Genomic DNA, 72,089 nt, shown 5'->3' on the forward strand with positions numbered 1-72,089 from the left:
GTATGGCTTTCAACTTACTGAGACAAATTAAAATTTCAGCTTTGATGTTCAGCACATTACATGTATTTTTTCAATATTTCGCTAAAACATAACAGTTAAAAAAAAACAAAAAACGTAAATATAACAAAACTACAACATTTATGCAAAAGGTTGAGGTCCTGCAGTAAAATGTTGATCAGATAAGAAGTTAGGTGGTATTATTTGTGAAAGCGGGTAAGAGAAGAGATTGGCTGGGTCAATGGACAATGGATTTACTGCATGAGTAGGGGGCAACATACCATGCCAGCCAGGGTAGGCTGCTTCTGGATACAATGGAAAAGATGGATATGGGAGACCTGCTGGAACAGTATTTGGCACATGGAGAGGTGGCATAATATTAGCACCCTGACTCTCTCCTATAATTTCAGAGAATTCTCCTTGGAACTGAAAGCCATTGCTCAAATTTTGGAGCATATTCATGATCTCAGGTATGCCAACTTCCTCTCCTGTATCCTCAGAATTCTGATTCCACTGCTCAAAATTTGGGAAACCTGGAGGAGGGAGCCCTTGCTCGGCCATTTGTCTCTCCTCTCGTTAAACATCTGCTAATATGTCAGAGAAAATATCATCTGGGATATCCAAACCTTCTTTATGTTTCTTGGAAGATTTTTTGGGATAAGCTGTCCAGGAAGGATGGCTTGGAAGAAGCAAGATCAGAAGCAGAATAGGATGGTTGTCTTCCAAACCTGGACCTCCCAAAGGACGCAATCTTTGAGGGATGGGTTGGCCGGCAGGTAGAGGCACTAGGAACGCCTCCATGCCATGACTTCTGATGATTGCATATCTCAGCTTCCGATTAAGATAAGAATACAGCCGAGCATATGAAACTGCATCACTTGACGTTCTTTGATTCAGTCGGATCACACACATGTCCTTGGTGCACTCTGGCCAGATACGATCCACATATTCCCAAACAGACTCTTGCAAAATGCATCCTTCAGATGTTAACACTTTTGGTAAATCCTGGCAAAGATGACTGCTATAACCAGACTCTGGCGTGGCTGTAACTTTAAACTGCTTTATAGAGAACATGTGAAGGAATCCCTTCCACACACTTGAGTCTGCTGGATCTGTGAGTCTAGTATCTGGATCATACAATTTCTTGTTCTTCTTTTCAATGCATGAAGAATGTTGATTGCCATTAGTTATATGGTGTTTCCATATTTTCTCTGGTTTCTTGGTAATTACCCATTGGCTTAAGTCAGCATCACCTGGGGGGTTTATCAGCCCTTTGCATATAAGGCAGTCCTGATCTAAAAGGTGGCTCTTGTGTTGGGATGTTGTGTCCCTTTTCTCTGAGATGCAATCCTGCTGAGAATCCTGAGGCTGCCACACAGAATCAGACAGATCCTCTAGGGTCAAGTTCTGATCGGGCACGGTATCAATTTCAATTAACCCCTTGTGTGTCAGCTTTGTCATCTGAATCTGGTATGGCTGTCTTTCCTCTTTCTCGATTAGTTCCAGTGCATGTTTTCTCTTTTGAATTCTCCAGTTGGCCAGCTCCTGTGCAGCCATTTACGTTGCACTCATTAGAACCAAACACTGTGGGGTGATTTATGGCCCCCACCCACCGCGCAGGGGTGGGGGCCGAGGGGGGGGAGGACAGTAGGTCCCCCCCATTGTGATTTATGGCCCCCACCCACCGCGCAGGGGTTGGGGAGGACAGTATCTCCCCCCAGTGTGTATCATGGGCTTTGAGGACAGGTGTCAATCCATACCTGCCAAGTGACCCTATGTAGGGGTAACAGTCCCTATTCTGCTCTGTGTCAGTGTGTATCATGGTCTCTGTGGACGGGGAACAGTCTCTATTCTGCTCTGTGTCAGTGTGTATCATGGACTCTGTGGACAGGGAACAGTCCCTATTCTGCTCTGTGTCAGTGTGTATCAGGGGTTTTGAGGACAGGTGTCAATCCATATCTGCCAAGTGACCCTATGTAGGAGGAACAGTCCCTATTCTGCTCTGTGTCAGTGTGTATCAGGGGCTTTGAGGACAGGTGTCAATCCATACCTGCCAAGTGACCCTATGTAGGGGGGACAGTCTCTATTCTGCTCTGTGTCAGTGTGTATCATGGTCTCTGTGGACGGTGAACAGTCTCTATTCTGCTCTGTGTCAGTGTGTATCATGGTCTCTGTGGACAGGGAACAGTCTCTATTCTGCTCTGTGTCAGTGTGTATCAGGGGTTTTGAGGACAGGTGTCAATCCATATCTGCCAAGTGACCTTATGTAGGGGGAACAGTCCCTATTCTGCTCTGTGTCAGTGTGTATCAGGGGTTTTGAGGACAGGTGTCAATCCATATCTGCCAAGTGACCCTATGTAGGGGGAACAGTCTCTATTCTGCTCTGTGTCAGTGTGTATCAGGGGTTTTGAGGACAGGTGTCAATCCATATCTGCCAAGTGACCCTATATAGGGGGAACAGTCCCTATTCTGCTCTGTGTCAGTGTGTATCAGGGGTTTTGAGGACAGGTGTCAATCCATATCTGCCAAGTGACCCTATGTAGGGGGAACAGTCCCTATTCTGCTCTGTGTCAGTGTGTATCAGGGGTTTTGAGGACAGGTGTCAATCCATAACTGCCAAGTGACCCTATGTAGGGGGAACAGTCTCTATTCTGCTCTGTGTCAGTGTGTATCAGGGCTGGGCTTTGAGGACAGGTGTCAATGTTAGGTGATTTCTGCCCTTTATGGATTATAAGCAGACTCTGCATCAACTGTGCAATTTTCCATGGGAGTTTTGCCATGGATCCCCCTCTGGCATGCCACAGTCCAGGTGTTAGTCCCCTTGAAACAACTTTTCCATCACTATTGTGGCCAGAAAGAGTCCCTGTTGTTTTTAAAATTCGCCTGCCCATTGAAGTCAATGGCGGTTCGCGCGGTTCGCCGGTTCGCGAACATTTGCGGAAGTTCGCGTTCGCCGTTCGCGAACCGAAAATTTCGGGTTCGCGACAACACTAGTGACAACCCCTCAGCTGCCCATACAACACTCCTACTTTATCATGTTAACATGTCAGCACCGCAATGTTTGAAATGTGAATGTGACACCCCTCTGTTGTCATTGCAACCCCTCTTCTCTTCTGTACCCCATACCTTTGTTTCAAAGAAAATAAAAAATTTAAATTGAAAAAAAAAAAGTTATTCCCAAAAAACGAAGAAGTTAGACCAGTTAGACCAGTTAAATTTATATTCATTATTCAAGTTTTCTATTTGTGAGGTTAAAAGGTTACAGTTTAGTACTTGTGTTTTTTGCATATTGATTTTATAGTTAGATAATCTACTATATTCTTCTATACATTGTAATGTAGATGGTATAGAAGATTCAGGGTTTGTTAAAGTCATAATTATATCATCAGCGAACAAAGTTATTTTTTGTTCTTGATCTCCTAAGACCACCCCAGTCTTACTAAGAATATAGGGACATTGTTACTTCTTTTAAAGGACCCTCAATCCCAAACGCGGAGAGCAGGGCCGGACTGGCCCACCGGGATACCGGGAAATTTCCCGGTGGGCCGTCGGCACCTGGAGCCAAGCAGACAGCTGTCTGTGCTGGCGGCCACATGGGGAGCTCTGATGGCGACTGCAGGGGGAGCTCTGATGTCAGCCGCAGGGGCAGCTTGCTGTGCTTGCTCTGCTCCCCCACCCTCGCGTGCTACTTAATGAGACCGGTGCCGGAATATGACATCATATTCCGGCCCCGGTCTCATTAAGCTGTGCGCTGGGGAGCACAGCCAGCCCCCCCTGTGGATGACATCAGAGCTCCCCTGCGGCTGCCATCAGTGGTCCCCATGTGGCCGCCAGCACAGACAGCTGTCTACACACAGGTAGCAATTATGTGTGTCAGTGTGAGTGTATGTGTGTGTGTCTGTGTCATGGTGTGTGTGTCTGTCATGGTGTGTGTGTGTGTGTGTATCTGTATGTGTCATGTAATGTGTGTCTGTGTCATGGAGTGTGTGTATCTGTGTCATGTAATGTGTGTCTGTCTGTGTCATGTAATGTGTGTCTGTGTCATGGAGTGTGTGTCTGCTTGTGTAATGTAATGTGTGTCTGTCTGTGTCACGATGTGTGTGTGTCTGTGTCAAGGTCTGTCTGTGTCATGTTGTGTGTGTTAAGGTGTGTGCGTGTCTGTCAACGTGTGTGTGTGTGTCTGTCATGGTATGTGTGTGTCATGGTGTGTGTGTCTGTCTGTGTCATGGTGTGTCTGTGTCATGTGTGTGTTTATTTCTGTCATGGTGTGTGTGTGTTTCTGCCTGTGTCATGGTATGTGTGTGTCTGTCATGGTATGTGTATGTCTGTCAAGGTGTGTGTGTGTCATGGTGTATGTGTGTGTGTCATGGCGTATGTGTGTGTCTGTGTGTGCTTTTAAAAATAGTGTTTTTACTCACCTTTTTTTTCCTTAACGTCATGCTGGTCTTCCCTCGACTGGCCGTGCCTCTGTGGCTGAGATCAATAAGCTTGATGATCACAGCCAATCCGCACTGACACAGGAAGCACCTCTAGTGACCGTCTGAGTGTCTGTCACTAGAGGTGTCACTAGGAAGCAATGTAAACACTGCCTTTTCTCAGACAAGTCATTGTTTACATTGAAAAGCCTGCAGGGACAGGCTATAGACTCCAGAAACACTACATTAAGCGGTGTTCGGTGATTTAATGGCACTACTAATGGCATGGCTGTGATTTGCCAGTGCAGCATGTGACCCAGCCTCTATAAATAAGCTGGAGTCACATAGCGCCGCACGTCACATGAGCTCTTATTAGTGTAGAAGAGGATGCTGCAGCTGTGAGAGACAGATTAGAAAATAATTCTGGTGTTGAATCTGCAAACTATAGCAATTATTTTTGTGGGTGCTATACTACATTGTTGTACCCTGCCCTTAGCCCAGTGCCACAGAGAGTGTAGTGCACTTGCAACTGCATGTGTGCCAGGCACATTACTTTAATCCTGTTCTGGTAGCTCACTGAACAACATCTAGGCATTTTTAAATACTGCTATTTTTTGGTGCTAAATAGTACATTTGCGTACTGCATTTCTTGCAGTCTAATAAAACCCTTAAATACCACTGTTACATTGTTGGTTTAAAAAAACACACTTTTTTGTGCTAAATAGTACATTTGCGGCCTGCAGTGCACTTAATATCTGAGAGTCAAATAGAACCATCAACTACTGTGGTTACAGCGCAGTTTTAAAAATTCAAATTTTTTTGGGTGCTAAAAATTAAATTTGGGGCGTGCACTTCATATCTGAGAGTCAAATAGAACCGTCAAATACTGTGGTTACAGCGCAGTTTGACCAATTCAAATTTTTTGGGTGCTAAAAAGTAAATTTGGGGCATGCACTTCATATCTGAGAGTCAAATAGAACCGTCAAATACTGTGGTTACAGCGCAGTTTGACCAATTCAAATTTTTTGGGTGCAAAAAAGTAAATTTGGCGTCTGCACTTCATATCTGAGAGTCAAATAGAACCGTAAAATACTGTGGCTACAGCGCAGTTTAAAAAATGCGAACTTTTTGGGTGCTAAAAAGTAAATTTGGGCCGTGCACTTCATATCTGACAGTCAAATATATCCGTCAAATACTGTGGTTACAGTGCAGCTTTAAAAATTCTAATTTTTTGGGTGCTAAAAAGTAAATTTTGGGCGTGCACTTCATATCTGAGAGTCAAATAGAACTGTCAAATACTGTGGTTACAGCGCAGTTAGAACAATTCAAATGTTTTGGGTGCTAAAAAGTAAATTTGGGGTGTGTACTTTATATCTGAGAGTCAAATAGAACTGTCAAATACTGTGGTTGCAGTGCAGTTTTAAAAATCCAATTTTTTTTGGGTGCTAAATAGTACATTTGCGGCCTGCGGTGCACTTCATATCTGAGAGTCAAATAGAACCATCAAATACTGTGGTTACATCACACTCTGAAAAATTCAAATTTTTCTGGTGCTAAATAGTATATTTGGGGGGTGCACTTCATATTGTGCCAAACAATCTACCTGTGCATGGCTTGTGTGATACAATAAGTCTATTTCTTAAAAATGCAATAACCCACAGAAGATGGGCCAGAATTTTTTGGGGCAAATGGAATTTTGATTCGAATTTACTACTAAAGCGGAGCGGCCGTCCCTTAGCGGTCGTCGGCATGTACTAGCTCTAGAATTCCCACAGTTATCCAAGTAACAGATGGAGTGATCAAAGGAACCATAACTGATTTAATGACTTATAATGAGCCAGTTTCTGTGTAATGGCTGTGCGTGCTTTTGACGTTCTCACCCTGCTGCTGCTCGCCTGTCTGCGCTGCAGCATAACTTTGGCCTTCCCGCTCACCGCCTCATGAGACTTTGCGAGCAGCAGCAGGCGATAGTGGAGTTTGAGCTGCAGCACGCACGGGTTAGTCGCTCTGCGGAACAGAGTTTTCTGTTTTTATATGTCCCAATATTTTGGGGGCTACCCCAATAAAAATAAAAATAAATAAATAAAACAGTGTTGGCTACCTCCTCTTCCTCCTCCACCACCGCTTCCACCTACACTGCCATGGAGTATACCCAGATATATCAGAGCTGCTGCAGAAAGTGTAGGCCGTCTGCGCTGCAGCATAACTTTGGCCTTCCCGCTCACCGCCTCATATGTGTACTCATTCCAATTACAGGGCCTCGAAAGAGTTGTGTAGTGTTATTTATCATCACTACCTCCCCGCATCGGGAGTGGGTAATTTGCGTGCCTGCTGCCTTCCTTGCATGTGGTAGCCGTTTCTCAGGCTCACTCTCTGGAATCGAACCCTGATTCCCCATTACCCGTGGTCACCATAGTAGGCGCGGAAAATAGCATCGAAAGTTGATAGGGCAGACATCCGAATGCGTTGTCGCTGTCACGGGGACGTGCGATCGGCACAAGGTTATCACAGACAAGCGCAGCCACCTGTCCACAGCCAACGTGGACAAGCTCATCTTTATTAAAATGAACCAGGTATGGCTCCCACCAGACTTGTCTGTAACTGGTCTGTGCAGAATAAACATTTATACCGGCCTCACCCAGCCATTGTTATACTCAAGTGCACTTATTCTTTTTTTCCTTTTTTTTATATGTCCAAATATTTTGGGGGCTACCCCAATTAAAAAATAAATAAAAAACAGTGTTGGCTACCTCCTCCTCCTCTACCGCCGCTGCTTCCACCTACAGCGCCACAGTGTATACCCAGATATATCAGAGCTGCTGCAGAAAGTGTGGGCCGTCTGTGCGCGCTTTTGGCATTCTCACCCTGCTGCTGCTCGCCTGTCTGCGCTGCAGCGTAACTTCGGCTTTCCCCCTCACCGCCTCATATGCGACGTGCCCACAAGGTGGAACTCCACCTTGCACATGCTGGAGAGACTGTGCGAGCAGCAGCAGGTGATAGTGGAGTTTCAGCTGCAGCACGCACGGGTCAGTCGCTCTTCGGAACAGCACCACTTCACCACCAATGAGTGGGCCTGCATGCGAGATCTGTGTGCCATTTTGCACTGTTTTGAGTACTTCACCAACATGGCCAGTGCCGATGACACTGTTCTTAGCCTTACTATCCCGCTTCTATGTCTCCTTGAAAAAACGCTTTAGGTAATGATGGAAGAGGATGTGGCACAGGAGGAAGAGGAGGAGGAAGAGGCATCATTTCCATGGTTATCAGGCCAGTCATTCACAAGTGGCTTGGAAGGTGGGTTCCTGCACCAGCATAGGCCAGGTACACAATTGTCCAGCCAAGGCACAGTTCTGGAGGATGAGGAGGAGGAAGATGAGGAGGAGGAGGAACCGTGTTCACAGCAGGGAGGCACCCAACGTAGACATCACTGGAGCGTGGCTGGGGGGATACGGGGGACACAGACGATACACCTCCCACAGAGGACAGCTTGTCCTTGCCTCTGGGCAGCCTGGCACACATGAGCGACTACATGCTGCAATGCCTGCGCAATGACTGCCGAGTTGCCCACATTCTAACTTGTGTTGATTACTGGGTGGCCACCGTGCTCGATCCCTGTTACAAGGACAACGTGCCGTCCTTAATTCCCTTACTGGTGCGTGATCGGAAGATGCTCGACTACAAGCGCACGCTTGTAGACGCGCTGCTGAGGGCCTTCCCAACTGACACTGGGGGCCCAGTGGAAGCACAAGGCGAAGGCAGAGGAGGAGGAGGCGGAGGAGGAGAAAGAGGTCGCCAACGCAGCTGGGGCACTGCCAGCACCTCAGAAGACAGGATTAGCATGGCCGAAATGCGAAAAAGCTTTGTCAGCACCCCACAACAACCAGCACCACCAGTTGGAACATCTTAGCAGGAGGCAACATTTCAGCAACATGGTGGAACAGTACGTGTGCACACATGTGCACACTAGAGATGTCGCGAACATACAATTTTCCGTTCGCGAACGGCGAACGCAAATTTCCACAAATGTTCGCGAACGGGCGAACCGGGCGAACCGCCATAGACTTCAATGGGCAGGCAAATTTTAAAACCCACAGGGACTCTTTCTGGCCACAATAGTGATGGAAAAGTTGTTTCAAGGGGACTAACACCTGGACTGTGGCATGCCGGAGGGGGATCCATGGCAAAACTCCCATGGAAAATTACATAGTTGATGCAGAGTCTGGTTTTAATCCATAGAGGGCATAAATCACCTAACATTCCTAAATTGTTTGGAATAACGTGCTTTAAAACATCAGGTATGATGTTGTATGGATCAGGTAGTGTAAGGGTTACGCCCGCTTCACAGTGACAGACCAAACTCCCCGTTTAACCCACCGCAAACACCGCAAACTGTTGTCAGAGGCAGACACACCAAAAAAAATGCCACACTGCTGAACTCTGCAATGACAGCATTCTGGTGGTGGCAACAGCATGCGTTGATTGGTGTGCTGTCTGGATGACCCCGGGTGCCAATGCATGCTGTATGACTGTGCCAATAGCTCCTTGCAACGACCTCCCCCTGCTTCCAACTCGTCTCCTCCTCCTCCTCTCTGTCTCCCCATCTGAACTTTCCCCCTGTTCTTCTTCTCTTCTAGTGGGCACCCACGTGACATCCACGGACGCATCGTCATCATCAACCGCTTCACTTGTATCTGACAACTCAGCAAAGGAAGCAGCAGCGGGTAAAACATCATCATCATCACACCTTACGTCCATGTGTGTAATGCTGCCTGACTGAGACATATCCCTGTTATCTACATCCTCTGGCAATAATGGTTGCGCATCACTCATTTCTTCCAACTGATGTGTAAATAACTCCTGACAGATCAAGTGAAGCCGCTGTGGTGCTAGTGTTGGTGGTGGCGGCAGGCGGGCGAGTTGTAACTTGAGAGGTGCCCGAAGCTAAGCTGGAGGAGGATGGTGCATCAAGGTTCCGAGCGGAAGCTGTAGAAGATTGGGTGTCCTGTGTTAGCCAGTCAACTACGTCCTCAGAACTTTTCGAGTTCAGGGTACGTGGCCTCTGAACACTGGGCATTATTCTAGGGCCAAAGGGAATCACAGTACCACGACCACGACGGCCGCTGCAGGGTGGCCTGCCTCTGCCTGTCATTTTTTTTTCGATTAGTGGTACTATGCGTGCAAGCTACTGTGACAACAGATATGAGTGGCACTGTGCACTGGCAGAAGTTGGCAGAGTAGACGCTGTAGGCCTGACACACACGCGTGCAGACAACTAACTGCTATTCAATCTATTACAGTCAATATTTTTTTTTAAATGTACACTACTGTTACACCAGATATGAGTTGCACTGGTGTGTCACAGTGCCCTGGCAGGCCCTGAAACACACACGTGTGAAGGAAACTGACTGCTATTATATTACAGTCAAAAAAGTTTTTTGTTTTTTTTAAATGCAAGCTATTGTGACACCAGATATGAGTGGTGGCACTGGGCAAGTGGGCACAGTATACGCTGTGAGCCTGACACACACGCTGGCAGGCAGGCAACTGCAATTAGATTACACAGGAAAAAAAAAAGCAGACTGATGTTCTAGCCCTAAAAAGGTCTTTTTGGGGTGCTGTCCTTACAGCAGAGATCAGATGAGTCAATCAGGACTGTAGTAGACACTAAATACACTAGCCTAGCTATTGATTTCCCTATTAAATCAGCAGCAGCTACACTGTCCCTCCTCTCACTAAGAATGCAGCTTCCGGGGGGCGGGGCCTAGCTGTCATGGAGGAAAGACGCACTTCGTGTGAGCTCCCTCAATATCTCACTTTAAGCAGCTATCAACAAGTGAATTTCACCCCAGAAGGGGATGACCCAGCAATGTTGCTCCTTCCTGACCGACCCGACATGCTTAATAGCGGTCAGCAACTCGACAGAGTTTTACTTACCTCCGCGTGGCAAGTGTGGCCTGGTGCTCACCGGGCGGGAGAGGCGGCCGATCTCACGATCCTGGGATGCCCAGGAGCAGCTACTTCCCGGCAGGAGCTCCATTAACCCCCCTCGGACTGGTGGGGGTTATCCTGGTCCACCCCTGAGAGGCTGTCTGGACTCTATAATCAATTTTGGAAGCAAATAACAAGCCGGAAGCCCCAACAAGCTCCACCACAGCCCCAACAAGCTCCACCACAGCTAAGCAAAGCAGTCCCCATTAAAATCCACCAACGCAAAAGGCGTCGAAGATGGGACCATAGGCACAAACAGAAATGCAGAGCCTGCCCCACGTCAAGCACTCGCCTCCACCTTAAGCCACCACAATCCCGCACCGGACGTAAAGCACCACCGGGACAGATCCGACCACCCGACAAAACAAGCTTCCACCACCTCAAGCCGCGAACCCGGCACTCAGCCAGAGACTTGCCTTTGTTGTTCCAGGTATCAGGGACTCCCAGGGTCTGCACCTGGCGCCCAGAAGGGATTGGATGAGCACAAGCAGAAAACAGCAGCCTGCCAAGCATGTCCCACTATAGCTGATCCTCCACACCATGCCTTTGATCACATGAACTGCTCTCTGCACATTAACTAATCGTAAATAGTGATGTACCGAACTGTTCGCCGGCGAATAGTTCCCGGCGAACATAGCGTGTTCGCGTTCGCCTCGGCGGGCGAACACATGCGCGGTTTGATCTGCCCCCTATTTGTCATCATTGAGCAAACTTTGACCCTGTGCCTCACGGTTAGCAGACACATTCCAGCAAATTAGCAGCAGACCCTCCCTTCCAGACCCTCCCACCTCCCTCCCAGCATCCATTTTAGATTCATTCTGAAGCTGCATTCTTAGTGAGAGGAGGGAAAGTGTAGCTGCTGCTCATTAGATAGGGAAATTGATAGCTAGGCTAGGGTATTCAGTGTTCACTACAGTCCTGAAGGACTCATCTGATCTCTGCTGTAACAACAGCACCCCAAAAAGTCCTTTTTAGGGCTAGAACATCAGTCTGCTTTTTTTTCTAATTGCAGTTGCTTGCCTGCCAGCTTCTGTGTCAGGCTCACAGAGGATATTGTGCACACTTGCCCAGTGCCACCACTCATATCTGGTATCACAATAGCTTAAGCTTGCATTTAAAAACAAAAAATGTTTTTTCACTGTAATAGATTGAAGAGCAGTTAGTTGTCTGCCAGCTTCTGTGTCAGGCTCACAGTGGATACTGTGCCCACTTGCCCAGTGCCACAACTCATATCTGGTGTGACTATAGCGTGCCTTTAAAAACAAAAAAAGTTTTTCCACTGTAATAGATTGAATAGCAGTTAGTTGTCTACCAGCTTCTGTGTCAGGCTCACAGTGGATACCAACATCAGTGAAATTGCATGTGATTAATTTTGCCTATGGCCATACCAGTCTGAAAATGTCAGATCTCAGAAGCCATCCAGACTCGGGCCTGGTTAGTACTTGTATGGGAAACCAACTAGGAACCTCAGGTGCCATAAGTTTTTTTTTTTGCATTATGATGTCATAATCAGATCACTTTTTTCCCTATCCAGAAGCGTCTTGTCTTTTGTCGCAACCAGTGTTTGATATTCTACCAACATCAGTGAAATTGCATTCGATTAATTTTGTCTATGGCAGTACCAGTCTGAAAATGCCTGATCTCGTCAGAAGCCACCCAGACTCGGGCCTGGTTAGTACTTGTATGGGAGACCAACTAGGAACCTCAGGAGCCATAAGCTTTTGTTTATTTCTTTTTTGCATTATGATGTCATAATCAGATCACTTTTTTCCCTATCCAGAAGCGTCTTGTCTTTTGTCGCAACCAGTGACAGTGAAATTGCATTCGATTAATTTTGCCTATGGCCATACCAGTCTGAAAATGCCTGATATTGTCAGATCTTAGAAGCCATCCAGATTCGGGCCTGTTTAGTACTTGTATGGGAGACCAACTAGGAACCTCAGGTGCCGTAAGCTTTTGTTTATTTCTTTTTTGCATTATGATGTCATAATCAGATCACTTTTTTCCCTATCCAGAAGCGTCTTGTCTTTTGTCGCAACCAGTGTTTGATATTCTACCAACATCAGTGAAATTGCATTCGATTAATTTTGCCTATGGCCATACCAGTCTGAAAATGCCTGATCTCGTCAGATCTCATAAGCAATCCAGACTTGCGCCTGGTTAGTACTTGTATGGGAGACCAACTAGGAACCTCAGATGCCATAAGCTTTTGTTTATTTCTTTTTTGCATTATGATGTCATAATCAGATCACTTTTTTCCCTATCCAGAAGTGTATTGTCTTTTCTCGGAACCAGTGTTTGATATTCTACCAACATCAGTGAAATTGCATTCAGTTAATTTTGCCTATGGCCATGCCAGTCTGAAAATGCCTGAACTCGTCAGATCTCCGAAGCCATCCAGACTCGGGCCTGGTTAGTACTTGTATGGTAGACCAACTATGAACCTTAGGTGCCACAAGCTTTTGTTTATTTCTTTTTTGCATTATGATGTCATAATCAGATCACTTTTTCCCTATCCAGAAGCGCCTTGTCTTTTGTCGCAACCAGTGTTTGATATTCTACCAACATCAGTGAAATTGCATTGGATTAATTTTGCCTATGGCCATACCAGTCTGAAACTGCTTGATTTCGTCAGATTTCAGAAGCCATCCAGACTGGGGCCTGTTTAGTACTTGTATGGGAGACCAACTAGGAAACTCAGGTGCCATAAGCTTTTGTTTTTTTCTTTTTTGCTTTTTGATGTCATAATCAGATCACTTTTTTCCCTATCCAGAAGCGTCTTGTCTTTTGTCGCAACCAGTGTTTGATATTCTACCAACATCAGTGAAATTGCATTCAACTAATTTTGCCTATGGCCATACCAGTCTGAAAATGCCTGATCTTGTCAGATCTCAGAAGCCATCCAGACTTGTGCCTGGTTAGTACTTGTATGGGAGACCAACTAGGAACCTCAGGTGCCATAAGCTTTTGTTTATTTCTTTTTTGCATTATGATGTCATAATCAGATTGTGGTGGAATCTCGGTAAAAATAAATTTAGTAGGCCGAGATTACCACGTGGCATGTGTACGTGCATATGCTGACGTATCGATCAGTTGGTTGCACGAGGCAAGATACGATCAGTAGTGTACGGAGCATGTGCAAGAATACAGGATATAGTATTCCCCTCCTCCATTGTGCTGGACAAGCCATGCGGTCAAGCAGGAAGTTAATTCTTATTTGTATTGATTGGTTAAGAGAATGTGCGGGTGGAGCTTAATATGGGAGAAGTTATGTGCCTATATAAGGAGCCTGCACTATTGTCCGGGTCTCAGAACTTGCTGTATTTTGGTGACATTAGTCCCTCTGAGTCCCGATCGGTGATCCAATAAAGAATCTCTTCCTTCCTGAAGAAACCTGTGTCCATCTCTCTGTGCTTGGCTTCCGTCAGTTTCTCCGGTATCATTTGGTGCATTGGCCGGGAAGCTCATCGTTCAACGGTAGCTGAGAGGCAGAGGCGTGAGACGGTCTATCTTTGCCCACGTTCTCTATGGCTGCACCCCTGAACTTCTACGTGGACCTCCCTTCGTCTCGGCGCCACTGGTCTGTTGTCCAGGAGATCATCGGCCTCTACGTAAGAAGTGCTGGGGTGTCCCCGTCGATGAGTGTGAACTCAGGTTCAGGAACGAGGAGGTAAGACAACTGCTGTTTTAGACGGCAGACCCACTAGGGGTATACCGATTGTGCGGTAGGCCCAAAAGGGGTTTAAATCTGTGTATGGAATCTGCCCCCTCTGTCGGAGGGAAGGAGCGAAGGCGCACCGCTCAATCGAACGCTCTTTAGTAAGACCGTTTGATTTGGTTTGGAGTCAGGCGGGGTTCTGTGTAAATAGCCCTAGCCGGACACCGGTGTCTTGTCTAGACTAGCGTTCTAGGGTGTATATTTTGTTCGCTAGGTCGGAGGGACCGCGAGACTAAGCGGCGTCTGTGTAAATTCGGTTCGCTAGATCTCAACCTATCTTGGCTAAGTGGGAAGGCGTGTAAATTTGGAACCCACTAGATTTTTGATAGAGTAAATAGACTAAGAGGGTTCTGTGTAAATTCTGCCCTCTAGTTCGTTATATGTGGTGCTTGGGCAGTGTGGCTAACCAAAACGGGTGTACATAGTCTTAGGTAGTCCATCAAGGTACTGGCCAATAGTTTAGTTGGGATTGTATATGTGTGAAAGATTGTTAGTAAAGTGTATATCTTGTTAGATAGCGCGAGCTCAGCCATCTAGCGAGAGTGTTAATAGTGTGTTGCTGTATCATAGTGCACGGTACCATAACCCTGTATATTTACTGACACTGTATATAAGTACTAATAATTGTCGTCTATTGCATGTTTAACACCATAACCACTAATAATTGTATTGTGACCTTAAATTGTGCTTTGACCTATGCTAACCGTACTGTAACCGCTATTTGTAAAAGACGATGTTACTGGGGTGTGTTATAGACGGGTAATTCGTATATAGAGAATTATAGCGTGGGTGACTGTATAGTTTCGCCAAAGGGCATAATATTGATTATTTAGTGACTGGTGTAACAGCTGTGTGTGTATGGGAATTCCCTGAGTGTTTATTGTGTTATTGTGTACGTTTCACTTGGTAACCGTACCACGTGGTGCTGTTGCCAGAGGAAACAGTGTGACTGTTGAATAGAACGCGTGCATAGTATTCGTTGTCAACGACGTTCCATTGATAAGTATGGGCGCGTCGGAGTCAACGATTTTGGATCCCTTAGGTTGTATGGTAAAGCATTTTAAAAAGGGATTTAAAACATGTGATTTTGGGGTTAAAATGTCTCCTGTACGTTTGGTCACTTTGTGCACTAGGGAGTGGCCTATTTTGGTTACGGCATGGCCGCCACGTGGTAGTTTGGATCCAACCCTGATACAGCGTGTACACGTGGCTGTGTCAGGTAGGCCTGAACTTTACGGACAGTTTCCATATATTGATTGTTGGAGACAGGCCGTAAACGACTCGCCAAAATGGATTCAGATATGCCACGAGGAGCAATGTCGCCTCATGGTGGCCAGGACTTGTTTGTCCACTAGGACTATGGTTAGGCCCATTTTGGACACGCCCCCTGAGTCCGAGATCCCTTTGCCGCCCCCTTACTTCCCCACAGGAAGAGGTGACGCGAGTGCAGGAAGTTCTATACCCCTCCCCTCATTGCCCTCATCCACTTCCACTTCCTCCTCCAGTACAGAATCCACCCCCCCTCGTATTAAACCTCCCCTTCCGGAACCAGAACCAACCCCCGTTAGATCTGAATATCCTGATTTGGCGCCACTTCAAACTTCCGGTCAAGCTTCTTCTAGCTCGGCTGGGAGTATTCTATTTACTAGCTTTTCCCAAAATCAAGCTCCCACATCCTCATGCCCTATTACCCCCCGACTGGAACCCATAACTGACGCCCCTTCACGTAGCCCTATACTAACCAGACAACTGACCGGTACCCAACAACTCAAACATTATCAGATGCCTCTTCGTCTGAATCCTGGGTCAGCCTATCTCGATGCCGCAGGTCAAATGGCACATGCTGACCCAGTCTTCGTATATGTCCAGTTCACGACTACCGATCTGTTGAATTGGAAGACCCACAATTCCTCGTTCACTGAGAAACCACAAGCTATGACCGATCTGTTCACCTCGATAGTTCAGACACATAATCCGACATGGACTGATTGCCAGCAGTTATTAATGACATTGTTTAATAATGAGGAAAGGACAAGGATTAACCAAGCGGCCATTAAAGCGCTAGAGGATAGAGCCCGTGCTTTAAATCAAGCCAATCCGGCAGAATGGGCCGCAACACATTACCCTAATACCGATCCCGATTGGAATGTTAATGGCGCAGATATGGTTCAACTCAAAGCCTATAGAGACGCTATAATTGCTGGCATGAAAGCCGGAGGGAAGAAAGCTATTAATATGTCGAAGACAGTTGAGGTGATTCAGAAAAGTGATGAAGCGCCCAGTGTCTTTTATGACCGATTATTGGAGGCATACCGCTTGTATACCCCCTTTAATCCGGAAGACGCTGATAATTCCCGAATGGTAAACTCCGCCTTTGTCAGCCAAGCCTTACGGAGATATTAAGCGCAAGCTACAAAAGTTAGAAGGGTTTGCAGGAATGTCTATCACCCAACTAATGGAGGTAGCAAATAAAGTATACATGAACAGGGAAACAGAGACAAAGAAAGAGGAAGAGCGCAAGATGCGTAAAAAGGCTGATATGCTAGCGGTAGCGATCGCAGGCGTAGATAGACGGGGCCCAGATAGAGGCGATAGTAGATGGAATAGGGAGCCTTTGAGTAGGAATCAGTGCGCGTATTGCAAGGAAGAAGGGCATTGGAGAAACGAGTGTCCGCAAAGAGAGCAGTACGAGAGAGACCTACCCAGGGCAGGTTACGGAAACTTTAGAGGCAGAGCGAGAGGTAGAGGAGGCCCCGGAGGGAGCAATGGTAATAGAGGAAGTAATGGGAACAGAGGAAGTGTAAGGGAAGATAGGTACTATCCAGCAGCGCAAAAGTCCCGCGATAGAGAAGGTAGGGACTTTGTGGGATTGGCTGACACGGTCATGGAGGACTATTGATACCGACCGGGCTCCATCCCCCTTGGTCGAGCGGAGCCTATGGTCGATGTATCAATATGGGGAAAAAGGAGTGCGTTCATGATCGACACTGGTGCTGAACATTCGGTGGTGACTGACCTAGTTGCTCCTCCATCTGGAAGAACTATTACTGTAATAGGAGCAACTGGAAGAAGTGCTGCAAAACCGGTTCTTAAAAGTCGACTCTGTACATTGGGAGGCCACGTAGTAAAACATCAATTCCTTTACATGCCTGAATGTCCAGTCCAATTGCTGGGACGTGATATGCTATCCAAGTTACAAGCGCAGATTACGTTCCTACCAAATGGAACAACATCCTTAAAGTTTAATGGACCTTCAGGTATTATGACATTATCCGTACCAAAGGAAGAAGAGTGGCGACTTTATACAGCGTTGACTATCCAAAACCCTAGGAGTGATGAATCCTTATTCAACATACCAGGAGTTTGGGCAGAGAACAACCCACCAGGACTGGCCCGCAATATTCCACCTATTAAAATCGAACTAAAACTTGGGGTTTATCCAGTGAGCCTACGGCAATATCACATCCCGCAGAAGGCTAAGAAGAACATCCAATCTTATCTGGATAAGTTCATACGGTATGGTATCCTAAAATTCTGTACTTCCCCCTGGAACACCCCATTGCTGCCTGTTCAAAAGCCCGGTACAGATGAGTATCGACCTGTGCAGGACTTGAGAGCAGTCAATGATGCGGTTGTTAGTATACATCCAGTTGTACCCAATCCATATAACCTGCTTGCTTTAATTCCGGGCGGGGCTACTTACTTTACAGTCCTAGACCTCAAAGATGCCTTCTTTTGCCTCCGAATTGCCGCAGAAAGCCAATGTATCTTTGCTTTCCAATGGGAAAACGCTGTGACGGGCTCAAAACGCCAAATGACCTGGACAAGACTGCCCCAAGGGTTTAAAAATTCACCTACCCTATTTGGTTCAGCTCTAAGTCAAGATCTACTGGATTTCGAGTCCATCCCAGGAGAGTGTGTATTGTTACAATATGTAGATGACTTGTTGATAGCAGCAGTTACAAAGGAAATATGTCAGCAAGCAACGCACGATCTACTACACATTCTCTGGAAGGCAGGATACAAGGTGTCTAGAAAGAAGGCTCAGTTGTGTTTGCCAACTGTCAAATATCTGGGATTCCATATCTCTGAAGGTCAAAGAATTATGGGGCCAGAGAGAAAAGAAGCTGTGTGCCAAATACCGATACCCAAGAATAGAAGACAAGTGCGAGAATTCTTGGGGGCAGCAGGCTTCTGTAGGATATGGATTCCCAGCTACGCGATACTGGCAAAACCTCTGTATGCAGCTATCAAAGGTACAGAGCACGACCCCTTCTTATGGACTCAAGAACAGCAAACGGCATTTGAAGATGTGAAGAAGGCTTTGATGAGTGCCCCAGCATTAGGTCTACCTGATCACACACGACCATTCTACCTGTATGTACATGAGCAAAGAAGAATGGCTGTGGGAGTATTGACACAGTACTTGGGATCATGGCAAAGACCTGTTGCCTACATGTCTAAGCAACTGGATGCAGTGGCCAGCGGACTTCCACCTTGTCTAAGAGCCGTAGCTGCAGCCGCCCTGCTAGTAGCTGAAGCCGATAAACTCACTCTGGGTCAAGAACTTTATGTACGAGTCCCACATGCAGTACAGACGTTGCTGGATTACAAAGGAAATCATTGGTTTAGTAACAGCCGTATGACCAAGTATCAAGCAATGTTGTGTGAAAACCCAAGAGTGCATTTAGAGACTGTAAATACCTTAAATCCAGCTACCCTTTTGCCACAACCTACTGAAAGTCAACATGATTGTTTTGAAGTAATGGATGAAGTATTTTCAAGTAGACCAGATCTTCGTGATTTTCCCATCCAGAACCCCGATGTTCAATATTACACCGACGGCAGTAGTTATGTGAAAGAAGGGATCCGCTATGCAGGATATGCAGTAACAACGATAGACAAGGTGATAGAAGCTCGGCCACTGGCAAAAGGAACATCAGCACAAAAGGCAGAATTGATAGCACTGACACGAGCGTTACAATTGGCTGAAGGTTTAAGAGTGAACATCTACACGGACTCCAAGTATGCGTTTTTAACCACTCATGCCCACGGAGCTTTGTATAAAGAAAGAGGACTATTGAGGGGGCGTGGTCTGACCGCCAACGAAGATGGCCGCATAGAGCGAGTGCTCCGCACCCCGGCGCTCAAAACCGCACTGTAACCTGCTTCCAACCCGACCGAGGGCGCGTGCACCCTGCCCCGAGTACCCCGACATCCCCACCGGACAAGGGGACCGGATGTCCAAACGGAGACCGGTCACAAAGAGCGCGAGAGAAGCCCTGTCAGTGGCGGACATGCTGTCTGCACAGAGGCCAACAGCACGTGGGGCGCCTGCGGCCTCGAGCCCTAGCTCCACGGACCCCATAGACCGGCCCGGAATGGGTAATCCCCCCACAGAGGCAACCTCCAGTGCCATATTGCAATCTTTGGCCGAGGTAAAGGGCTACTTAGCCGAAGAAATTAAAAGAACAGCGGCTGAAGTAAAGGCCGAAATCGCTGTGATAGGCGCCCGCACCAGCCAGGTGGAGGAAAAACTTGAAGCAGTGGTGGTGGCCCACAACACGGCGGCAACCCTCACGAATAAGCTCCTCACGCGTATGACCGAATTAGAGCTGGAATTGGAAGATGTTTCAAACAGATCACGGCGGAATAATTTGCGTATCCGAGGTCTGCCGGAATCCATCGTAGAAGCAGACCTCGAAAAAACCCTGATGGACAGTTTCAAACAAACCCTGCCTGATATTCCAGACCATCTTTGGGCAGTGGATCGTGTGCACAGAGCCCTCAGGGTCAGGGGTCCAAAGAATAGCCCGCCAAGAGATGTAATAATGCGGCTGCATTATTATAAGACCAAGGAGGCCATACTGCGTCACAGCAGAGCACAGGCCTACATGCCAGAAGGACACCCCATCGAGATATACCAGGACATTGCACCTGCCACCCTCCTCCGGAGAAAAGCTTGGAAGCCTGTCACAGACCTGCTGAGGTCCAGTGGAATCCGATTTGCGTGGGGATACCCTTTTAAGATTCTCGTTTTTAATGGCCCGAAACCAACCGTCCTCCTACCGTCGATGAACATTCCCGCCTTTTTTGCAGATTTGGGCATTGAGCCTCCGCCGGACTTTCAGGTACCGCCAGTCGCTATGGACACTCTCGCCCTGATTGAAGACCCGGTGGAGACACGCTGAACAAGGAGAACCCTACCGGGAGAAGCCGGTGCCTGCCCGGGACCGGGCGCGGGGACCGCACGCAAGTTACCAGCTCTCTATCAACCACTGTTCTTTACCTGATAGACTGCTTAGCTCAGAAAGCCATAATACCATATCACATGCAAAGTTTTTTATATGTATAACTGAGGCTAAATTCATTAACCTTGGGTTGCACACTCTGATTTTAGAGCAGCTAACGTGATGTACGGGGTCTGGGGTGGGGGGGAGGGGGGACTCTGGGGGGATGAAGCGCTTCACTGCAGGGTAACGGGCTGTATTTCTCCATTGATGGCGGCGGCAGAAAAATAGGCCGCATGTGCATGTGGAAAGTTGAGGGGGGTGGGAAGAACGAAGAAAGGGGGGTTGGGGGCCTTGAATAGACGACCGTACGTCGTGGGGTGCACCCATGCCGACACCTGGTTGGGGCCGGGGTAACCCTTTCCCTCCGGGGTGAGCTAAAGTAGATTGCCCTGTCAAATGTCGGTGCGCTGATGGTGTCGGCGCTAGCTTGAAATTTGCATGCACAACTCTGTTGCAGGGAAGCTATTATGAGTCAATTACTACACCATCTCAGGGGGGAAGATTAGGCCGTTATAGGGACCCCGTTAGCGTGTCCCATCTGTTTAACAAGCCAGGCTATCGTTCTTAGCAATGTGACAAGGCCCACTCTTCTTGGGCACCCATCCCCATAGCAACGGCCCTGAGGTAATCTTGTATTTTTGGCCTATACACACACATGTTTAACCGCTGTAGGTCTCCGTGATGGCCCTGGTGGAGAAGCGCCACTCCGGTGCTAGTGTCTGCGGACTGGGGACGTAATACTGCATGGCCATCACGGATTACCTTCTGAAAGCTCTCAGCCCACCGGGTGGGGGTGGCTGCATTGGATGTCGCGTGGTCGCAACGTTAATGCGACGCCAAATACGGTTGGTATACCTTGGTGCAGTAGTTTATTAAGATACTCGTGCACATTTATTTTGGCTTAAATATTGCGTGCTGTATGGCCCGCTGACCCACAACAGTTCCCTCTTAGAGCTTCCCTGAAGCAATTAGCGACAGGCCGACGCACCCAACCCTGTCCCGAGCCCAAACCGGGCGCCATCCCATGCCGCTGATCAAGTGGAGATGATCCAAGCCCATGGCCCTCTGCGGTACCCAAGCCTGGGGGTCCTCTGCCACCCCGCCGTGGATGCGTTTTAGGATCCGCTGTTGTGGGTCCCAGGAAGGGCTATGAGAACTCCCTGATATGATATGAAAGCAGTGACTACACTCTACAAGCAGTAAGGGTCAGGTGTTGTGCCCCCCTCCCCAGCCCAGTGCGCCCTAAGGGATCGGGATCTGTGAAGCCCTCTCACTTGAGCGATGCCGGGGTGCTCTGCGGCTGAGTTTCCCCCCCGCCAGAGGTGATTCCCTCGGTGCGGTGGATGCCCACCCCCAGAACTCCCGGCGAGCTGTAAGACCAGGACGACTCACAGTACTGAAAAGACCTAATTACTTGTACCAGTTTACCATTGTACAATTTACTGTTACGTTTTATTTTCTGTTTTTCTATTTTTAAGTAAATTTGTGTATATATTTGTTGATTGATCTTAACTCTCTTTTCTCTCTTCTCAAGGGGAACCGAGACCTCTCATTGCCCAATCACACTCTTCCCCCCCCCTCCTTTTCTCCTCTGCACCTACGCCCGGAAACAACCTAAGGGGCCTGCTGCCGGGGGCCGCAGACCTTCCCGACACACCCTTCTCACACAGGTAAACGCACCGCGTCGGACAGATAGGGTACGCTGACACCTCAACACCACCATGGAACTAAAACTCACCTCACTTAATGTCAATGGGCTTAACAGCCCTAACAAACGGAGACTTCTCTTCCGAGAACTTAGAAGGCAGAAAGCAGAGGTAGCCTTTATACAGGAAACACACCTACCGCGCACAGCTAAGACACAATTAACCAACCACCTATTTACCAGATCATTTACCTCCAGGGCACTATGTAAGAGGAACGGTGTTGACATACTTATACACAAAAAATGCCCGTTACACATTACCAGGGTGCAGAGTGACACGGAGGGCCGGTACGTGGTCCTGACGGGTACGCTTCATGCAAACACGTATCACCTGATTAATGTCTACGCCCCTAACACCCCGAGCAAAGAATTTTGGTCCACCCTAGAATCATTGATTCAACAGCTTCCCAGAGGGATCTTAATCTTAGGAGGGGACCTTAATGCAACGCCGTGCCCGGCCTCAGATCGTGGAGGGGGGCGTCACCTTCCTAGGTCACAGAATAGAGGGGGACAGGACAGACTTTTACACACCTTCATGAACCAAACAGGTCTACTGGATCCCTGGAGGATCCAGCACCCGAGCGAGCGGGATTATACATTCTATTCCGCAGTCCACGCCACCTACTCCAGAATAGACCTCTTCCTAGTCAACCAGCTAGCCATGTCAACTGTCAAGACCTCGGAGATCAACCTGATATCCTGGTCCGATCATGCGGATATCGCACTCACCCTCACGATACCAGGCCCACGCGCCCCGTGGAAGTGGAGATTGAACGCCTCCCTACTTAAAAACCCCCAGACACGGGAAGCCATACAACAGGAAATAACTCGTTACTTCCTGGAAAACTGCTCCCCCGAGATATCACCCACGACAGTATGGGCGGCCCATAAACCGGTGATTAGGGGAATCTTGATTAAAACGGCCACAATCCTAAAGAAAGAAAAATCCAAACAGTTTTTAGTCCTCCAAAAATTACTAAGAAAAACCGAAATGCAAAACAAACAACAAGCGACCTCCCGCACAGCTAGGGAACTGACCGATATCAGGAGACAAATTAGGGAACTAATGCTGGACGAAGTGAGCAGGGACATGATCCACACGAAACGTATGTTTTACGAAAAATCAAATAAAATGGACACATTACTAGCAAGAGCTCTTAGACCCAAACGGACCGCCGCCACCATCACGTCCATTAAAGATGCGCAAGGCCAAGTCCTTAACAGTCCCACTGATATTAATCGGGAATTCACAAAGTTTTTCACGCAGATTTACAATCACTCTCCAACACTCACACCTGACAACGACACATACATGGCACAAATCAACGACTTCCTACAGAGCGCCAATTTACCGAGCCTCTCGGCAGAAGCCACAGCCCACTTAGGGGAGCCCATAGAAACCGCTGAAATCAGCAGGGCCATAGCGGACCTCAAAGGGGGTAAAGCCCCGGGTCCGGATGGCTTTGACGGTTCCTATTACAAGACTTTCAAAGACCAACTGCTACCTCACATGAAAGCGATGTACAAAACCTGGACCGACGGAGACTCACCTAACGCTGACTTGTCCACAGCTGACATAGCACTCCTCCCCAAACCGGACAGAGATAACACAAATGTAGCAAATTACCGCCCCATATCCCTTATCAACTTCGACTTGAAAGTGTATGCAAAGATCCTTGCCATCAGACTTAATTCGATACTACCTAGACTTGTGCACGCTGACCAGGTGGGGTTCGTCCCGACCAGACAGCTCTACGAAAACACAAGACGTGCAGTAGACCTAATGTGGTGGGCAAATAAAACACAAACGCCTTCTCTGATCCTCTCTCTGGATGCAGAGAAGGCCTTTGACAGGATCCAATGGCCATATATGTTCGCAGTATTAGAAAAGATGCAGCTGCCTCCCATGTTTGTGAGGGCCACTCAAGCGCTCTACGCGGTCCCAAGAGCCCAAATCTCACTTCCTGGCACATACCCCCGGCCTTTCAACCTCAAAAATGGTACCCGTCAGGGATGCCCCCTCTCCCCCCTCCTGTTCATTCTGGCGCTTGAACCCTTACTGTGCATGATCAGAGCGGAGGGGGGAATTGGAGGCATCAAAGTCGCGACTGAGGAGTTCAAAATATCGGCTTACGCGGACGACGTGTTGCTCACCATTACAGACCCCACAAAGTCAATCCTGCATGTTCTCCGCATCTTACGCGCGTACCAGCTGGTGTCTGGTTATAAAGTAAATATAGAAAAGTCGGTTGGCATGCCCCTGGGCCTCTCTGAGGACGAGGTCCGTTGGCTACGACATGCGACTGATCTGAAAATCAGTACACAAGCTATCAAATACCTGGGAGTCAAACTCACGCCAAACTATTCTGATTTATATGCCGAAAACCATCACCGGTTGTTAACCACCCTACGACAGGACCTAGACAGGTGGCAGGAAAAACCTATCTCGTGGCTGGGTAGATTACACACTATTAAGATGAATCTCATGCCGCGTCTATTGTTCCTTTTTCAGGCGTTGCCGGTAGCAGTATCCAAAAATAATTTACAAGCGCTCCAAACAGCGATAGATAATTTTGTCTGGGCAGGGAAAAGGCATCGAGTGGCACGACATACAATGTACACACCTAAGAGCAACGGAGGCCTAGGCCTTCCGAACCTCCATCGATATTACCTCTCAGCTCACCTAGCGCAAATAATTGAATGGCACTCGCCCCCGGATAGACATAGATGGGTCGACTTAGAAACGCTCCTTATGAGAACCGACCTACCGCAATTTTGGATATGGGTGCCCAAAGCAGACCGCCCTGACCTGCACACTACCTGCCCGTCCATCCTAAACTCTATAAGAGTCTGGAATGCCACGGCACATAAATACGCACTTACCTACCCTATATCACCCCTGACTCCATATCTCCGAAACAAAGCGTTCCCACCGGGAATGTCCCCTAGGGACTTTCGGGGCCTGGAGGACACGGGTGTACAACGCTACTGCCATATGTACCAGGCAAATACTTTCCGCACATTTGAAAACTTGAAAACCTTGGCCCCACTCGCCTCAAAAGATTACTTCCGGTATATCCAGCTCAGGGACTTCGCCAAAACACCCACAGTAGCAAAGGCGGCTAGACTTAAGCCCACATTTTTTGAAACACTCTGTATGGCGGAGGGACCACGTGCCGGCCTCATCACACGCCTCTATGTCCAGTTAAGCGCACCTACCAAAGACACCCAGGTACCCTCTTACATACTGCAATGGGAAGCGGATCTTCAGCAGACACTAGAGGGGGGGGAGTGGCAGGACATCTGGGAAGCCGCAGCCAAATCCTCAATATGTGTTGTACATCAAGAACAGTGTTACAAGACACTCATGAGGTGGTACACAACCCCAGTAAAGCTGCACCGTATGGGCAAGACCCCCACGGATGTGTGCTGGAGAGGCTGCGGGGACAAGGGGACCTATTTGCACATGTGGTGGACTTGTCCGAAACTAACCAGTTACTGGGAGGAAGTGGCCAGACTCCTTACAAACATACTCAAAAAACCAATTAGACCAGATCCCTGGACATTTCTCATAGCCAAACCAATAGACACATTAACCAACAAAGAACAAAAGCTCCTAAACAAAATAAATTTAGCAGCCAGGAGGGCCTTAGCACTAACGTGGCTCCATACGGATACTCCGCACATGGACAAAGTAATACAGAACATTAAAGAGGCTTGCCTCATGGACAAGCTGACGGCCCAGGTACGCGACACGTACCCACACTTCCTCAAAACATGGGAACCCTGGGTGGAATACAGGGACTCACTAAGAACAACATAAACGCGCGGACACCCTGTCTGCCCTCCCCCCTCACCCCCCCCCCCCCCGGCGGCAGTGCCCACAACTCCCCTAGCTGGGCGCTTCTATGCATATATCCCTAGCAGTGGGCTTCCTACAGCTAGAACAAAGCCCGCACTCCTATTTTGTCACTTGCCTGGGGAGCTTGGGTATACCCCCCCCCCCCCCGGTAGTCTACAAAGCCCGAGAGGGCGTCCTCCCCCTCCCCACAAAGCCACCAAAATTGGTGATGGACGTCTCTCCCCCTCTTTCTCTTTCTTTTCCACTCTCAGTGGACCTCTTCCCCCTCTACACTATTAAACCTACTTTCTCTACATAACGCTGACCAACAGTTGTGTAATGAGCACTTGTATTCTTCGTTGTCAATTGTTTCTCTAAAAAAGAAAAATTCCTTGACGGACAGTGATGAAGTTGCGATGGAAGTTGAACAGGCAGTGTCCCAGGTTGCCTAGTCTATAACACTGTACAAATGCATGACATGTAATTCGGCTTTTGCACAAGCCACAATGTTGATGATTTGTCACTATGTCTGCCAAGATGGAAAAATAAAGAATTAAAAAAAAAAAAAAAAGAAAGAGGACTATTGAATTCAGAAGGCAAAGAAATCAAGTACGCAGCTGAAATCCTACAACTATTGGAAGCAGTGTGGGAGCCGAAAGAAGTCGGTATTATACATTGCCGAGCGCATCTGAGAGGAGATGGTGATGTAACCAAAGGAAATCGGATGGCAGATAGTGCAGCTAAGCGTGCCGCTGAATCGGGAAGACAAGAGTATGTGGAGCATATAGCTGCTCTTATACCAACTCCACTGTCTCAATGGACTCCAGTTTATACAGCTCAAGAAGAGGAGTGGTTAAAGACTGAACCTGGAAAGTATTTGGAGAACAGTCAACCCCGTACAATTTGGTTGACTCTCAGGAATGGAGATCCTCAGGGGACCCTAATTAATAAGACGGTATTAGAATCCGTACATTCTTCGGGTGTTCTGCTATTTGATGCGTGTAAGGCGATATCAAGGGGTAGAAAGCCGTGGAATGTATGTGGGGATCTTAGAAGGGAGAGGACGTATGGGTCTAACGATAAATATATTTGTCCCAGTAGTAAAAATAAGTATGTGAGCCCTAGATGCCCAAATAGAGATTATAACTTTTGCCCATATTGGTCTTGTGTGGGGTGGGCAACTTGGGGACAGACAGTAGACAAGAACATGATTGTGACTAAGTTGCCTACCAGTCCATATTGTAAGTCTATGGAATGCAATCCAGTCCATATACTTATAAATAACCCCGACAAGTTCTTAGATAAATATGGTAATTTATTTGGGTTTCAAATATATGGGACGGGTTTAGATCCTGGGACAGTATTGTTTATAGGGATAGAGACTGATACGGTATCCTCCCAGACTCATCAAGTATACCATTCTTTTTATGAAGAGATGAGCATAGATAATAAGATCCCCCATAATGCTAAAAACCTGTTTATTGATTTAGCTGAAAGTATTGCCGGTAGTCTTAATGTTACCAACTGCTATGTGTGTGGAGGTACTAACATGGGAGACCAATGGCCTTGGGAAGCAAAGGAGGTAATGTCCGGTTCTGAGGCAGTTGACCAATTAATATCTACACAAGCCGATTATCATATGAGTGTTAGAGGTAAATCTGAGTGGAGATTAAAGACCTCCATCATAGGTTATGTTTGCATAGCAAGGAAAGGAATGATGTATAATACTTCTGTAGGAGAATTAACTTGTCTAGGGCAAAAAGTTTATGATGATGATACAAAGAATACAACTTGGTGGTCGGCTTCAAATGTCTCAGAACCATCTAACCCGTTTGCTAGATACGCCAATTTAAAGGATGTATGGTTTGATTTATCCATCACATCTAACTGGAGAGCCCCAGCAAATTTGTACTGGATCTGTGGTAAGAAAGCCTATTCGGAGTTGCCACAGGACTGGGAAGGGGCATGTGTGTTGGGTATGCTCAAACCATCCTTCTTCTTGTTACCTATTGAAACAGGTGAGACTTTAGGTGTTAAAGTGTATGATGTGAATCATAGGAAGAAAAGAGGACCCATAGAGATGGGCACCTGGGAAGATAATGAATGGCCTCCCCAGCGTATTATAGATTACTATGGGCCAGCCACGTGGGCAGAGGATGGTACCTTTGGTTATAGAACCCCAATTTATATGCTCAACCGTATTATAAGATTACAGGCAGTGGTTGAGATCATTACTAACGAGACATCACAAGCGCTCAATCTTCTAGCGAAGCACAATACCAGGATGAGGACAGCAGTATACCAAAATAGATTAGCCTTGGATTACCTTTTGGCAGTAGAGGGAGGTGTATGTGGGAAGTTTAACCTGAGCAATTGCTGTCTTCAAATAGATGACGAAGGGCAAGCAATAGCTGAGTTTACTAGCCATATGGTTAAACTAGCGCATGTGCCTACACAGGTATGGAAAGGGTATAATCCAAGTAGTTGGTTTGGTAGCTGGTATGAGTGGTTTGGAGGGCTTAAGGCAGTGGTAGGTGGAGTCCTACTAATTTTAATGTTGTGTCTACTCCTGCCGTGTTTTATACCCTTAGTAGTTAGGTCTGTGCAAAGCCTGATAGAAAATATAGCAGAGAGGAAGGCTGCTGCACAGATAATGGCAATTTATAAATATAAGGCTCTAGATCAGGGAGAACCAATGCAGGAAGATGAGTGTTGAAGATTCACATCATAAGATAAGTCTGGTCTGGTTCAAGGTAACTTGCGGTGTATGCAAACCAAGGTTAAGTGATGCCTCAAGTAATTGTGAAATATCAAGAGGCATCAAAGGGGGGAATGTGGTGGAATCTCGGTAAAAATAAATTTAGTAGGCCGAGATTACCACGCGGCATGTGTACGTGCATATGCTGACGTATCGATCAGTTGGTTGCACGAGGCAAGATACGATCAGTAGTGTACGGAGCATGTGCAAGAATACAGGATATAGTATTCCCCTCCTCCATTGTGCTGGACAAGCCATGCGGTCAAGCAGGAAGTTAATTCTTATTTGTATTGATTGGTTAAGAGAATGTGCGGGTGGAGCTTAATATGGGAGGAGTTATGTGCCTATATAAGGAGCCTGCACTATTGTCCGGGGCTCAGAACTTGCTGTATTTTGGTGACATTAGTCCCTCTGAGTCCCGATCGGTGATCCAATAAAGAATCTCTTCCTTCCTGAAGAAACCTGTGTCCATCTCTCTGTGCTTGGCTTCCGTCAGTTTCTCCGGTATCAAGATCACTTTTTTCCCTATCCAGAAGCGTCTTTTCTTTTGTCGCAACAAGTGTTTGATATTCTACCAACATCAGTGAAATTGCATTCAATTAATTTTGTCTATGGCCATACCAGTCTGAAAATGCCTGATCTCATCAGATCTCAGAAGCCATCCAGACTCGGGCCTGGTTAGTACTTGTATGGGAGACCAACTAGGAAACTCAGGTGCTATAAGCTTTTGTGTTTTTCTTTTTTGCATTATGATGTCATAATCAGATCACTTTTTTCCCTATCCAGAAGCGTCTTGTCTTTTGTCGCAACCAGTGTTTGATATTCTACCAACATCAGTGAAATTGCAGTTGATTAATTTTGCCCATGGCCATACCAGTCTGAAAATGCCTGATCTCGTCAGATCTCAGAAGCCATCCAGACTCAGGCCTGGTTAGTACTTGTATGGGAGACCAACTAGGAACCTCAGAACACGTAAGCTTTTGTTTATTTCTTTTTTGCATTATGATGTCATAATCAGATCACTTTTTTCCCTATCCAGAAGCATCTTTTCTTTTGTCGCAACCAGTGTTTGATATTCTACCAACATCAGTGAAATTGCATTCAATTAATTTTGCCTATGGCTATACCAGTCTGAAAATGCCTGATCTTGTCAGATCTCAGAAGCCATCCAGACTCGGGCCTGGTTAGTACTTGTATGGGAGACCAACTAGAAACCTCAGGTGCCATAAGCTTTTGTTTATTACTTTTTTGCATTATGATGTCATAATCAGATCACTTTTTTCACTATCCAGAAGCGTCTTGTCTTTTGTCGCAACCAGTGTTTGATATTCTACCAACATCAGTGAAATTGCATATGATTAATTTTGCCTATGGCCATACCAGTCTGAAAATGCCTGATCTTGTCAGATCTTAGAATCCATCCAGACTCGGGCCTGGTTATTACTTGTATGGGAGACCAACTAGGAACCTCAGGTGCCATAAGCTTTTGTTTATTTCTTTTTTGCATTATGATGTCATAATCAGATCACTTTTTTCCCTATCCAGAAGTGTCTTGTCTTTTGTCGCAACCAGTGTTTGATATTCTACCAACATCAGTGAAATTGCATTGGGTTGATTTTGCATATGTCTATACCAGTCTGAAAATGCCTGATCTCGTCAGATCTCAGAAGCCATTCAAACTCGGGCCTGGTTAGTACTTGTATGGGAGACCAACTAGGAACCTCAGGTGCTCTAAGCTTTTGTTTATTTCTTTTTTGCATTATGATGTCATAATCAGATCACTTTTTTCCCTATCCAGAAGCGTCTTGTCTTTTGTCGCAACCAGTGTTTGATATTCTACCAACATCAGTGAAATTGCATTGGATTAATTTCGCTTGTAGCCATACCAGTCTGAAAATGCCTGATCTCGTCAGATTTCAGAAGCCATTCAAACTCGGGCCTGGTTAGTACTTGTATGGGAGACCAACTAGGAACCTCAGGTGCCATAAGCTTATGTTTATTTCTTTTTTGCATTATGATGTTATAATCAGATCACTTTTTTCATATCCAGAAGCGTCTTGTCTTTTGTCGCAACCAGTGTTTGATATTCTACCAACATCAGTGAAATTGCATCCTATTAATTTTGCCTATGGCCATACCAGTCTGAAAATGCCTGATATTGTCAGATCTCAGAAGCCATGCAGACTTGGGCCTGGTTAGTACTTGTATGGGAGACAAACTAGGAACCTCAGGTGCCATATGCTTTTGTTTATTTCTTTTTTGCATTATGATGTCATAATCAGTCAACTTTCTTCCCTATCCAGAAACGTATTTTCTTTTGTCGCAACCAGTGTTCGATATTCAGCCAACATCAGCGAGATCGCATTCGCTTAAGTTCGCGTAAGTAAGTTCGCATAAGTTCGCATAAGTTCACTTACGGTTATACAAGTCTGAAAATGCCTGATCTCGTCAGATTTCAGAAGCCACCTAGACTCGGCCTGGTTAGTACTTGTATGGGAGACCAACTAGGGACCTCAGGTGCTATAAGCTTTTGTTTAATCTTTTTTGCATTATGATGTCATAAACAGATCACTTTCTTCCCTATCCAGAAGCATCTTGTCTTTTGTCGCAACCAGTGTTTGATATTCTACCATCATCAACGACATCACATTCACTTAATTTTATCTACGGCCATACCAGTCTGAAAATGTCTGATCTCACAAACCATCCAGACTTGGGCTTGATTAGTACTTGTATGGGAGACCAACTAGGAACCTCAGGTGTCATAAGCTTTTGTTTATTTCTTTTTTGCATTATGATGTCATAATCAGACCCTTTTTTCCCTACCCAGAAGCGTCTTGTCTTTTGTCGCAACCAGTGTTTGATATTCTACCAACATCAGTGAAATCAGCGACATCGCATTCTCTTAATTTAGACTATGGCCATGCCAGTCTGAAAATGCCTGATCTTTTGTCGCAACCAGTGTTTGATATTCTACCAACATCAGCGACTTTGCATTCTCTTAATTTCAACTATGGCCATACCAGTCTGAAAATGCCTGATCTTCTCAGATCTCAGAAGCCATTCAGATTTGGGCCTGGTTAGTACTTGTATGGGAGACCAACTAGGAATCTCAGATGCCGTAAGGTTTTGCTTATTTCTTTTTTGCATTATTTGCATTTTTTCCCTATCCAGAACCGTCTTGTCTTTTGTCGCAACCAGTGTTTGATATTTTACCAACATCATCGACATCGCATTCTCTTTTTTTTTTTTTTTTGTCAATCTTTGTTTTTATTGAGGCAAATGATGGATCGTTACAGAAAGAAAAACAAGGGGTTAATGCATGAAAAATACAAGTTATGCATAACTGGTTTATACAAGGATTGCATGTACTCCCGAGATTAACGGCCTCTTTTTTTTTTTTTCTTGTCAATTGAGAGTCTCAACAATAGTGTTATATAGGCTAAACAAGCTGAAGCAGGCTAAACAACACATGAGTGATTATTAGCTTAGATTTCAATTTTATAATATGTAATAGGAACAGGCTGGATCATATAACGCAGTATACCATCGGCTTAAAGTGTATTATTAAGCTGCAAACAGGCTAGGTCTATTCGTCGGTCTGGTAATAGCATGAGATAAACAGGCTCACAGAGCTAGGTACTAACACAGGTTAGTGCAGTGCGGTAAGTTTATAGTAGCGATATGTGCAGGGCCCAGAGGCAACCCTCCGAGGGGAGCCAAACACCCATCACCGAGCACATAAAAACAAAACAAAACAAAAACACATCTTAACGGATAACTACAGAGGTATCTAGCTTGAGTCTGATAATGCTAAGCTGTTACGGGTGGGTAGACTAATTAGGCGGCAATACGTTGTAAAAACAAATAATAACATTAATAGCAGTCCTATCATTCGCCTGTCACATGAAGGTCTAGGCATGAAATATTAAGACTAAAGTATTGGCGGGGCATAGTCCTCAGTGGCTGCATAGATGTGGTAGCTGGTCAGCGGTCCAGGTCGCCGTGCGGCAGCGGGAGTTAGTGAGTGTCAGCCTACACCCGTGGTCGGCTCTGGCAGGGCACATACCAAAAAGTCCCATGGGGCCTTGGCGTCATCGATCATGGTTGCTGCTCTCCGGTGATCAGCCGTGCTGTGAAAGGGAAGATGTGCGCCTGGTTGGACGTCGGCTCTTGGAGCAAGTGAGTATCTCGTGTGGGAGGCCGACTCAGCAGCCTTGTTCTCTCGGGTGCTGGGGTCTGGATGTTCGCCCATGCGATATGGTGCCACTTTGCGGGTTGCAGATGTCCCTGGTCATGAAGTGGTTCTGGCCCGGAGGGTGATCCCCCTCTGGTGTACGAGCATGCGGGAGCTGGCGCCCGGGAGATGTGTTGATTTGATCTGCCGTTTGGGTGCTTGGCGTAGCCACCGTCGGGTGGCCGTCCTGGGAGCCGCTGGCGGGTGTCTGTTTAAGTGGTGGCGGATCGTAGGGCGTATCCACGCCGCTGCTTGTGTCAACACCATCTTGAAGGTCTGGCCTTTAGTGTGGAGTGCCGACCAGAGTCTCGCGCCAAGCCGGTCGAAGAAATCCAGAGTGTTTATAGGCGGTTGGATGCGGGTTCTCCCCTTCGCGGGCCGCGTCTGAGCCGCCATCTTGGGTGGACCCATGCGTTGCTGCCTGTCTGCTGATTTTGTCGCTTGGTTGGGGGTGACCGTCCCCAGCGAGGACCGGGATAACCCCCGCCGGTCCATGGGGGGGGGGTAACAGGGCTGTGTGTGTGCCTCGTGTGGGAGCGGGTCCCTTGCCGGGTGATCGGCCGCCTCCCCCGTGCTGCAGGCTCCGCTCCGTTTTAGGCCGCATGGCCGGTTCAGGCTTTACCAGGTCGGATCGGTGCCGGACTGGTATCGCTTTGATCCCTGCGAGGTGCTGCCTCCTGCTCCATCTAAAGTTGCTAGCCCCTGTGGTTTGGGCAGGATTAGTGGATTCGTTTCTGCTGGTGCTGGAGGATTCAGGATGCACGTCCGGCCATCTTGGCAGTCAGGCCCCGCCCTCGACATCGCATTCTCTTAATTTAGACTATGGCCATGCCACTCTGAAAATGCCTGATCTCGTCAGATCTCAAAAACCATCCAGACTCAGGCCTGGTTAGTACTTGTATGGGAGACCAACTAGGAACCTCAGGTGCTGTAAGATTTTGTTTATTTATTTTTTGCATTATGATGTCATAATCAGATCACTTTTTTCCCTATCCAGAAGCATCTTGTCTTTTGTCGCAACCAGTGTTTGATATTCTACCATCATCAACGACATCACATTCACTTAATTTTATCTACGGCCATACCAGTCTGAAAATGTCTGATCTTGATACCGGAGAAACTGACGGAAGCCAAGCACAGAGAGATGGACACAGGTTTCTTCAGGAAGGAAGAGATTCTTTATTCGGTTCACCGATCGGGACTCAGAGCGACTAATGTCACCAAAAAACAGCAACGTCTGAGTCCTGATCATACAGTGTAGGTCCCTTATATAGGCATGTAGCTCCTCCCATAATCAGTTCAACCTACACATACTCTTATCTAATCAACCGAATAGAGACTGAAATCCTGTTTGACCACATGGCTTGCCCAGCACAATGGAGGAGGGGAAATACTCGTATATCCTGTATTCCTACTTATGCTCCTTACACTACTGATTGTATCTTAGCTACGTGTAACTGACTTAACTGGTACATCAACATATGCAAATGCACATATCATGTGGCAATCTTGTCCTAGTAAATTTATTTTTACTGAGATTCCACCACATTCCCCCCTTTGATGCTTCTGATATTTCACAATTCCAGATGCATCACTTAACCATAGTTTGCTTACACCTCAGGTTGCTATGAACCAGACCAGACTTTGCGACTAATGACATGCATCCCTCAACATTCCCCTTCCAGCACTAGTTCTCCCTGATTTAGAGCCTCATATCTATATATGGCCATTATCTGTGCAGCAGCCTTTCTTTCTGCTATATTCTCTATAATGCCCTGCACAGACCTAACTACCAAAGGAATCAGACATGGTAGGAGAAGGCACAGCATCAAAATTAGCATGACTCCACCTACCAATGCTTTAAGTCCTCCAAACTGCTCATACCAATTACCAAACCAACTACTTGGATTATACCCTTTCCATACCTGGGTAGGCACATGCGCTAGTTTAACCATATGGCTAGTAGGCTCAGCTATTGCTTGCCCTTCATCATCTATTTGAAGACAACAATTGCTTAGGTTAAACTTCCCACATACACCTCCCTCTACTGCCAATAGGTAATCCAAGGCTAATCTATTTTGGTAAACGGCTGTCCTCATCCTAGTATTATGTTTCTCTAGGAGATTGAGCGCTTGTGATGTCTCATTGGTAATTATCACAACCACTGCCTGTAACCTTATAATGCTGTTGAGCATATATATTGGGGTTCTATATCCGAAAGTACCATCTTCTGCCCAAGTGGCTGGCCCATAATAATCTTTGATACGCTGGGGAGGCCATTCATTATCTTCCCAGGTACCTATCTCTAGGGGTCCCCTTTTCTTCCTATGATTCACAAGTCTGAGTCCTGATCAAACAGTGTAGGTTCCTTATATAGGCATGTAGCTCCTCCCATAATCAGTTCAACCTACACATACTCTTATCTAATCAACCGAATAGAGACTAAAATCCTGTTTGACCACATGGCTTGCCCAGCACAATGGAGGAGGGGAAATACTCGTATATCCTGTATTCCTACTTATGCTCCTTACACTACTGATTGTATCTTAGCTACGTGTAACTGACTTAACTGGTACATCAACATATGCAAATGCACATACCATGTGGCAATCTTGTCCTAGTACATTTATTTTTACTGAGATTCCACCACATTCTCACAAGCCATCCAGACTTGGGCTTGGTTAGTACTTGTATGGGAGACCAACTAGGAACCTCAGGTGCCGTAAGCTTTTGTTTATTTCTTTTTTGCATTATGATGTCATAATCAGATCACTATTTTCCTTATCCAGAAGCGTCTTGTCTTTTGTCGCAACCAGTGTTTGATATTCTACCAACATCAGTGAAATTGCATTTGATTAATTTTGCCTATGGCCATACCAGTCTGAAAATGCCTGATCTCGTCAGATCTCAGAAGCCATCCAGACTCGGGCTTGGTTAGTACTTGTATGGGAGACCAACTAGGAACCTCAGGTGCCGTAAGCTTTTGTTTACTTCTTTTTTGCATTATGATGTCATAATCATATCACTATTTTCCCTATCCAGAAGCGTCTTGTCTTTTGTCGCAACCAGTGTTTGATATTCTACTAACATCAGCGAAATCGCATTCGTTTAAATTTGCCTATAGCTATACAAGTCTGAAAGTGCCTGATCTCAGAAGCCATCCAGACTCGGGCCTAATTAGTACTTGTATGGGAGACCAACTAGGAACCTTAGGTGCCTTAAGCTTTTATTTACTTCTTTTTTGCATTCTGATGTCATAATCAGATCACTTTTTTCCCTCTCCAGAAGCGTCTTGTCTTTTGTTGCAACCAGTGTTTGATATTCTACCAACATCAGCGAGATTGCATTCTCTTAATTTCGCCTATGGTCATATCAGTCTGAAAATGCTTGATCTCAGAAGCCATCCAGACTCGGGGCTGGTTAGTACTTGTATGGGAGACCAACTAGGAACCTCAGGTGACGTACGCTTTTGTTTATTTCTTTTTTGCATTATGATGTCATAATCAGATCACTTTTTTCCTTATCCAGAAGCGTATTTTCTTTTGTCGCAACCGGTGTTTGATATTCAGCCAACATCAGCGAGATCGCATTCGCTTAAGTTCGCATAAGTTCGCATAAGTTCACATAGGTTCGCTTACAGTTATACAAGTCTGAAAATGCCTGATCTCGTCAGATTTCAGAAACCATCCAGACTCGGGCCTGGTTAGTACTTGTATGGGAGACCAACTAGGAACCTCAGGTGACGTACGCTTTTGTTTATTTCTTTTTTGCATTATGATGTCATAATCAGATCACTTTTTTCCTTATCAAGAAGCGTATTTTCTTTTGTCGCAACCGGTGTTTGATATTCAGCCAACATCAGCGAGATCGCATTCGCTTAAGTTCGCATAAGTTCACATAGGTTCGCTTATGGTTATACAAGTCTGAAAATGCCTGATCTCGTCAGATTTCAGAAACCATCCAGACTCGGGCCTGGTTAGTACTTGTATGGGAGACCAACTAGGAACCTCAGGTGCCGTAAACTTTTGTTTATTTCTTTTTTGCATTATAATGTCATAATCAGATCACTTTTTTCCCTATCTAGAAGTGTCTTGTCTTTTGTCGCAACAAGTGTTTGATATTCTACCAACATTAGAGAGATCGCATTCATTTAATTTTATTTGCGGCCAAACCAGTCTGAAAATGCTTGATCTCGTCAGATCTCAGAAGCCATCCAGACTCGCGCCTGGTTAGTACATGTATGGGAAACCAACTAAGAACCTCAGGTGCCATAAGATTTTGTTTATTTATTTTTTGCATTATGATGTCATAATCAGACCACCTTTTTTTCCCTATCCAGAAGCGTTTTGTCTTTTGTCGCAACCAGTGTTTGATATTCTACTAAAATTAGCTAGATCGCATTCTCTTAATTTCGGCTATGGCCATACCAGTCTGAAAGTGCCCGATCTCGTCAGATCTCAGAAGCCATCCAGACTCGGGCCTGGTTAGTACTTGTATGGGAGACCAACTAGGAACCTCAGGTGCCGTAAACTTTTGTTTATTTCTTTTTTGCATTATGATGTCATAATCAGATCACTTTGTTCCCTATCCAGAAGCGTCTTGTCTTTTTTTTTTTTTTTTTTTTTAAATTCTTTATTTTATTTGTGCTCAGTGTAACATCAAACATTCAGTGCCACAACAGCTACTGCAGGTGTAGTCAAAGCATTTCAGGTTGCAGCGGATTAGACAGCACATTTTTGTAAATATAATGTGGAATTAAAGGAACACTATAGTCACCTAAATTACTCTAGCTAAATAAAGCTGTTTTAGTGTATAGATCATTACTCTGCAATTTCACTGCTCAATTCACTGTCATTTAGGAGTTAAATCACTTTGTTTCTGTTTATGCAGCCCTAGCCACACCTCCCCTGGCTATGATTGACAGAGCCTGCATGAAAAAAAAAAATGGTTTCACTTTCAAACAGATGTAATTTACCTTAAATAATTGTATCAATGTCTAAATTAAACTTTAATCACATACAGGAGGCTCTTGCAGGGTCTAGCAAGCTATTAACATAGCAGGGGATAAGAAAATCTTAATTAAACAGAACTTGCAATAAAGAAAGTCTAAATAGGGCTCTCTTTACAGGAAGTATTTATGGAAGGCTTTTCAAGTCACATGCAGGGAGGTGTGACTAGGGTTCATAAACAAAGGGATTTAACTCCTAAATGGCAGAGGATTGAGCAGTGAGGCTACAGGGGCATGTTCTATACACCAAAACTGCTTCATTAAGCTAAAGTTGTTCAGGTGACTATAGTGTCCCTTTAACAGGCTATGAGACTTCCATAGTTAGTAGTGTACATGCTGAAACATGAGGTTAACAGGCTATAATAAGTTAACAAGCTATAAGACATCAATAATAGGTAGTTAACATGCTAGGACATTGGACATCGATACATCATGGTAAGAAGCATACGTGCCAGAACAATTAACATGTTATTAACAAGCTATGAGACAGCAGTGGATTATTGCAAATTATGTACATGTTAGGCTAGATATGCATATGATTCAGTATCATGCTTACGGTTAAATCAGAGTCTGTTAGCCCTAAATTTTGATTAGATAATGGCAGCATATAAACTGTAAATAACTTTACGGTTAGATTGTATATATGGAGCAGTTCCTGCATTCAGGAGCATGGTAGTGGAGTCCAGCAAGAACAAGCAGTGCCTGGCTGACTCTGGTCTGCAGCTTGTACTCATCCGATTCCAGCTGGGTGCCATATGCCGTCCTCAAGGGCTCTTATCGCCTGAGATGTTGGATGCTTTGGCGTGGCTGAGTGCCGGGTATCCAGCATGTGATGGTGTGCCCCGCGGTTATGCAGGTTGGTAAGGTGATTCAGGCCCCTGAGTCTCATGCTGCGTGGCTGGTCAGTCCCTCGGGTGGTGGTTGTTATAGGTGCCGGAGGTCTTCGGCGGTGAGCAAAGCTAGGGTTCAGGTGTATCAGGTTTTGCTTTTGTTTGTGTTGGGACAATGCGTGAGGCCTGATTAGCCTTCTCCGCGTGATCCTCTTCCCTGCGGGAGCCGCGGGTATTTTCTGTGTGCGCGGGAGGCGTCGTCTAGGTGAGGAGCTGCTTGCCTGCTGTAGGGCATGTTGCAGTGCCCTTTTCTCCAGCTTCAGCCAGAATGCTGCTATGATAGCCTTTAGTTTGGTCTGCAGCGTGGTCTCAGTGCTGAGATCATGGTTGCGAAGGAGGCACGGGGTGTCCGCCATTAGGGGTGAGTCGGCAGTTAGGTGAGTCGCTTGTTTGCTGGCCTTCACCACCCCCTCGCCTCTGTGAAGTGTAGCTCTCCCGTGTTGGACCGTGTTCACCCCCGACCGTCCCAAGGGGGGTAACGGGGAGTCTGCCTCTCCGTAGCAGTCGCTAGGTATCCTCGGAGCGGGAGAGCGGCCGCCTCTCTCGCCCGGTGCACACAAGGCCGCATGTTGTCTCACGCGTGGTTACTCGATAGCGGGAGAGCGGCCGCCTCTCTCGCCCGGTGCACACAAGGCCGCATGTTGTCTCACGCGTGGTTACTCGATTTTTACCGGGGCACCGACCCCTACAACAAGGCCCAACAGAACATCGCTTGTTCGCGTTCGCCGCGGCGGGCGAACATATGCGATGTTCGGTCCGCCCCCTATTCCATATCATTGAGTAAACTTTGACAACCCCCCCACCCGCCGCTCGGGGGTGTGGGCGGGGGGGTTGTCAAAGTTTACTCAATGATATGGGGGGGACCTACTGTCCTCCCCCCGGCACCCACCCTTGAGCGGTGGGTGGTGGCCCTAAAAAAACAATAGTGGGGGAACTTCTGCCCCCCCCCGGCCCCCACCCCTGAGTGGTGGGTGGGGGCCCTAAATACTAAGAAGAGGGGGGACCTAATGTCCTCCCCCTGGCCCCCACCCCTGAGCAGCAGGTGGGGGCCCTAAATACTAAAAAGGGGGGGACCTAAGGTCCTCCCCCCTGGCCCCCACCCCTGAGCGGCGGGTGGGGGCCGTAAATACTAAAAAGGCGGGGGACCCTTTTTAGTATTTAGGGCCCCCACCCGCCGCTCAGGGGTGGGGGCCAGGGGAGAGGACCTTAGGTCCCCCCCCTTTTTAGTATTTAGGGCCCCCACCCGCCGCTCAGGGGTGGGGGCCAGAGGGGAGGATATTAGGTCCCTCCCATTGTGATTTATGGCCCCCACCCACCGCGCAGGGGTAGGGGCCGGGGGGAGGACAGTAGGTCCCCCCCCTCATTATTTTATGGCCCCCACCCACCGTGCAAGGGTGGGGGCTGGGGGGAGGACAGTAGGTCCCCCCCTCATTATTTTTATGGCCCCCACCAGCCGCCCAGGGGTGGGAGCCAATAGGTTGTTTTTTGGGGGGGGGGCGGGGGGGAGGACAGGAGGCCCCCCCCCATTGTAATTTATGGCCCCCACCCATCGCGCAGGTTGTTTTTTTTGTGTGTTTTTTTTACAGTGAGCAGCTGGCTGCTCACTGCTTACTAGACATGCCCCTTACTAGACATGCGGTATAGCGAGTAGGGGCAGATCATTTACTAATACTAAGAAATCTTTACTTAGTATTAGTAAATGTGGCTGAAAGACCAATTTAGGTCTTTCAGCCTTTTAGTAGATAACTCCCTAATACCGTGGGAATTAGGGAGTTATCTACTAAGCGGCTGCAAGATGCAGCCGCGGATCAGAGTTTGCATGCCACAGTCCAGGTGTTAGTCCCCTTGAAACAACTTGTGGGTTTTAAAATTTGCCTGCCTACTGAAGTCTATGGCGGTTCGCCCGGTAAAATTTTATGTTCATCACTACCCAACAGTGTCAGGCGCCGGAGTGGGCTCCAGGTGGTTCCGAAATTAAGCTTGATGAGGCCTTGTGTTGCTTTCGTTGGCAAAATTGTGGAGGAGCTACAGTGAAACACGTCTGTCCTCCATGACAGGCCCCGCCCCCCAGCGTTTTGTCTTTTGTCGCAACCAGTGTTTGATATTCTACAAACATCAGCGACATCGCATACTCTCAATTTTGTCTACGGTCATACCAGTCTGAAAATGCGTGATCTCGTCAGATCTCAGAAGCCATCCAGACTTGGGCCTGGTTAGTTCTTGTATGAGAGACAAAATATGAACCTCAGGTGCTGTAAGTCTTTGTTTATTTCTTTTTTGCATTATGATGTCATAATCAGATCACTTTTTTCCCTATCCAGAAGCGTCTTGTCTTTTGTCGCAACCAGTGTTTGATATTCTACCAACATCAGTGAAATCGCATTTGATTAAGTTTGCCTACGGCAATACCAGTCTGAAAGTGCTTGATCTCGTCAGATCTCAGAAGCCATTCAGACTCAGGCCTGGTTAGTACTTGTATGGGAGACCAACTAATAACTTTAGGTGCCGTAAGCTTTTCATTAAGTTGTCATAATCAGATCACTATTTTCCCTATCCAGAAGCGTCTTGTCTTTTGTCGCAACCAGTGTTTGATATTCTACCAACATCAGCGAAATAGCATTCGTTTAATTTTGCCTACGGCCATACCAGTCTGAAAGTGTCAGATCTCAGAAGCAATCCAGACTCGGGCCTGGTTAGAACTTGTATGGGAGACCAACTAGGAACCTCAGGTGTCATAAGCTTTTGTTTATTTCTTTTTTTCATTATGATGTCATAATCAGATCACGTTTTACTCTATCCAGAAGCGTCTTGTCTTTTGTCGCAATCAGTGTTTGATATTTTACCAACATCAGCAAAATGGCATTAACTTAATTTTGTGTACGTTCATACCAGTCTGAAAGTACCTGATCTTGTCAGATCTCAGAAACCATCCAGACTCCGGTCTGATTAGTAATTGTTTGGGAGACCAGCAAGGAACCTTAGCTGCCGTAAGCTTTTCTTTATTTCTTTTTTTCATTATGATGTCATAATCAATTCACTTTTTTCCCTATTAAGAAGCATCTTGTCTTTTGTCGCAACCAGTGTTTGATATTCTACCAACAAAAAAGCTATTCCCCCCTCCCTGCTTCTTACCTGGTTCAGGGAAAGGGGAGATTCCATGATTGATCCCTGGTGGTCCGGTGGCATTGTGGAGCCCCTCCGGCTCCCTGTATTTGCAGAGGGGGCACAGCAGACTGCAGCAGTACAGTACGTTACAGCTCTTCCCTCTCTTTAACTCCCGCGAGCGCGGTGTGCGTGCTGCACGGAGCGTTGCCATGGTAACACTCTGACGGCCGCACGTCTCGCGGGAGTTAGAGAGAGGGAAGAGCTGTAACGTACGGTACTGCTGCAGTCTGCTGGGCCTCCTCTGCAAATACAGGGAGCCAGGGGCCCGCAGCTGCACATATATATAGCGGACATCACTTTGTATATGTGCAGAGAGAGAATGTGGGGCCCGGGACTGCCAAAGCAGTCCGGGCCCCCAAGGACCGCCAGGCCTGTGACAACCGTCATGGTTGTCACCCCCTGATGGTGGGCCTGGTTGTCAGCAAACTTTGGCGCTCTACCAAAACACCTCTTGTTGCACAATCCACACGAAGGAAACCACCAAAAACTGTGAAACGATGGCCAGATGTACCATAGCCCCTGTAAAATTCTGGATTAAGGCATGGGATAGGTGGAAAGCATATATTGCCACTGAGACTGAGCATGCTACTATCATCCGGCAGGTGTGTTACTTCGCGACATGTGTATGGAGATGTTTGGTAGGTTTTCGAGATATCATACCACAAACTTACAAATGACGCCAGCACACAGGTAAATATTTCAACAGAACGTTACAATTAAAATGATGAAGCTGGTACGCAGCTTTGAGACCGCTGCTCAACATACAACACCTATTACAATTACTCATTAGTTGGAATGCTGGGGTTTTAGGAGTTTTCCAAGGTACCCCCGCCCCCCTCTGCCTACTTATCTATGTCTTCCTTAAGCTCTGCTGCTATCCAACACCATGATACATTATTCCTCTGACATAACTTACACACAGAAACAAAGGTAATGACAATGAACTGCCTCGACTCTATTGGACGGATGCTCGCAATACCATCTCAATGTAAAATGTACAATTGTAATAGCTTATATGTTAGTGGATCAGCTGCTGATGATCTCAATATGAAATGCTTTCCCTCACCCTCTTTTCTTTTCTGTACCCCCAAAACTAATAAACATGGTCAAAGTTTAATACCAGTTCTACTTCACCCTTTACTAAGTTCTGGCTAGTGTTTGGGTGAGACTGCTATTCAGCTGTATCACTGCATACTGATCCAGGATGGAAAATCTCCAGAAAGACCAAAGTCAAGCTGTGGCGCTTGTGGCAGAAGCTGTGGCGGTATACCCTCCTGGGTTAAAATCGACTAGGTCGCCCCTTCCAAGTTGTGAATAGCTCCAGAGTGATTATAGCCTTTTGCACAAGTGACTGCGGTCTCACCCAAGCATTAGTCGAGACTTAGTGAAGGGTAAAGAAGAACTGGTTTATTAAGGCAAGGTACACTGAATTTATACACAAACCCCCAGCAGAGGGTCTCTATTCAAAGCAGCATAAACCCGCCCAGGCGTTGCTGTGTCAGGGAGATAATTGTGTCAACTCTCAGATAAACTAATAATCTCCCAGACACAGAAAGTCAAACATACAAAAAAAAAATACATATAATGCAGTAACACACCCCCCCCCATGCCAAACAGCCCTGGAAGGGTCTTTCTGGAGCACCCAATTTGTCGAAAAAGCACCCAGTTCAGGTCTGTATAGCCCGTACTAGGTGGAAGTCCAAAGTTTAACGGAACATTGCTAGCCACCGATCCGGCACAGAGTTCCAGCGGGCTGGGTAGAATTTCCCGGTTACCTTCAAAAGCGGCACTTATCGCAAATACAAGGAGCTCCTCCAAGTTCTAGTTGTCATTCGATGCCTCTCCCCAGGGATATCTTAACAACATTACGGGCCCCTGGGCAAAGCAGTGCACTGGGTTCCTGTCTACCCAACCACTCACAGAAAAAATAAAAATTGAAAATTATCAATAAAATTAAGCTTATATTTATTGGTACCTCAAAGAAATGCAGTACATGCCTACAATACAAACACAAAGACTGTTGAATACACACACAGACTGTTGAATACACAGAATGCAGAATATGCACAAACTGTGTGTGCTGTGTGTGTGTGATGAGGGCTGTGTTTGAGGGGTGCTGTATGTGGGGGAAATGGGGGTGCATAGGGATTTTTGTTATTTTTATTTAAAATAAATGTAAAAAAAAAGCTTTATGTCCCCCCTTATTCGTACCTTTTGTGAAGTAGGAGGGACACAACCAGCCCTGGTGGTCCAGTGGTGAGTACTACAGACCTTCAGCCTGCAGCTCCTCTGGCTGCAGGCTATATTCACTTGTCCCGCGAGCCTAATGCTGTGTTGAAACATTGCTGTGTTAATGCTCAGACCAGCATGCTCAGGGGGGGAAATGCATCCTAGGTCCACCCTCTCATGCAGCCCTGAGTCCTCTCACTCCCTCTCACCAACAAAGGGCCTTTGGGCCAGTTACCGGCCCGAGAGGGACCCAAGCAAGCAGGGCCGGTTCTCAGTGGGCTGACAAGGGAGATCAAAAGATATCTGCTGTCAGCCTGGGCACATAGGTGTCACACTGTGGTCCCCATGCTTGTGGGGCCCCAGGGCAAGTGCCGAACGTGCCTGTAAAGAACCGTGTCCCCCAAAGAACGCTCTCTCTGGTGCCATCCACCAGGGAGAGACGTAAGCTCTAGCCGACACTCTGCAACTAGCAAGCGGCTTCACAGCCGCAGAGTCTGTGCCGGCCAATGGGAGAAGCGCTATCATTCAAATTGGTTTTGCGCCCTTTCTCCCGATTGGTCGGCAAAACACTTCCCCTCCCTGAATGCTGATTGGCCACTAGATGTCTGCTCCCTTTCTCCGAATTATCTGATGCTTTCACCGTCCTAAACCACGTGATTGTTGGGAACTGTTTTCGGGTATGTACAGAGCCTAGACTTTACACAATGATTTCTCGGGGTCTGTACATCCAATCACTTCAAAATTTGCATGGAGCATAGCTCGGACCATGTGGGGATGCATGTGATAAACTCTCCTTTACCAGTGAGTTTGCCACAAGTTTTTGGAGAGGCTTGTTTGCCAGCCTCTTGGCCCAGGACAATGGCCCACATGTATTATACCTGGCTTCAGCACTGTGGACAGGCTTTGTTCATGCCTTTTCCCCTCTGCGGTTCGGTATATGGGGCTACCAAATGGATTCTACTTATGGTGTTTGTTTCCGAACAAACAGTCGGACTACACACAAGTGAAGTGTTTAGCTCATTTACCCCCCAGGCTGGGAGTTAACCACAGCCAAATTGACGAACGGCTGGGTAGTCGCTGTTTGTATAGTCGAACAGGTGGCAGCGGCCATCTTGTTTAATTGAACGCGTCCAGCGGTTATTTGTCATCGAACGCATGAAATTCAAATCGGACACTCAACGGCACGAACACCGCTGGAACTTCCACCTCCAGTTAGGTTCAGCTAAATATGCACGAACAGAGCACCATTCGGTAGAAATAATCTACTGAACACACTTCAACACTGACTTAGTGCACTTAGGGAACTTTTTTGTGCATGAAGCCACGCTTGCTTGCGGCCGGTCAAAAAGCGACTTTCATGAAAATTATTAACCCCTGCTCTGATCTGGGTGATTTTTGGGGGATATGCTGTATTTTGGGGTACTTATGGGACTTTGTGAAATATGTGCTTTTTATGCTTGGGGATAATTACGTTATGACATTATCTACCTTAACCCCTTAAGGACACAACTTCTGGAATAAATGGGAATCATGACTGATTAATTGTATCACAGGCAGAGGGGAGGGGTTGTGTGCTGTATGTGGGAGTGTCATTGTTACATTGTTGCTATTGGTCTGTACAATTTGTGTCCTGTGCCCAATCAGGTCCACTGGGTGTTCCTCTGGCCTGAAAAGTTGTATAAAAATCCAACCTGTACCATTAAACTCTCAGATCATCTTGCACCTTCATGAAGTCTCGGCTTATGTTTGGGGGATTGGAGAACTACACTCTGGGGGCTGCTATAATAACTATATAACCACTGAGTATAATCACTAAGCTCTTGTAAGAGCGGTTTCTTGCTTGACTCTCTGGAGCGAGAGAGGTTCACCCACTGGAACCTGGAGCCTTGTCGTAGGTCCAGGGTGGGTAGGAGACAGCGAGACCCCAACCAAGCTGTGGCGGCTTGTGGGGATTGCAGTGGTTATGGTGCTTCAGCGCAGTGCTTATGGTACTCAGCAATACTAGGAAGCAGTGATTGACAGAGGAACCCGGTGAGGGTGCAGTCGGTCCGTCACAATGCATCACTGTGTTCTGTGTATTTTGTGGCTTTTTTGTGTGCCGGCTTCCTGTGCCTGGGAGATACCATTATCCCCCAGACATAGCAACGCCGGGCTGGGCTTATGTTTTACATTACTGTGGATCGAGACCCCTGGGTGGTTCTGTGCATCTGGCCTTCAATAAACAGATCCTGTTGTACACTTCATCAAGTCTAGGCTAATATTTGGGTTACCAAGCGTTCTAATCACTCCTTCGCTTGGAAAATGGGAGAATCACAACGGATGTACTCAGTCAGAGTATATGGAATCTGTTACAGTGCCCATGCAAAAAGACGGCCCTGCTTCTCCCTCTCCTCTATAAACCCTCCAATTAATTCTCTGAAATATGGTCCTGGGACTGAGAGCGCTCAGTTCAAATTTTTAGCGGATCGCGGTGGTTGCGCGATCCAATTGGGATTTCCAGAGCAATTTGTGGTAGCTCTCGGTCAAGCTTACTGTACCCCAGCGGCTGGGAAAATATGAAAGTATAGGACTGATCTGTCTCTGGCTGTAAAAAAAAAAAGTGTTATAATAAATTCCCACACCCCCACACCTCTTTCAAATAAAATGTAACCCTTTCTCTGTCCTTTGATCACTGTGTTCAGTGATCAAAATACAGATCACAGTATTTCACTGCAATCTGATTTTTTTTTCTTTTAACCCCTGAGGGTTAACTTTAATTACATTTTTTAATCCTCAGGGGTTATATTTAGTTAGTTAGTTAGTGGGGAAATTGGTGGATTTACTGTTAGGCTAGTTAGGGGTTAAAAGTTTAAAAAAAAAGTTAAAAAAAAAACTTTTGAAAAGTTTAAACAAAGTTTTAAAATAGTAAAATACGTTGTTAAAAGCTCAAAATAACACTAAACGTTAGAAAAAAACTTTTAAAAAGTAAAAAATGGAGGGACGTGGCTTGACCGGTAACCAAGCTGAACGTGCAAGCCTAGAGCTCCTCGCTGACCCCCTACCCCCTACCAAACACTAACAAAAGCCATCAACCCTAAAAAAATCCACCTATCGCGATTCCTAATCCACCATGGACAAACGCTTACCGAGGAAACCGGACAAAAAACGGACACGGCCGCCACGGTACCTGAACTCTTTGCGGCCTCCCGCACGCCTCGCCAAGACACCCAAGATGGTGGCGGTTCCAGCCCGCGAGCTCCAGGCTCACCAGCAAACTCGAAGATATGGAAGGGCTGTGCCAAATAAGGGTAGATAGTCCAGTAAAGTATTGATAGGGTGCCAATAGATGGTCTAGGATACTTGATAGAGTTCCTCTGTGGATGCGTCTAGTGTAGACCGTTCCGTATATGTAAATACAAGAGAGGTAGAGGCGACTAATGGTATAGTATGAAAGTTCAGGGTGTGATAGGTAACAAAATGTAGAGAACTCACATTCAAGAGAGCTATGGCCAGCTCTGGTGTGGATTGCGTACAGCGGTAGAATCCCCGCTTATAGGATATGTAGGGAGGGGGTCTCCGTCAACACCGTCTGGTAGTCCAGAACTCGGAAAAGAAAGACAGAAAGCGACAATAGTGCTCTAAATTTTGATGTGGTTCAGTGTGCAGATAAGAAGAGGTAAAAAAACTCACATTTGAGGGAGCTATGGCCAGCTCTGGTGTGGATAGCGTACAGCGATATAATCCCCGCTTATAGGATTTGTAGCGGCGATACGTCCGTCATTATTAAGGGATAATATTCAAGAATTCCTTGAGAAGAATATGGTTATCAGCAAAAATCAGCACGGTTTTATGAAGCACAGGTCATGTCAAACTAACTTGATTGCGTTCTACGAAGAAGTAAGTAGAAGTATAGATCAGGGTGTTGCAGTGGATGTGATCTATTTGGATTTTGCCAAGGCATTTGATACAGTTCCACACAAAAGATTAGTGTTCAAACTCAAGGAAATCGGTCTCGATGAAAATGCTTGTTCTTGGGTAGAACATTGGCTTAAAAACAGAATACAAAGAGTTGTCGTTAATGGTAAATTTTCAAGCTGGACAGAGGTGGCAAGTGGTGTCCCTCAGGGGTCTGTTCTGGGACCCCTTCTATTTAACATTTTTATAAATGATCTTGAAGACAGCATTGAAAGTCATGTTTCAGTGTTTGCAGATGACACAAAACTTTGTAAAATAATACAATGTGAGCAAGATATTACTTTGCTGCAGAAGGATTTAGATAGACTGGAGGACTGGGCACTCAAATGGCAGATGAAATTTAATGTTGAAAAATGCAAAGTTATGCACTTCGGCGTAAAGAATACACAAGCAACGTATACCCTTAATGGAAGCGAATTAGGGATAACAACACACGAAAAGGACTTGGGAATTGTTATAGACAACAAACTATGCAACAATGTGCAATGTCAATCAGCAGTGGCCAAGGCCAGTAAGGTATTGTCATGCATGAAAAAGGGCATTCATTCTCGGGACGAGAATATCATTTTGCCTCTCTATAAATCACTGGTAAGACCACATATTGAATATGCTGTGCAATTTTGGGCACCTGTTCTAAAGAGGGATATCATGGCACTAGAAAAAGTGCAGAGGCGGGCTACAAAATTAATAAAAGGAATGGAACATATCAGCTATGAAGAAAGGTTAACAAATTTAAACCTATTTAGTTTAGAAAAACGTCGCCTGAGAGGGGATATGATAACATTATACAAATATATTCGGGGCCAATACAAACCATTGTGTGGAAATCTATTCACAAACCGGACTTTACATAGGACACGAGGCCATGCGTTTAGACTGGAAGAAAGAAGATTTCGTCTAAGGCAAAGGAAAGGGTTGTTTACTGTAAGAACAATCAGGATGTGGAATTCTCTGCCTGAAGAAGTGGTTTTATCAGAGTCCATACAGATGTTCAAACAGCTACTAGATGCATACTTGCAAAGACAGAATATTCAAGGATATAATCTTTCAATGTAGGGTAATAACTGCTTGATTCAAGGATAAATCTGACTGCCATTCTGGGGTCAAGAAGGAATTTTTTGTCCTAGCTTGTTGCAAAATTGTGCTTCAAACTGGTTTTTTTTTTTTTTCTCTTTTGGATCAACAGCAAAAAACAGGTGTGAGGAAGGCTGAACTTGATGGACGCAAGTCTCTTTTCAGCTATCTAACTATGTAACTATGTAACCGTCTGGTGATCCAAGGCTCCAATATAGAAAAATAAAAAGCAGAAATAGTGCTCTCAATTGTGATAGGTTAAGAGAGTAGTAGAGGAAATAAAATAATACTCACAAAGATAGAGCAGAGGTACTACTCTATGGATAGGCGCTGGTGGTATGATCCCCACCTAGGATTTCTTGGAGTACTGGAACTTTAAAATTGCCAGTGGAAGTAAAAGTAACCAGGAAAGGTTAAAATGCCAGGAATAGGTAAAAAAAAGTTTAAAGTGCATAGAGAGTACAATAAAAAGAGGATTGGTACAATAAAGTAGCCAAAAAACTTTTATTGATCTAAAATACACAATAAAATACAGAATTAATAACCATAAACGCGTTTCACCATAAGTGGCTTCTTCAGAATGGGATAAAAGTAGTAACCTGGCAGGGGTTGTTTAAATAGGGCTATGTTAATTTGAAAATTGCGCCAAAAGTGTAATTGGCCAATCAGAGACAATTTTTAAACACTTTTAAAAATTAGGATTCAAAAGTATGGGAGTGATGTTATAAGGGTGATGAGTCCATTTAAATTATTTAAATGTAAAAACGAGGGTGAGAAGGTTGTTGTGAAGAAATGACTATATTATTCGATATTTTGTTGCATAGTTCTTGCTTTTTTGTGTACTTTTCATTCGGCAGATGGGACTGCCGAACAGAGACCACCCCTGGCTCACTTAACTTCAAAGCCGGCATCACTTTCACCCTCTATGTGTGCGGTCAGCGTTCGTACTGTCGAACGCCACGTGGCAGAGAAAACCGCGGCCATCTTTTTTTCGCCAAACAAAGGCAGCGGGACTTGGTCGTCGAGTGTCTGGAACTAAAATCGGACACTCGACTTCCCAATCACCGGTCTCCATCATGCGAACGCTGGAACTAGTGATACCGATTAGCTAGGAGAGCGCTATTCGGTACAAATATGCACACGAATGAGGGGAACAATCGCTGCTAGGAGCCAGGGGAATTCATTCGGTACTTTTATGCATTTCTTCCCTTTTTCTGAAGTGACCGGCAAAACCACACGAACCTCTGGAACTATTTTGGGCAGTCTGCCCCCAGTGGACCGGTCACAAAGGACTTCCATACTTTTTGCGAACCCCTGAACCGATCCGGGTGAAATTTGGATATGTTGGTCACCCGGATCGGGGCTATCAGGGGATATAGTATTTGTGGGGATACCCCAGGTATAAAGGGGTGTTCCAGAAATTGGGGAAAATAGTGAATTTTCAGCCTGGAGATAATTAGGTTGTTACTATATCAGACCTGATTATCTCCAGGACTAGGGGAGGGAACTGCCTGTTTGTATTGGGTGTGTTTTATATTTTTACTGTTCGGGATTGGATGAATGTTACTCCTCCCTGTGGGATGTCCCCTTGCATGGGGACCTGCATAAAAAGCCATGTGTGTGAATAAACGTTAGTTCTGCTTGTATCCTGAACCTGGACTCTGACTGTTATTTGGAATTCGTATGCTGTAACAAGGGAATTATCTTATGCAGCTGTTATATTCCGTATGGATTTCGTTCCTGTAACTACCGAACCGGACTCTCGCTACTTTAGGCTCTGACCGTCCGGGAGGAAACTACCGAACTCGGTTTGGTTAAACTTGGTTTCCTTACAACTGGTGGCAAGCGGAGGGATTCGAATCCCGAATGGACGTTACAAACCAAGCAAGGGAATGAATGGCTCAGCAGTACCAGCTACTTAAAAGAACCACACTAAAAGATTTACTGGAAGCTCGAGGCAGAGTGGCAAGTAACAAGACAAAAGCCACGTTAATTGCGGAATTAATACAGAGCGATAATACCAGTAATACAGAGATGGATCAAGAGGAAGAAACCGTGATGCAAAAGGACATCCGATGGATGGTCAGTCTATTGGGACCCAACCCAACTACAGAGGCGCTTTTGCAGGTCATGGCACAAGCCAGACAAGCGCAAAAAGAACGAGAGGACCGGGATAGGCCGGCACAAGGAGATTTACTGCACTCCCCGGGAAGTACTGGGGAGATACCAAAGAAGGTAAATTATGCAGCCTTTAAATCGTTTAATGACAATGAGATGGAAATTGACAGTTACTTGCAAGACTTTGAACGTCAATGTGCGCTGGAGGGATTAGACTCCACGAAATGGGCTGCAGTCATTAGCAGTAAATTGTCCGGTAGAGCAGCCGAGGCGCTGCGAGCAGTACCTGAGGGGGACATACATAATTATGAAAAAGTAAAAGACATTTTGTTGGCCAGATATGCTGTAACTCCGGAGGCATACCGGAAAAAATTTAGAGAGCTGAGGAAGACTGGGAGAGATTCCCATACGGAATGGGCTTTTCGGCTACAATGGGCGGCCCGCAATTGGATGAAGGGCTGCCAAGCAACCACTCTGGAGGATGCTTTGCAACTTATGTTACTGGAGCAATTTTTTAATCACTCTGCAGAGGACATAAAAGACTGGGTTAAAGATAGAAAACCAAAAACTGTGGAGGAAGCCGCCAGGCTAGCGGATGAGTATCAAGATAATAGGAGGAAGGAGCAAGGGGTGAGCAGACCACCTTTTAAGCCTAACTACCAGGCTCCAACAACCCCTACCCCTCCTAGACCCTCCATGAGTAACCCTTCACCGAACCCAGCAAACACACCACGTCCTCCTGCAGTGTGCCATTATTGCAAGCAACCAGGGCATTACAAGAATCAGTGCCCTCGCTTAAACCGGGGAAGCTGGGAAAGGCAACCCCCACAACAACCCAGGGCAGCTGCTCATTGTGTGCAACAGGAAGGCACAACCGGTGTTCCTAACCAAGAAGAACAGTGGAGTGTATTACACGAGGTCAACCCAGTTCAAGCTGGGGGTGACAACCGGGACCACCACCGCCAATGGATTACCGTAGATGGCGTGGGGGCCCGGGCTCTGAGAGACTCTGGGGCTACTTTGACTGTGGTGCAACCTCACACGATCAGAGCGCAAGCTCGCACCGGACGCACAGTCGCTGTGAGGGTGGCTGGGGGCGCTATTCACAAACTGCCCACCGCTAATATCCTTGTTGATTGGGGTTCCGGGTCCAAACAGCTGGAGGTGGGGATTATGCAAGAACTACCCGCCGAGGTTTTGTTGGGGAATGATGTAGGATGCTTGACCTCCCAACTGGCCCAAGACCCCCCTGCCGAGGCATACCCAGTTACCACCCGAGCTCAAGCCAGACTGGAAGCTCCGCTGCACTCTGAGGAAAACCAGGTAAGAGTCGAAATACCCCCCTTACCCGATCCTACCTTTCCTTTCTGGGATACCCCCCAGGGGTTTGAACAAGAGCAGCGTACCGACCCCACATTAGAGGGTTATAGGAAGGCAGCGGCCGTTACCCCAGGGAACAACCCGCACAAAAAGTTTGAGTGGTATAAGGGGTTACTGTATAGAGTGACCGAGGGGGTGGGACAGGGGGCCACCCAGGTCATCAAAAGACAATTAATTGTACCCCGTAAATTCCGGGCTGAGTTGTTAAAACTCAGTCATGACATTCCCCTAGCAGGACATTTAGGGGTTAAAAAGACAAGAGACAGGTTAACCCAAACCTTCTTCTGGCCCAGGGTCACCCAGGACCTCAAGTATTACTGCAGGACGTGCGACGTCTTCCAAAGGGTGGGAAAAAGGGGAGACCTTCGGAAGGCCAAACTTCACCCATTGCCCATTATAGAACAGCCCTTTCACCGAGTAGCGGTAGATTTAATAGGACCCCTCAGCCGACCCAGCCAGTCGGGCAAAAAGTTCATACTAACCGTGGTCGACTACGCCACTAGGTACCCGGAGGCAGTCGCCCTCACCAATATAGAGGCAGAGACCGTGGCCGAAGCCCTTATTCAGATTTTCACCCGAGTAGGTTTCCCACAAGAGATCCTATCCGATCGGGGAACTCAGTTCACGGCTACCCTGACACAACAATTGTGGCAGAGCTGTGGAGTGAAACCCCTGTTCAGCGCCCCGTACCATCCCCAGACTAACGGGCTCTGTGAACGTTTCAATGGCACTCTAAAACAGATGCTAAAAACCTTTACGGAGTCCCACAAGAACTGGGAAAAATTCCTCCCCCACCTTCTGTTTGCCTACCGTGAGGTGCCCCAGGCCTCCACTGGGTTTTCCCCCTTCGAACTCCTGTATGGGAGAAAAGTTCGGGGCCCACTGGAGCTCGTACGGGAGCACTGGGAGGGCAATACAGACGAGGGGGGAGTCCCTATCGTCCAGTATGTTCTGGAGTTCCGGGACCGTCTGCGGGCGCTCACCGCATCGGTTCGGGAGAACCTGCAGACGGCCCAGGAGGACCAGAGGAAATGGTACGATAGGGGAGCCCAAGATAGAGTACTAGAATTAGGGCAGAAGGTGTTAGCTTTGAGGCCAGTTAAAAAGGATAAGCTACAAGCCGCATGGCAGGGACCATTTAAGGTAGTAGAACGGGTTAGCGAGACCACCTACATCGTGAGCAAATGCTCAGATGAAAGGCTGACCAAAGCCTTCCATGTGAATATGCTCAAACCATACTTTGAGAGAACAGAGGATGTGGGCGCCGTGTGTGCGCCCGCCACAGAAGATAGTGAGGGACTACCCCTCCCCGATTTACTAGACACCGCTCCCTGTACTATTGACCAAGTAAGCTTGGGTCAAAATTTAAACCCCCTGGAGAAAGGTGAGGCCACGCAACTGCTGCAGAGATACCAAGAGATGTTTTCAGCCACCCCAGGCTATACCTCCGCTGCGGTACACCGCGTGGAAACCCAGGGAGAGACGCCACTGCGGCAACAACCATATCGGATCCCGGAAGCAGTGCGTGAGAGTATGCTCACCGAGTTAAGGGATATGTTACAGTTAGGGGTAATAGAACCCTCGCAAAGTCCTTGGGCCTCCCCGGTAGTACTAGTACCGAAGCGCGACGGTACCACGCGCTTCTGTGTAGACTATCGGAGGCTTAACGATCGTACCATAACAGACGCCTACCCCATGCCCAGAATAGATGAGCTCTTAGACCGTATGGCGGGGGGGAACTACTTGACTACCCTGGACCTGTGCAAAGGTTATTGGCAGATCCCCTTGGAGCCTGCGGCCATCCCCAAGTCGGCATTCGTCACCCCTTTCGGGCTATACCAATTCAAGGTTATGCCCTTTGGGATGAAGAATGCCCCGGCTACCTTTCAGAGGATGGCCGATAGGCTCCTGGAGGGGTTTCAGGACTTCGCATGCGCGTATCTAGACGATATTGCCGTCTACAGCCGCACATGGGGAGACCATCTGGGCCATGTGTCCAGGGTACTCCAACGAATCCACCTCGCAGGGCTCACGTTAAAACCCGACAAATGTCACGTAGGTCTGGCCGAGGTACAGTATCTCGGCCACAGGGTGGGCTCCGGTAGACAGCGTCCAGAGCCAGCGAAGGTAGAGGCCATAGCGAACTGGCCCCAACCTAGGACCAAAACCCAGGTACTAGCTTTCTTAGGGACGGCCGGTTATTATAGAAAGTTTGTCCCAGAGTACAGCGCCCTGGCCAAACCCCTCACCGACCTTACCAAAAAGGCCCTCCCCAAACAGGTTTCCTGGACCCCAGAGTGCACGGACGCTTTCCAGAAGCTTAAAGCGGCATTGAGTGAGGCTCCTGTGTTGGCAGCACCCGACTACACTAAACAATTTCTTGTACACACAGATGCCTCCATGTTCGGACTGGGAGCCGTGCTAAGCCAAGTGGGCACAGACGGCATGGAACACCCGGTGGCATACCTCAGCCGTAAACTGTTACCCCGAGAAGTCAGCTATGCCACCGTAGAAAAAGAATGCTTGGCCCTCGTGTGGGCACTCAAGAAGCTACAGCCCTATTTGTATGGGCGGGCATTTACCCTTATGACGGACCACAACCCCCTGGTATGGCTTAACCGGGTAGCTGGAGACAATCCCAGGCTATTACGGTGGAGCCTAGCCCTTCAACCTTATAATTTTACTATGCAGTACCGGCCCGGAAAACAAAATGGTAATGCGGATGGCCTGTCACGCCAGACCGAACTGGACTCCTAAACCGCTACTTTTCTCGGACATCCCCAAGCCAACCCGACAGGGTCTAGGCGGGTATGCCGACCTATGGACTTATAGGGGAGCAGTGTGAAGAAATGACTATATTATTCGATATTTTGTTGCATAGTTCTTGCTTTTTTGTGTACTTTTCATTCGGCAGATGGGACTGCCGAACAGAGACCACCCCTGGCTCACTTAACTTCAAAGCCGGCATCACTTTCACCCTCTATGTGTGCGGTCAGCGTTCGTACTGTCGAACGCCACGTGGCAGAGAAAACCGCGGCCATCTTTTTTTCGCCAAACAAAGGCAGCGGGACTTGGTCGTCGAGTGTCTGGAACTAAAATCGGACACTCGACTTCCCAATCACCGGTCTCCATCATGCGAACGCTGGAACTAGTGATACCGATTAGCTAGGAGAGCGCTATTCGGTACAAATATGCACACGAATGAGGGGAACAATCGCTGCTAGGAGCCAGGGGAATTCATTCGGTACTTTTATGCATTTCTTCCCTTTTTCTGAAGTGACCGGCAAAACCACACGAACCTCTGGAACTATTTTGGGCAGTCCGCCCCCAGTGGACCGGTCACAAAGGACTTCCATACTTTTTGCGAACCCCTGAACTGATCCGGGTGAAATTTGGATATGTTGGTCACCCGGATCGGGGCTATCAGGGGATATAGTATTTGTGGGGATACCCCAGGTATAAAGGGGTGTTCCAGAAATTGGGGAAAATAGTGAATTTTCAGCCTGGAGATAATTAGGTTGTTACTATATCAGACCTGATTATCTCCAGGACTAGGGGAGGGAACTGCCTGTTTGTATTGGGTGTGTTTTATATTTTTACTGTTCGGGATTGGATGAATGTTACTCCTCCCTGTGGGATGTCCCCTTGCATGGGGACCTGCATAAAAAGCCATGTGTGTGAATAAACGTTAGTTCTGCTTGTATCCTGAACCTGGACTCTGACTGTTATTTGGAATTCGTATGCTGTAACAAGGGAATTATCTTATGCAGCTGTTATATTCCGTATGGATTTCGTTCCTGTAACTACCGAACCGGACTCTCGCTACTTTAGGCTCTGACCGTCCGGGAGGAAACTACCGAACTCGGTTTGGTTAAACTTGGTTTCCTTACAGTTGTTTTTAAAACCAAAACAAAAAAAAAAAAAAGGTTGTTTTATAAAGTTCATAAAAAAAAAGGTTGTTTTATAAAGTGCATAAAAAAATTAAAAAAATTAAATTAAATTAAATTAAATAAATAAATAAAACCAGCAAACTCGAGCTCACCTCAGCCCCACAGCTCAGCCGCATCCGAAACAGCCCACACATACTCACAGAGCTGGCAGTGGTGAAAAGCTACCTCGCCCGAGAGATAGACAGGAGCTCCATGGCAGTGATGTTGGAAGTCCACAAGCTGGGTGAGCGTACCGCGGACCTGGAGCAACGCGTAGAAACTACTACAGTGGCCCACAACATGGTGGCTGCCCATGTTAGCACATTCACCACTCGACTAGAAGCATCAGAGGCAGCGCTCGAGGACCTGGCAAATAGGTCGCACCGCAACAACATACGCGTGCGCGGCCTACCAGAGCAACAGGACAAAGGCCCAATCGCGACCATGCTCCTCACAATCCTGCGGCCTCTCTTGCCAGAGATACCGGATGAGCACTGGCACAGATGACTGGAAAGACAACAACACAAGACCCAGGGACATAATAGTCCGTTTTCTCCACTTCCAGACAAAGGAAGCAGTACTAAGGAAGGCCAGAGAAAGCCCCATAAAATATCAGGATAAAGATATCACTTTATTCCAAGACCTGGCTCCCATCACCCTCCAACGCAGAAGAGAGTGGAAGCCAGTCACCGAGCTGCTCAGGACCAACGCAATCAGGTACGCCTGGGGGCACCCCTTTAAATTAATGGTCTTTAGACACGGCAGACCTCACATCCTCACACCAGGCACGGACCCAGCGCCCTTCTTCCGCGCTCTGGGCATCACACTACCAGAAAACTTCTCGCTGCCAACTGCCACTCTCCCGGCCATACAACGCTACGACCCAGAACCCAACACCCGCATATCACCAAGATAAGAGCCCCGGATGGCACATTGAAAACCTCCCCGACTAAAAATAGCTCAAACATTCTCAACCTTTTATACAACGTTATATAACCATTCCCCACAAGACAACACAACAAACGCAGAGGCGAATCAGAAAATAACCGACTTTCTCGCCCGACTAAACCTACCAAAACTACACACTGCAGCCATAACAGAACTATCAGCACCGATTACTAAAGATAAAATCAACGCAGCCATCTCCTCTCTTAAAAACAATAAAGCCCCCGGCCCAGACGGCTTTGATGGCAGCTAATACAAAACCTTTAGAGAAGCACTTATCCCACATTTAGAATCCCTATTCCAGGACCTAATGACGGGAACCCCACCAGACAGGGACATCGCACGGGCAAACATAATTCTATTACCAAAACCAGGCAAAGACCACACTCAACCAGAAGCATACCGACCTATCTCCCTCATAAACCATGATAGCAAAATCTTTGCCAAAATCCTAGCAGGGAGACTGAACCCATACCTGACACACTTAGTTCACGCCGACCAAGTAGGATTCATACCCGGACGACAGTTATTTGAAAACACGAGACGTAACATAGACATAATACGGATGCTAGCAACCGCAAAAACACCATCTTTAGCGCTTTCCCTCGATGCTGAGAAAGCATTTGATCGTGTAAAATGTCCCTATATGTTCGCACGCTTAGAACATATGAACATGCCCCCCCATATATCACAGCGATACGCGCACTATACACGACCGTGCACAGCACAAATAAAGATAACCGGGATGACTTGCCCGTCATTCAGCATAACCAACGGTACCCGACAGGGATACCCCCTATCCCCACTACTCTTTGTGCTGACACTTGAAACACTTCTCCAAGCTATAAGTGAACACCCCCAAATCAATGGGGTCAAAATAGACAACCAAGAATTCCTGGTATCAGGATACGCAGAAGATATCATGCTGACCTTAACCTAACCTTGTCAGGATCGGGTCAGGGATCCAACACGCAGAGTACAAAGAGTAGCAGATACGTATACCGGTCCTTAGAATGGCCGGACTTAACGTATAACTACGATAGAATGGTCAGAGACAAGCCGAGGTCGAGGGAACGAGAAGACAGGTAAGCGAGAGACAAGCCGGGTCAAGGATAACAGAAAGACAGGAGAGTAAATACCAAAGCCGGATCAGAACCAAAAGGCAAGAGAATAACAAAGCACTGTTTGACTAGGCGGACTAGAACCACGACAGGGCAATGAGTAAATGAGAGAGCCACTGTTAAGTATCCTGGCTAGGGAGAGAAGACATGCCTCCGGCGAGTCCTGATTCGTCTCCCGAGATTTGAGTGACAGAACGTTCCGGGTTGGCGTCATGACGTCGACCTCCGGTCCTCCTGCTATAAAAGGAAGTGACTCCCTCGCGGCCGGCGTTAGCAAGACCGAGTGAACCGCGAGGGGCCGAGGAGACATGCCGTCCGGACGGATAAACTTCTAAGTCTCTACCTCTCTCAGAGGTAGAGGCTTCAGGTACCCTGACAGTACCCCCCCTCTCAGATACGCCCACCGGGCGGAAGGAGCCGGGGCGAGATGGAAAGCGGGAGTGAAATGCCCTGCGAAGGCGAGGAGCATGAACATCCTCTTGTGGTACCCAACTCCTCTCCTCAGGACCATAACCCTTCCAGTCAACCAAATATTGTACTCTCCCCCGGGAGACACGAGAATCAATAATGGAGTTAACCTCATACTCCTCCTGACCCTCCACCTGAACAGGGCGCGGAGGGGCGATTGTGGAGGAGAATCTGTTACAGATTAGAGGTTTCAGCAATGACACGTGAAAGGAGTTCGGGATGCGTAAAGTAGCCGGGAGAGCTAAACGATACGCCACTGGGTTAATTCGAGTCAAGATCCTGTAGGGACCAATATAACGAGGAGCGAATTTCATGGAAGGAACTTTAAGGCGAATATTCCTAGTACTCAACCAAACTCTATCGCCTGGAACAAAATTCGGAGCCGCCCTTCTACGTTTGTCAGCATGTTTCTTAACCAGTATAGAATTGTGTAGAAGAATCTGTCGAGTCTGATCCCACAACTTCCTCAAATTGGCCACATGGACATCAACCGACGGCACTCCTTGGGAAGGAGAAACCGAAGGAAGAATAGATGGATGAAAGCCATAGTTCATGAAGAAGGGGCTTGAATGCGTAGAGTCACAAACGAGATTGTTGTGCGCAAACTCCGCCCAAGGAATCAAACCGACCCAATCGTCCTGGTGTTCGGAAACAAAACAACGTAAGTATTGCTCAATCTTCTGGTTGGTTCGTTCGGCAGCTCCGTTAGACTGAGGATGATAGGCGGACGAAAAATTCAATTTGATGCCTAATTGAGAACAGAACGATCTCCAAAAACGTGAAACAAATTGGGAGCCTCTATCAGAAGTGATCTCCGAAGGAATCCCATGCAAGCGAAAAATCTCTTTAGCAAAGATCTCCGCCAATTCAGGAGAAGTCGGGAGTTTAGGCAAAGGTACGAAATGTGCCATCTTGGTAAACCTATCGACTACGGTGAGGATAACAGTGTGCCTTTTAGAAACAGGCAAATCCACAATAAAGTCCATTGCCACACAGGACCAAGGTTTGTCAGGAATTTCCAGAGGTTGTAGAAGGCCACAAGGAAGCGAATGCGGTAGTTTAGTTTTAGTACAGACCTCACAAACTCCGATAAAATCCGTAATATCCTTCCGTAACGAAGGCCACCAGAAATCCTTGGAGATCAAAGAATACGTCTTGTGAACACCCGGATGACCAGCCACCTTACTCTCGTGAAGACACTGTAAGAGCTCCAATTGGAGTTCAGGAGGAACGAAATGTCTGGAAGCCGGAGTCAGTCTAGGTGCCAGATGCTGCACGCTCCTTATCTGATCAAGTAGCAGAGAATGGACTTTGAGAGTAGTGTTAGCGATAATGTTACACTTGGGTACTATAGAGGACAAAACCGGCTCAGATACGGCAGCAGGTTCATATTGGCGAGATAAGGCATCGGCTTTAGAATTCTTAGAACCTGGCCTATATGTGAGTACGTAGTTGAAGTGAGTGAGAAATATGGACCAACGAGCCTGTCTAGATGATAGTCGTTTAGCCTCTCCAATATAGGATAAGTTTTTATGATCTGTCAAAATAGTAACAGGATGCAAAGTACCCTCCAATAAATGTCTCCACTCCTTCAAGGCCATTATAACCGCTAGTAGTTCCCTGTCCCCAATGTCATATCTGCTTTCAGTACCTGACAATTTTTTGGAAAAGTATCCACAAGGATGTAATGGTTTATCTACACCCAACCTTTGGGACAGAACAGCACCTATACCTGTCTCAGAAGCGTCAACTTCGAGTAGGAAAGGTAGTGTAGTATCAGGGTGAACTAAAATTGGTGCGGAAGCAAACAGCTCCTTGAGTGTCTTAAAAGCCAGAAGTGCTTCAGTAGACCAATTCTTAGTATCAGCCCCTTGTTTGGTCATATTGGTGATGGGAGCAATGATAGAGGAGTATCCCTTAATGAAACGTCTGTAGTAATTGGAGAAACCAATAAATCTCTGGATAGCCTTGAGACCCTTAGGTAAAGGCCAATCTAATATGGATTGGAGCTTCTCCGGATCCATTTCAAACCCCTCCCCAGAAATCACATAACCAAGAAAGGTAGTTTGGGATTGGTCAAAGCTGCATTTCTCTAGTTTGCAGTATAAGCCATGCTGAAGAAGTTTGTGTAAAACCCTTCTGACTTGTCCGTGGTGAGTTTCAATATCCCTGGAATGTATAAGTATATCATCAAGGTATACAATCACACAGTCATCTTGAAACTCCCTAAGAACCTCATTAATAAGGTCCTGAAATACCGCCGGGGCATTGCAGAGACCAAAAGGCATTACAGTATACTCATAGTGCCCATATCGAGTATTGAATGCAGTTTTCCACTCGTCTCCGTCGTGAATTCTCACCAAATTATAAGCACCTCTAAGGTCTAACTTAGTGAAAATCTTAGAACTTTTTAATCGATCAAAAAGCTCGGTGATCAAGGGAATCGGATATACATTTCTAATGGTAATCTTGTTAAGACCCCGGTAGTCAATGCAGGGTCTTAAAGAACCATCCTTCTTTTTAACAAAAAAAAATCCAGCCCCAGCAGGAGAGGAGGATCTTCTAATGAACCCCTTGTCTAGGTTTTCACGAATATACTCCTCTAGAACTAAGTTTTCATTCGTAGACAAAGGGTATACATGACCCCTGGGGGGCATAGTACCAGAAAGTAAATTAATTTTGTCATCAAAAGGCCTATGTGGTGGTAAGGTATCAGCCTTTCCTTTGTCAAATACTGCCTTTAAATCTTGATACAAGGACGGTATCTGTACTTTGGTAGAGTCGGTAGCGTTATTAAGTGAGTTGACACTACAAAGAGGTGACACTTTCTTTAAACAATTCTCTTGACAATCCTGACCCCACGAAACTATTTCCCCTGATCTCCAATCTATAACGGGGTTATGTCTCTTAAGCCAGGAGTATCCCAGGACTATGGGAACAGAAGGAGATGAAATGAGTAGTAGGGATATTTCCTCCTTGTGTAGAATACCAGTAGTTAAGTAAAGAGGTGTGGTCTCCCGGAAAATCACAGGCTCAACTAAAGGTCTACCATCAATGGCCTCAACAGCCAAGGGTGTCTTCCTTAACTGGGATGGGATAGTGTGTTTGGTGAGAAACTTTTGGTCGATAAAACTCTCAGCAGCGCCGGAGTCTATCAATGCCATAGTCTCTAAAGTTCCCTTCTCCCAAGTTAAAGAGACCGGTAATAGGAGTCTATGTTCTTTGCAGTTATGAGTAGAGGACAAAATCGAAACACCCAAGGTCTGTCCTCTAGAGAAACTTAGGTGCGAGCGTTTCCCGGACGACTGGGACAGCTCAAACGTACATGACCTCTGGCCCCACAATACATACACAGTCCCTCCCTTCTCCTGTACTGTCTCTCCTCCTCTGAGAGACGAGTAAGGCCTAACTGCATAGGTTCTGGAACCTGTGGAGTTTTGGTTTCAGAAATTTGAAATGATGGTGCTAGTCTAAAGGAAGATTTATTGGTTCTATCTCGAGTATTCTGCCTCTCCCTTAGACGTTCGTCAATACGAGAGATAAAGGAAATTAAGTCCTCCAGATTCTCGGGAAGCTCTCTTGTCGCTACCTCATCAAGTATTACATCGGATAATCCATTTAAAAATACGTCTATATAGGCCTGTTCATTCCATTTTACCTCTGCCGCCAAAGACCTGAACTCTAGTGCGTAATCCACAAGTGTTTGGTTGTCTTGTCTAAGGCGCAACAGTAACCTGGCTGCATTGACCCTCCTGCCAGGGGGATCAAAAGTTCTTTTAAAAGCAGCTACAAAGGCATTATAGTTATAGACTAATGGATTATCATTCTCCCACAACGGATTAGCCCATCTCAGAGCTTTCTCAATGAGTAAGGTAATAATAAATCCCACTTTTGCCCTATCAGTAGGGTATGAACGGGGCTGTAGCTCGAAATGAATACTGATCTGGTTCAAAAAGCCACGACACCTCTCAGGAGAACCAGCATAACGTACAGGTGGGGTAACTCGGGAAAAAGCACCTACAGTAGCTACCTCTAGCCCTGAACCCACAGAAGAAGCAGACATATTACGCATCTCCTCAGGTGGATTAATAGGACGAGATAGCAGCGCCTGTAGTGCTAGAGCCATCTGATCCATCCTATGATCCATGGCGTCAAACCTAGGATCAGGAGGACCAAGCTGACAATTTGTACCTGCAGGATCCATGGCCCTGTCGTAATGTCAGGATCGGGTCAGGGATCCAACACGCAGAGTACAAAGAGTAGCAGATACGTATACCGGTCCTTAGAATGGCCGGACTTAACGTATAACTACGATAGAATGGTCAGAGACAAGCCGAGGTCGAGGGAACGAGAAGACAGGTAAGCGAGAGACAAGCCGGGTCAAGGATAACAGAAAGACAGGAGAGTAAATACCAAAGCCGGATCAGAACCAAAAGGCAAGAGAATAACAAAGCACTGTTTGACTAGGCGGACTAGAACCACGACAGGGCAATGAGTAAATGAGAGAGCCACTGTTAAGTATCCTGGCTAGGGAGAGAAGACACGCCTCCGGCGAGTCCTGATTCGTCTCCCGAGATTTGAGTGACAGAACGTTCCGGGTTGGCGTCATGACGTCGACCTCCGGTCCTCCTGCTATAAAAGGAAGTGACTCCCTCGCGGCCGGCGTTAGCAAGACCGAGTGAACCGCGAGGGGCCGAGGAGACATGCCGTCCGGACGGATAAACTTCTAAGTCTCTACCTCTCTCAGAGGTAGAGGCTTCAGGTACCCTGACAAACCTATCCCCACGTTGCAGGCACTGCTCCCACTCCTGAGAACATACAGTGAGATCTCAGGATACAAAGTAAATGTAGAAAAATCCAGTGCACTTCCCATAAACCTCTCACAGATGGACATAACCAAAATCACCTCAGACCACCAAATACGTGTCACACCAACGTTCCTCACATATCTGGGTATCAAATTACCAGTAGACACCACCGCACTCCACAGACTGAACTACACACCCATGATAGAAAAACTAATCTCGGACATGGAGACCTGGGCGGACAAACCCATATCCTGGATAGGGAGAATACATTCAATTAAGATGAACGTCTTGCCCCGAATTTTATTCCTCTTTCAGGCTATACCCATCCCCATCACAAAACACAATCTCATCACCCTACAACGGGCAATTGACAGATTTATTTGGCAGGATAAGAGACACAGAGTAGCCCGCAACATACTATATCGCCCCAAAACGAGAGGAGGCCTGGGTCTACCCCACCTACACGTCTACTACATAGCCGCCCAGATGGCACAAATAGCCCTATGGCATACCCCCCCAGAGACTAGAAGGTGGGTGGATCTGGAATCAGCACTTATGAGATCCGATCTCCCACAATTCTACATCTGGACACCAAAGGAGAATGGCGTGCCCAGCCATCACCAACTCAATTCAATTATGGGACAAATATGCCCTCAAATACGAACTAACCTCTACAACCTCCCCTCTCATCCCTATATACCCTAATAGGGCTTTCACACCAGGCATGAGACCCTGGGACTTTAAAGGCCTAGAGCACACCGGCCTCCAGAGGGTGTACCAACTATACACGGGCGACACGATAATCTCCTTCCCAGACCTACAATCCAGAACAACCCTGAAACCAGCCGACTTCTTTCGATATTTACAACTTGAACACTATGCGGCCCAAGCGACGGTGAAAACCGCCGCTAAAACTAATCCGACTTTCTTTGAGCGCAACTGCCTAGCGGAACTATACCAAACAGGCATGATCACCCAACTATACTCCCACCTCTGTTCCACCACACGGGAATGGGGAGAACTGCAATACATCGACAAATGGGAAACAGACTTGGGGGAATCCCTAGAGGGAATAGACTGGCAGGATATATTGGAAGCCAATACCAAAACTTCCATCTGCGTCACGATGCAGGAACAGGCATATAAAACAATGCTCAGATGGTACATTACCCCGGTCCAATTGTATAACATGAAGAAAACACCTACAGATCTCTGTTGGCGTAACTGCGGAGAAAAAGGGACTTACACCCACATGTGGTGGTTCTGCCCCACAATTAAACTTTTCTGGAAAGACATCCAAAAGCTAATATCACAAATTAGAAACATAGAAACATAGAAACATAGAATGTGACGGCAGATAAGAACCATTCGTCCCATCTAGTCTGCCCAAAATTCTAAATACTTTCATTAGTCTCTGGCCTTATCTTATAGTTAGGATAGCCTTATGCCTATCCCACGCATGCTTAAACTCCTTTACTGTGTTAACCTCTACCACTTCAGCTGGAAGGCTATTCCATGCATCCACTACCTCTCAGTAAAGTAATACTTCCTGATATTTTTTTTACACCTTTGTCCCTCTAATTTAAGACTATATCCTCTTGTTGTGGTAGTTTTTCTTCTTTTAAATATAGTCTCCTCCTTTACTGTGTTGATTCCCTTTATGTATTTAAATGTTTCTATCATATCCCCCCTGTCTCGTCTTTCATCCAAGCTATACATGTTAAGATCATTTAACCTTTCCTGGTAAGTTTTATCCTGCAATCCATGAACCAGTTTAGTAGCCCTTCTCTGAACTCTCTCTAAGGTATCAATATCCTTCTGAAGATACGGTCTCCAGTACTGCGTGCAATACTCCAAGTGAGGTCTCACCAGTGTTCTGTACAATGGCATGAGCACTTCCCTCTTTCTACTGCTAATACCTCTCCCTATACAACCAAGCATTCTGCTAGCATTTCCTGCTGCTCTATTACATTGTCTGCCTACCTTTAAGTCATCAGAAATAATCACCCCTAAATCCCTTTCCTCAGATGTTGAGGTTAGGACTCTATCAAATATTCTGTACTCTGCTCTTGGGTTTTTACGTCCAAAATGCATTATCTTGCACTTATCCACATTAAATGTCAGTTGCCACAACTCTAGTTGCAACATTTTTCTAGTTTACCTAAATCATTAGCCATTTGGCTTATCCCTCCTGGAACATCAACCCTGTTACATATCTTAGTATCATCAGCAAAAAGACATACCTTACCATCAAGACCTTCTGCAATATCACTAATAAAAATATTAAAGAGAATGGGTCCAAGTACAGATCCCTGAGGTACCCCACTGGTGACAAACCCAAGCTTCAAATATACTCCATTGGCTACAACCCTCTGTTGCCTGTCACTCAGCCACTGCCTCACCCATTCAACAATATTGGAATCCAAACTTAAAGATTGCAGTTTATTGATAAGCCTTCTATGTGAAACAGTGTCAAAAGCCTTACTGAAATCTAGGTAAGCAATGTCTACTGCACCACCCTGATCTATAATTTTAATTACCCAATAAAAAAAAAAAAAAATCGATAAAATTCGTTTGGCATGATCTCCCTGAAGTAAACCCATGTTGTCTCTGATCTTGAAATCCATGTGTTTTTAGATGTTCAACAATCCTATCCTTTAACATGGTTTCCATCACTTTCCCCACTACTGAAGTAAGGCTTACTGGCCTATAGTTGCCCCACTCCTCCCTATTACCTTTCTTGTGAATGGGCACAACATTCGCCAACTTCCAATCTTCTGAGACTACTTCTGTTATCAATGATTGGTTGAATAAATCTGTTAATGGTTTTGCTAGTACACCACTAAGCTCTTTTAATAGCTTTGAGTGTATTCCATCAGGTCCCATTGACTTATTTGTCTTTACTTTTGACAGTTGAAATAGAACCTTTTCCTCTGTAAACTCACGTGTAATAAATGACTCATTTATCCTTTTTCTTAACTGAGGTCCCTCTCCTTCATTTTCATCTGTAAATACCGAACAAAAATATTCATTGAGGCATTCAGCTAGACCTTTATCCTCTCCTACATACCTTCCTTCTTTTGTTTTTAATCTAACTAATCCTTGTTTTACTTTTCTTTTCTCATGTATGTATCTAAAAAAGTTGTGTCCCCCTTTTTTACTGACTGTGCTATTTTCTCTTCTGTGTTTGATTTGGAAGCTCTTATAACTTGCTTAGCCTCTTTCTGCCTAATCTTATAGATCATTCTGTCTTCCTCACTCTGGTTTTTTTTATAATTACTAAATGCTAACTTTTTGTTTTTTACTATTTTAGCCACATCTGCGGAGTACCACAGCGGTTTCATGAATTTTTTGCTTTTACTGACAAGCCTAATGCAATTTTCTGTTGCCTTCAGTAGTGCAACTTTTAAATAATCCCATTTCTCTTGGACGCCAAATTCTACATAGACCGGTAGACTTAAACCCATGGACATTCCTGCTGGCCAGGCCCCTAGACTATTGGCCTAGACTAGAACAACAATTGCTAAACAAGATAGCATTAGCAGCTAGAAAAGCCCTAGCCCTAACGTGGTTGCAACCTACCCCCCACCCACCCCCCCAATGACTACAGTACTCAACAAGATTAAAGAGTGTCACCTCATGGACAAATTGACGGCCCAAATAAGAGGCTCTATGAAAATATTCAAGACGTGGGAACCATGGGAAAACTACATAGACGACTAGTAAATCACAAAAGACGTCCAATACCCCCCACCCTTCTTCTATACCTCCCCCGCCTCTCCCTACCCCTCCTCCTTTTTGTTTCCTGTTTTTCTTTTTAGGTAGCCCGGCCTATAAGTTCAACATGCCAAAACCACTGCAATACTATGGCAACTTAAATATACTGTTAAGATATACTATTTAAGTTTTACGTTACCGATCGTTGTTCTTACTGTACTGTTAAAACCAATGACAGACGAGCCTTTAATACAAATGATGTAAATGGAATGTCATGAACACCGCATGAACCTCCTAATCAGGGGTGGACTGAGAACCCTCAGGGCCCCCGGGCAAAATAAATCAAGGGCCCCCTTACAGTCCCCACCGATACTCCGCAGAAAGCGCCACCCATGTCCCGTCTCCATGCACCGCCTCCAGCCACACCCTACACAATCTTTAGACACAAGGAACAAAAGTGCAATAATCCCTTTGAGGCCCCAGTAGAGACTACAATTGAGGGCTAATGGGCCATGGAGGGGGGTCTTTCTAGCAGAGGCTATCTCAGTGTCCTTTAGAGAGTGTGTTAGAAAGAATCCCCTCCAGGCCCTATTAGAGACTACAATGGAGTCTAATAGGCTTGGAAGGGGGTCTTTCTAACAGAGGCCATCTCAGTGTCCCTGCTGGAAACAGTCGCCTCCAGGCCCCAGTAGAGACTACAATTAAGGGCTAATGGGCCATGGAGGGGGGGAGCATTCTAGCAGAGGCTATCTCAGTGTCCTTTAGAGAGTGTGTTAGAATGAATCTCCTCCAGGTCCCATTATAAACTACAATGGAGTCTAATGGGGCCTGGAGGGGGGTCTCTCCAACACTCTGGTTCCTATTCACAATATAGCAACACAACATAACTCGCCGATACCTAGGCCAAGTTGGCTCCTCTTACCTTAATTACTGTTGCTGGCTGGCAGTCTGTGGGCTTGCTGGAAGGCTGTGGGCTTACTGGCTGCGGCTGGCAGGCCGTGGGCTTGCTGGCAGGCTGTGGGCTTGCTGGCTACTGCCGGCAGGCTGTGGGCTTGCTGGCTGCGGCTGGCAGGCTGTTGGCTTGCTGGCTGTGGCTTGCTGGCTGGCAGGCTGTGGCTTGCTGGCTGCGGTTGGCAGGCTGTGGGCTTGCTGGCTGTAAGCCTAACTGGTGGCCCGTGGGCTGGCTGGCTGGCTACTGGCCAGCCTGTGGGCTGGTTGGCTGGTCGGCCTGTGGGCTGGCTTGCTGGCTACTGGGGCACTTGTAGATTATTTAAAGAAATAATCCATGCACAATAACCACTACTACTCTATGTAGTCGTTATGGTGCCAGGAGGGCCGGGCCCCCCTCCCAGAGTAAGTTGTCAAACCGTTTAAGAACAGTTTGACAACTTACCTGGGGTCTGCTGGGATATGAGGCTGTAGTAGGGTATAGGAGCAGTGGTGCAATGTGTAAGGGGTGCAGTGTGTGTGTGAAAGGTTCAGTGTGTGTGAAGGGGTGTAGTGTGTGAATGTGTAGGGTGTGTGGGGCAATGTGCCCCCTCAGAATGTGCCGCCGGGCCCCCTGAGGTCGGGCCCCCCTCCTGGCCGGGCCCTCGGACCATGTCCGAAGTGCCTGACCGGTCAGTCCACCCCTGCTCCTAATGGCAACATATACGCCTCGAATTGACAATGCGGCTTCTGCGTAAGCCATATGACTGCATAGCTCAATTTTATCTGTCATTGACAAAATAAAGAATTATAAAAAAAAAGTAAAAAAATTTTAAAAAAGGGGGAAAATTTATATTACCTCTACACTTGGTACAGGCTAGCAAAAAAATGATGCCAATCTAAGGTTTAAATATGCCTTTTGAAACACCCTGGGGAGTCTTCTTTAGGAAATGGTATGCCTTTGTGAAGTAATTAAAAAATTAAAAAATTAAAAAGTGGGGCATGGACCCAGATTAAAAATTCAAACTTAAATGGCTGTGTCTCAAATGTGCCCCTTCAACGTTGTCATATACCTGGTAAAGGTACGTACGGGGGTATTGCTGTACTCAGATGACATAGCGGAGCAACATATGATGTATTATACTGCTGTAGCACACATAAGGTTTGCAAAATATATATTACAAACTCATTGTGTGTGTCAAAAAGGCATAAAAAATGCTTATTACCACTACACTTGGTATAAGCTAGAGGAAAAATAATTTCACGCCAAGGTTCAAAATATGTCTTTTGAAATACCCCAGGGTGTCTTTTTTAAGAAATGGCATGCCTTTATGGGGTAGCTGGAATAATTAACCTACAAAAAAACCTGCAATGTGCGGTATGGACACAGCGTTAAAATTCAAAGTTTGAAAAAAAACTGCAATGGCTGTGTCTGAAATGTGCCCCTTCAATGTCCACATATACCTGGCAAAGGTACATATGGGGGTATTGCTCAGACGACATAGCTGAGCAAGATAGGAAGTATTATATAGCTGTAGCACACCTAAGGTTTGGAAAATATACAGTACAAACCCACTATGTTTGTCAAAATAGCAGAACAAAATGCTTATTACCACTACACTTGGTACAAGCTAGCAGAAAGATTATTTCACTCTAAGGTTCAAAATATGTCTTTTGAAATACCCTGGGGTGTCTTCTTTCAGAAATGGTATGCCTTTATGGAGTAGTTGGAATAATTAACCTACTAAAAATACTCCAAAGTGGGGTATGGACCCAGCGTAAAAATTCAAAGTTTGAAAAAAAACTGCAATGGCTGTGTCTGAAATGTGACCCTTCAACGTCCACATATGCCTGGCAAAGGTACATACGGGGTATTGCTGTACTCAGACGACATAGCTGAGCAACATATGAAGTATTATAAAGCCATAGCACACAATGTTTGCAAAATATACAGTACAAACTCACTATGTGTATCTAAAAAGCAGAAAAAAATGCTTATTACCATTACACTTGATACAAGCTAGCGGACAAATGATCCCATGCTAAGGTACAAAATTTGCCATTCGAAATACCCTTGGGTGTCTTCTTTAAGAAATAGTATGCCTTTTTGGAGTAGTTGGAAGAAGCAGCCTGCTAACATATTTCAAAATAGAAAACGGACCCATTAAAACCCTCCATGTAAATTCACACTTAAAAACCTGAACTTGTCATGTCTCTTTTACAGCACTGTAACTTCACAAATTAGTGTCTAGGTCATACATTGGGCTTATTGTTTTACTCAGAAGAGGTAACTGAGCATACTTAGCGGGAATTTATGACAGTGGCACATATCAAATGTACGAAATACCCAGCGAAAATGCAACATGTATGTAAAAATATATATATTTTTTTTTATTTTTTTTTTCACCACAAAATTTGAAATAAATTGGTGAAAAAATTGTGGCGAGTTAAGGTATAATATATGCCTAATACGGTACGCTGGAATGTGTCTGCTTTCTCAAATGGAAGGCCTTTGTGGGGTTATTTGAACAGTCAAATGGCTATAGTGCCACAAAATCAGACATATGACCATCTATGAAAATTCCAACTATAGAAACTGAAATATCATGCATGGTCTCCTATATGGCATTGTAGCTTCACAGAATATGGACAAAGGTATACAATCATTGTACTCAGCAGATGTAGCTGAACACAATACAGGGTTCTGTACAGGGATAGCACACACTAGCTTTACGAAATACACATTACAGAAACCTTGTTATATGTGTATATGCCAAAATAGAGAAACAACACAATTTTACTCCAATATTTAGCAGAGATTGGCATTAAAATGGCTACGTAAAAAGTGTCAAACTAACCTTAGGTAAATAGCCTGTGAGGTCTACTTTATATAAATAGCAAAAAAATGGGTCGCAAGAGAATACTGAGAACAGGCAGCAGCTGAAATAGCCTGCCCTTCGGTGGGTCCCCGTTCAGTTCTCAAGCTGGTTTTTGCTCATCTTGTGCCATTACAGTGAGAACATCTCTGAAACATATCAGACTGGTTCCACCCGTACGGGCAGTCCAGATCCGAAATGCCAGCAAATTCCCTCTGCACGAGAGACAAAGCAACCCCAGAGGATAGTTTCTCTTTGTAATGGCACAAGATGAGCAAAAAACAGCTTGAGAATTGAGCAGGGACCCACCAAAGGGCAGGCTATTACAGCTGCTGCCCATTCTCAGTATTCTCTTGTGACCCATTTTTTTGCTCTACTTTATATAAATATATACTTTTGTATGGCAATTTTGTTTTCTGTAATGGGTATTAAACTACCAAGACAAGCATACAAACTTCTAAAATTGTTTCACATTGAAATTTTATTTTAGTCCTTTTAGATTGTGACCTGTAACTTTCAAAATAAACT

The 72,089-nt window shown here is 46.2% G+C and overlaps 13 pseudogenes; all 13 read left to right on the plus strand.

The window, feature by feature from the left end:
- Window positions 1–12,489: 12,489 nt before the first annotated feature.
- LOC134580187 (5S ribosomal RNA) lies at window positions 12,490–12,608 on the plus strand (annotated as a pseudogene).
- A 386-nt stretch (window positions 12,609–12,994) lies between these two features.
- On the plus strand, window positions 12,995–13,113 carry LOC134580026 (5S ribosomal RNA; annotated as a pseudogene).
- Window positions 13,114–13,247: 134 nt separating this feature from the next.
- Window positions 13,248–13,366, plus strand: LOC134579860 (5S ribosomal RNA; annotated as a pseudogene).
- Window positions 13,367–29,322: 15,956 nt separating this feature from the next.
- Window positions 29,323–29,441, plus strand: LOC134579776 (5S ribosomal RNA; annotated as a pseudogene).
- Window positions 29,442–29,828: 387 nt separating this feature from the next.
- Window positions 29,829–29,947, plus strand: LOC134579912 (5S ribosomal RNA; annotated as a pseudogene).
- A 134-nt stretch (window positions 29,948–30,081) lies between these two features.
- LOC134580152 (5S ribosomal RNA) lies at window positions 30,082–30,200 on the plus strand (annotated as a pseudogene).
- A 134-nt stretch (window positions 30,201–30,334) lies between these two features.
- On the plus strand, window positions 30,335–30,453 carry LOC134580131 (5S ribosomal RNA; annotated as a pseudogene).
- A 134-nt stretch (window positions 30,454–30,587) lies between these two features.
- LOC134579922 (5S ribosomal RNA) lies at window positions 30,588–30,706 on the plus strand (annotated as a pseudogene).
- A 133-nt stretch (window positions 30,707–30,839) lies between these two features.
- On the plus strand, window positions 30,840–30,958 carry LOC134580078 (5S ribosomal RNA; annotated as a pseudogene).
- A 4,857-nt stretch (window positions 30,959–35,815) lies between these two features.
- On the plus strand, window positions 35,816–35,934 carry LOC134579960 (5S ribosomal RNA; annotated as a pseudogene).
- A 923-nt stretch (window positions 35,935–36,857) lies between these two features.
- On the plus strand, window positions 36,858–36,976 carry LOC134580000 (5S ribosomal RNA; annotated as a pseudogene).
- A 389-nt stretch (window positions 36,977–37,365) lies between these two features.
- On the plus strand, window positions 37,366–37,484 carry LOC134579760 (5S ribosomal RNA; annotated as a pseudogene).
- A 3,761-nt stretch (window positions 37,485–41,245) lies between these two features.
- Window positions 41,246–41,364, plus strand: LOC134580182 (5S ribosomal RNA; annotated as a pseudogene).
- Window positions 41,365–72,089: the final 30,725 nt, after the last annotated feature.

Source organism: Pelobates fuscus, chromosome 12 (assembly GCF_036172605.1).
Source record: "Pelobates fuscus isolate aPelFus1 chromosome 12, aPelFus1.pri, whole genome shotgun sequence".
Classification (NCBI taxonomy): Eukaryota; Metazoa; Chordata; class Amphibia; order Anura; family Pelobatidae; genus Pelobates; species Pelobates fuscus.